Source organism: Ammospiza nelsoni, chromosome 4, assembly GCF_027579445.1.
Source record: "Ammospiza nelsoni isolate bAmmNel1 chromosome 4, bAmmNel1.pri, whole genome shotgun sequence".
Taxonomy (NCBI): Eukaryota; Metazoa; Chordata; class Aves; order Passeriformes; family Passerellidae; genus Ammospiza; species Ammospiza nelsoni.
This window is the reverse complement of record NC_080636.1, coordinates 11,046,259-11,097,016: the sequence shown is the minus strand read 5'-3', so window position 1 is coordinate 11,097,016 and position 50,758 is coordinate 11,046,259. Positions and strand designations below refer to the sequence as shown.

Genomic DNA, 50,758 nt, shown 5'->3' with positions numbered 1-50,758 from the left:
CGCCACTTCCTTCCTTCCTTCCTTCCTTCCTTCCGCCACTTCCTTCCTTCCGCCACTTCCTTCCTTCCGCCACTTCCTTCCTTCCTTCCGCCACTTCCTTCCTTCCTTCCTTCCTTCCTTCCGCCACTTCCTTCCGCCACTTCCTTCCGCCACTTCCTTCCGCCACTTCCTTCCTTCCTTCCGCCACTTCCTTCCTTCCGCCACTTCCTTCCGCCACTTCCTTCCGCCACTTCCTTCCTTCCTTCCGCCACTTCCTTCCGCCACTTCCTTCCGCCACTTCCTTCCACCACTTCCTTCCGCCACTTCCTTCCTTCCGCCACTTCCTTCCTTCCGCCACTTCCGCCACTTCCTTCCGCCCCTTCCCTTCCCTTCCCTTCCCTTCCCTTCCCTTCCCTTCCCTTCCCTTCCCTTCCCTTCCCTTCCCTTCCCTTCCCTTCCCTTCCCTTCCCTTCCCTTCCCTTCCCTTCCCTTCCCTCCCTTATACAGGAGGCCAGGACAATAAAATTTCCACTAATTTCCAATAAAATTTTCTGATTGTTCGCGGACCCTCTGACTTTTGTCGTTCCTTTCTCACCTACGGCCCCGGGCCCTTCCTTCTCCCTCAGGGCGGAACATTTCCGTGCGGCGCCGGTTCCCGGCCGGGCGCAGCGGTAGGCGGGCGCCGCTGCTGCCGTTGCCGGGTAACGCGGCGGTGCGGCGGCGAAGGCGGCCCGGCCGCGCAGGGCCCGCCATGCAGGACCCGGAGCGCGGGCTGTCCCTCACCATCGCCAGGGTCGTGCAGCGCCTGCAGGGCTCCAGCCTGCACTCCCAGCTGGAGCGACAGGCCCGGGTGAGCCCTGACCTGCCGCTGTGCCCTCATGCACGCCTCCCTTCCGCGCCGCCCCTCCCGGCGCTTTGTTCCCGGCCGCCGCCCCCGGCCCGGTGTTCTCCTCACGGGCAGGGGCTCCGGGCCCCGGCTCCCCTCGTCCCCTCCCTGTTTTCCTCCTTGTCCCCTCCTCTCCCTCCTCGGCGGGGCCGGGGAGCGGCGTGTTTGGCTTCTAGAGCCGTGTTTGTTGTGTTTCCCCTTGGGACACAAGGATTTCGCAGGGAATATGAAGACTATCCGTCTGAAATCTCGCTGCTTCAAATATAGGTCCTGGAGCGAATAGCTTTTTTAATCTTTAATTTGGAGAGCTTTAAAGTCCACCCCCCCCCCCCCCCCCCCCGCTCCCCTAGTGTCCCTGAGAAAATGAGGATTTGCTGAAAGGAAGTGAAAATAAATGAAAACAAATACGCATGGAAGTAAATTTTAGTAGCTGGGATAACAGTCGCCCCTTTTTTTTTTATATTTAATAACTTATCTGCACTTGGAGACAGATTTTCATATTTCAGCTGAATTTAATTTAGGATGTTTCAGATTAAAGTTGCATCAATTTCATGATCATAATAACCTTGTCATGGTGCTGTAACATATTGTGCATTATTGAAATTTTTTGGATTGGGTTTTTTAAAATCTTGTGCTTTTGTATTTGGGCTTTTTTTTCAAACACTGCTTAAAATTATACAGGTTGGGGGGGGTTGGGGTTTTTTTTGTGGTTTTTTGTTTGTTGGTGGTTTTTTTTTTGTTTGGTTTGGTTTGGGTTGAGTTGGGTTTTTTGGGTTGTTTTAGGATACCATGTCCATTATTTGTACAATAGTTTTGTTGCATTTTTAAATGAAACATGGTTTTCCTCTTTGAATGTCCCTGTAGCAAGTGACATCACTGTCACACTGCCTGTCTTTTGTTTGTTTTGTATTTAAATGTGCTGATTTGGTCTCTAAATGCTTTTATTAATGTGTGTCTGCCTTGCTTCTGTTGACAGGGCTTTCTAAATATTTGAATAAGCCAATGTACATGACTTGAAGGGGGTTGGAATTATGAAGGATTGTAGAGGCTGGGTTCTGCTAAATGTTGGGAAATTGAGTATCCTAAAAAAACTGACATGAGGAGTGCAGAGTCACATTTTGTCCTCAAAAGAGGTCTCTGCTCTAACCACTCTGTTCCTGTTTCTAGCAAACCTGAATGCACTCCCTTGCACAGGATCCTTCATCCCTGTCTCTGGCAGGGCCACATTTCACAGTCACTTCATTCTTTGCTGGGTTTCTTGAGACAGGAGGCAGCTTGGTGTCCTCAGGAGGTGTCCTTGGCTGGGTGTTCAGGAGGTGCCAAACTGGGCGGGTGGCTTTGGTTTGGTGGAGGGATTTTGTGCAGGTGAGAATGTGAGCAGTGCCCTCCCAGGGGGGTTTGGAGTCTGGAAGGGCAGTGAGGTGCCCAAATCCCTGCTGGACACGAGGATGTCTCTGCTGTGATGGCTTTGCAGAGTGCTGTGGCACAGGTTTCTTGGAGAATAAAGAAAAAGTGTTTGTATAGGTCATGATCATTCTAGTCATATGAAATGCTAAGGGGAAAGGAAAGAAACACAGCCACAAATATTCAAGCTGATTCTTAGAGTTGTGTGTGAAGGGTTTGTAACAGCAGGTTAAATCAGAGCTGTAGTTTAGTGTAGTGATCTGAAAGTTTATAGATACATCAACAATGGGATTTCTCAACCGAATGAATTATCTCTAGGAGATTGTAGTTTAAATTAGTAGGGCCAAATGTACCCTGTGTTTGCCAAGAATCTGGGTGTTCTTGGTAGAGGAGCCTTTTTTATTGACCCTGCATGCATTTATGCTCTTCCATGAGCAGAAGACTTGCTGTGTTTATAAAGCTTGGGCAGTCATGTTAGTGCTGCACCGTGCAAGGGCCCCTCAGTCAGAGGCTGCTCTCCTGTTCTGCCCTGGGCAGCTGCACAGAATTCTCAAAGTTTCTGCATTTTCCTTCACTCTGTATTAAGCTGATGCTTGACATTACATTACATGGGGTATTGCTGGAGCTGCACTGTCAAATAGGAAATCTCAGCTGTTGCTGTGCATCACTCCTGAAATCCTGGTTATTGGTAGGATGTGATGGAGTTCTTTGCCTGCTGGTTAACAAAGCTTGGTCTGCACAAGTTGTGATTTTGAAGGGTGGTCCCTTTTTTAGGGGATTTTAAACTATTTTGGGAGATGCACACTGTGTTTTAGGAAGTCTTTGGAATCAGTGCATCAAAGTGAAACTTTTGTTTTGGATATTTGTACTGCAGCTATACTTCACAAATATTCTTCATCTCTTAGTAGAAAATGATGTGGATGTTTGTGCCTCAAAAATATTTACTGTCTGAAAACACTACAGTCAAAAAGGATCTTAAGGTCCATTATAATAATCCCTGAAATTTTGAGAGAACATGTGGTCCCACATACAGTATTTTAGTTATTAGAAAAGCTGTATTTTGTACATTTGTCTCTTATTTTCTAGGAAGGAGAGCACAGAATGAACAGTTTCATTGATGAGTTAATAGAATTTTGGGGAAAACACAGTATCCTGACATTATTTGTGAGTGGGGAGAGAGTAGCCCTGTGGTTATGAACTGATCAAACCAGTGCTTTGCTTGGCTGTCACTGGGAGCCTGAGCTGGTGTCAAGGGCTGTGATACACAATCTCTTTGAAATAACTTTGGCATGGGCATCAAATGATTTGCTGTCAGAGCTTGACTTCTGGGGATACCAAGATAATCACATTTTTATCCCTAGGACTCAAGTAGAGTAGTGTCGTGTAAGTGATGAATGAATAAATAAATAAATGTTGGGTTGATTTTTGTAAGTTGATTTTTGATACATTGATATGTTACTGCAGTTAAGAAGAGAGATTAATGTGGGTCAGAGTTCTAATGTGCCTATCACTTTGGAATTTCTTCTGAGCATACTTTGTAGTATGTTTGAAAGGAAAGAGTAACAGTGACAAAGAGCCAAAATATTGGGTAGTAACTTTTCAACAGGTAGAATTGCTGCTGGTGTTAGTGGGGTAGCAGAGAGACCTCATTTTCTGGGCACAACTTCACTGTGCAAGCTTATAATCAAATTTGCTTGTTTTTGTCTTAATTTTTCTCTTCCCTTTCTGAATTGTAAATGTTTTTAAGGTAGAGGTTAGAGGTGTTTAGAAAAACTAAAACGTGGATATCTCAAGGACAAAATGCAGTTTTAAAACAAATTATTTTGTGAAATCTTGCTAAAATTCTGCTCTAGGGAAGGTCTGTGTCAGTGAACAGACAATAAAAATGAAACTGTTCAGAGACATGAAAAGGTGCTACCTTTTTAGCACATTTTCATTTGCAGCCAATTCAGAAACTTCATTTTTCATGATCTTTGAAAACCTTTGAGTTAGGCTTTATTAATCAGTTGAGATTAATCAGTCTTAATTTTTGTCCCATGCAAACCTCTAATCGAGATCAGTCCAACTCAGAGTTGCCCAGAACCTCTAGTGACCAGAGCAAATGACAAAGTTTAAAAAATACCCAAAAAACCCAACCAACGGACAAAAGCTTCCGTAGTTTATTCCTAAAGAACTTTTCTAAAACAAGACGTGACAATAAAATGAAAGGTTCTAAATGAAAGATAAAGGTTCTAAATTACGATTTAAATGGAACAAGAAAGACTCACAGTGCAAGGAGTCCCCTCCTGCCATTTCCTGCATGAATGTTCTCAGATGTTTCTTGTAGGTATTTCCTGCATGAATGTTCTCAGATGTTTCTTGTAGGTGTGGCTGGAGTGGGACAACCTGAGGGGAACTGATAACAGAGCGTGATAAGGGCTGTTGCAGTAGGCTAAAAGGGGTAACGTCAATGCAAAAATCAGGCCTGATACCCATCCCCCCCCACTGTAGCCATTCAGTTTGGGAGTGAGAACACATTGGTGGAGGTGCCTGAAGTACAAAGAGGTGGAGAGGAGATGTGCTGGTCAGAAACACTCTCCAGAGGAGCGGGCTCTGCCACCCTTCTTGGAGCAGCGTGGTAGAGCCAGAAGGCTTTAAAGGCAGTTTGATCAAACAGAGGTAAGGGTCTTAACAAGACTTCAGGTGGGGCAAAGGAGGAGGGGGCTTCCTTTGGGAGTGCTAGGAGCATTGCAGCTGGAGTAGTGCCTGACGCTGCTTCTAAAGAAAGTGGAGGTAAATAAGCTTAGAATCATTTATTAGAATTTATGGTTTGCAAAATGTCCCAGCATATTGTTTTCATGATATTTTTTGCCAGTTAAAAAAAAAAGTAAATTGATACCAATCTCAACTTGTATAAAAGATCAAATTCAGAAGGAGAATGTTTCTATGCAATGTAACATTTATTTAATAAAAATTAGCAAACAAACGTAGGTTCATGAGTCATCATGGAAAAGTAATGGTTCGTTTTCATGCATTGTATTTGGCAAAGGATTTACTATGCTTGCTGATAGAGCTTGTGCCTTTGGTTTAAGTGGCTCAGCAGTAATATTTGCATTATAGTGAATTTTTAATTGAATGCAGTTGAGTATGTGTTGATCAGATGATGGAGTTCAGAAGCAAAGCAAGCTTGACTGGCTGAGTAGAACTTTTTTAGTAATGTGGATTCTGGTTTTTGCCCTGTGTTTTCAGCACTAATTTTATTTTCAGCACTAATTTTATATTCAAAACCTAGAAAATTTATTAAACATTAAAATTACATTATTAAAATATATCCTTATTTCTTGTACCACAGCATAACATTTGAAGCTGTTTACTTCCATATGAGGCTGATTGAAGCTCTCTGTATCTGCAAGGTTATTTTTACTTGTATAAGAAAGTTCACAATATTTTTTCCCTTATTATAGTTCATGTAGAAATGTAGAAGGGTTGGAAAATTGTCATTGTAATCAGGGTTTCACACTTACTAAAATTTGTTTAGTTAGTCTCAGAATGATTCTTCTTTCTGTTTCAGAAATGTATAACCAAAACTAATCTTTCTCTTAAAGTTGCAGGGGTTTAAGTTTTTAGTGAGTGTTTATGTTGAAATTGTGGTGGTTGTGCTTGAAGTGGATTTTACCAAGTCAGCTTGGTCCTTATGAAGTCCAGTTATGGTAGAATGGAGTTCACAAGGAATGGTGGATATTTATTAGCTTTCATTGAATTTACTTCTTCTAAAGATGGGTTATATTTGGGGATTCTGTTTTATTGTAATTTGGGAAATAATAGCAATAAAACCGAAAAACATTGTGCACTTGTGCAGAAACATACTGAACAGTAATAAATGCTTTGAGAGGGTACAGGTTTATCTAAACAAAAAAGGCTTTGAAGAGAAATTATGGTTGATAGCCTGTAAAAATATTAGGATTGTGTAAAGTCATTTGCAGAACTGTTTGCAACAGGATAAAAATATGTGTTCACCTGATGCGATTCCACATTTCAGTGTAGTTGGATCACTTCTCTGCAGTGTTTATTCTTGTTGAGAAAAGAAATAGTATAACACAGGAGTTATGCTGGAACACTTTGTTCTGTCAAGCCTCCTCTTAGTAGTCTGTTGCTGGCCCTCTAGTTATTTTCCTGTAGTTCTTTGAGTGCTGTCATTGATGGATCATCTCTTGCATGATCAGTGCTGCTCCAGTCATGATCACTGAATGCCACTTTCAAATTTAGATGCTAATTTGTAAATAGGTTGAGCTCTGTGTTCAGTTCCTCTGTGAATCAATTTCCTATTTCCACCAATTTTATTATTTTACTGTTGTGCTATCCTTTTGCTTCCTTTCAGCCACAGCAGTGTTGAGTGTCTGGATCTTTTTCCATCTTGGCATCCAGGTACAGAGAGAGTACATGTAGGGTATCGCTTCCCATGGTGACTGCCCAGACCCCAGCAGGATACCTTGCCAAAATCAAAGATGCACACACAAGATTGTTAGTGGTACCTTAGGCACTGGCAAATTTGGCAAAATTTTAGAAGTCCCCCAAGTCTGGGTGTGTACAGCTGAAGAATTGGGGGTGCCAATGCTGTAATGACAGCTTGTTTTATGAAGGAATGTGGAAGGGACAGATGTGCCTTGATCCACAGGAAGCTGACCAAGACTGGAGAGGACCATAGACATCCCACACCTGGACCTCAGTGCCCTACCCATAAGATTATGCACAATGCTAGTTTTACAGGGAAAAGCTGATAGGCATTAACATTTATTAAAAATGATTTGTTATTTCTTGCTGAAATGTTTGACTTTAAGGACTCTGATTCTATATTGCCCTGACTCAGCCTCTGAATATTTGGCTTTTTCCCTGTTTTAACTGTCACCCTTTGCTTTCATGGATTGTTCCCCTATATTGCTCACTCTCTATTACCCTGCATGTTATGGTCTCCTTATAGCAACAGATAGTATTTTTCTCATAGAAGTAAGACATCCTTTCATCAAGATGTGTGCGTTGAAATTGGTAGTTCTGTCTGGGTGTTTGCTGTTTATTGATCATGCAGGGAATTAATTCAGTTCATGAGTACAAATCTCATCAATGTGGGCTTTTCTCCCAGTAAATCTTAGGCAGGCATTTTTAGCTATGTAAAGTTGTAGTAATGTTTTTTTATATAAATTAAATTTTGTCAACATTTTTTTTTATTCTACAGGGAATAAAATCACAGGAAAAAAATGCAAATGAGACTTAGTCAGTGTGTTAAACTGTACCAAGCAGTTTGAAACAAACCAACCCTACCAAAATATAAATACCTAAATGTGTTTTCCAACATGGTACAACAAAGAAATAAGTTAGATCAGTTAATCCAAAGGAAAAACAAGATTATATGGACACCTGGACTAGTAATTTTGGAATATCAGCTCTGCTAAGTCCCCTTGATTCCTCAATTTACTTCCTATAAACACCCTTATGAATTCTAAAGAGGTACCATACTGTTAAGTTGCAGCAAAACAGTTCTGAAGAGAGTTCCTTTCATTTACAAAATGAGTATTTTCCCTTGTTGTGTTATACAGAGCTGGAATATGGTCTGTGTTAGAGCTGGCTGCAGCTGCCAGCTGAACTGTTTGCCACATTCTCAAGTATCTAATTTCTGATTTGAAAACTGATCAGCAAACCTAACAGTTTCTGTGGCTTTCTTGTTCTGCTTATCACTTAGGAATGTGTTGATTGTAGTACACAAGTAAACAAGAGGGAAAGTGTAAATGGGAGGAGGCTTTTGCAACTAAGCACTGAATTGGTAAAAGTGGAGACAAAAGTGCCCCCAAATTTTGGGGGGGTGGGAAGTGTTCACATTTTTTATGTGAAAATTTGTCTCAGTACAGCTTTTTTCAGTGAAGAGAAGAAAAAGGACACAGGAAGGGTGTGAAACATCTAAAAATAGATATTTTGATAAGTTAAAGATTAGCCTAAAAATATTGGCTGCATCAGGGCTAGGAATAATGAAATAATATCTGGCTGAATACATGGGCATGAAGAGGTGAAGTTAACCAGTGCAGGCTGATGTAATGATGTGATCCTTGGGGAGGATTTTTCCCCAGCGTGCTGCCCTGTTTCCTTTTTGACTGCCTTTCTGCTGCATACAGGAGTCTCTGGATTTGGTGTTCTGCAGCTGGGGGACAGGTTCTCTTGGCAACAGCAGTTTACAAGAAAGACCTCTCTTGTTCTTTTGGCCTGACAGGGAAAATGGGAAGTAGTGTGTGGACTGAACTCCTTAATGCCTTCTAATGTGATATGCTGTATCAATTTCCAGAATTTCCAGGAATCTCCACAAAAACCCCTGTTGTTGTCAATAGGAGTATCAGATACTCCTTAGTAAGCCAAGAGCTCACAGGTGTGTGAACAGCAGAGAATTAAAACACTGTTTGGATTGCACTTACATAATTTCTTGTACTGTTTCCAGTGTCAAGATAATTAATCCATTTTATAGCAGATTGTACAGGAGCTTTCTTTTCTTTGTGTGATTTATCATCTGTAATAAGTTCTATTTGTGAAGGGGATTTTTTTTTCATATCTAAAAAGTATGCCAGACCTGACACTCCGTGGACCTTGAGATTAGAATCAGCCATATTTAACTCAAAGACAAAGCTGAACATTCACAAAAGGGTGCACAAAAACTTCTGAGGAACAGTATGGCAAAATCTGCCCTGCTGGATGTGTGTTACTTTATTTAAAGTTTCTACAGTAAACACACAAAACCTCTGCCTTGCGGCAGAGAAAACCCTCAGCCTGGCAAATGTACAAAAAGGACAAAGGACATCCCATCAAAGTAGCTTCAAAAGGAATTCTTCATAAAATCTTCCTTGGGATTTTTGTTTAAAAGGGTATTTTGTGAGCTGCCCAAGAACACACATAAAAATCTTTGTTTCCCAGATATTAGGAACCATCCTTTGCCAGCTTTTACCGTTGTGATGGATGGAATATTTGTTTGTCATTTGACATGAGTTATGCAACTCTCCACACCTTCTAGTCTGTGCTTATGATGACCTTTCTTTCTCAGAAGCATGCTGAGAAATAGTCTCTTTGCTATTGCACTTAATAAACTAAGTATAAATGCCTCCCTTACCTGTAATGACAAGGGATCTTGAAATGCAGATGCTATTATTCTCTCCATTATTGTCCATTCCTCTTTTCATGTGGGGAAAATGGAAAGTTTTCTTAAAATTCTGCATTGTGAATTCACCTAGATGAGCTTTTCCAGTGCAGAAACACCTTTTTCCATGTATAAACTGTAAGGCAAAGTACAAGATTTTGGAGTTTTAGTTGTGTGCTGTGGACTTAAAGCATGCCATGCTGTCAGCAGTGCTGTTAGGGCTGGAAGACTGCACAAGTTGGTGAAAGATTATTTTTAATTAAATAAAAATGAAAATTCTATTGCAGCAGGAAAGCTTGCTGCAATAGAATTAGCAGTTGATATGCCTACAGCACATTGTTGAGTAGTTTTTGGTGAGAGGTGTCTCACATTTCTATGTAGATGACATGGCCATATGCTTCTAACATATGCCTGGAGCTCTCATGGCTGTGGACACACAGATCTTCTGGTGTTATTTTCAAGTTAGCATGCAGCATTGTTTTTTTTCTCTATAACTTTAGCTTTAATATCTGATGTTAATCAGATATTGCCATGTACCATGCATAGGAAAATATGTCTTAGAAGGCCCTTCACAGGAAACTCCAGAGTTTCTGCTTGTTGTCCTTTGGGACCTTTGTGATGTGTTGGTTTTCTCCTCTTGGTCTAGCTGCAGAAGGAGATGCTCTAGCAGCTGGTCCTGCTATTGCTGAAAGATGTGCAGATGTGTGTGGTTGTGTCATGGTATGATTGTAAAGCTGGTTAGTGCTGGTTAGTGCTGGTTAGGGCTGGTTAGGGCTGGTTAGGGCTGGTTAGTGTGTTGAGTGCATTTCATTGCAAGAGGCCGTATATACCACTAGTCACAGCTGCAGTGGGGAGTGTTTGGTGCACAGTCAGTTTTTTGGGTTGAAAATGGCATTTCTTACCTGAAAGAGGTGAACTGTGGAAGGCTAAGTGAAAAATGATGGAATGTTTTCAGTTTTAATTCTTTCAAGTGAAATACAGGGATTGGCTTCTAGTTTATTCCATGTGTGCCTTATGACCAATTCCTTAATGTGTACAGTCTAGCATTTGTGCTGAGTATGTGGGGTGTTTGCTCAGATTATTAAACATGTATGTTCATATGTGTTCATTGCATATTCTAGTCCTTTTTTCTCTCTTCTTCCCCACATAACACCTTTTAGCATTGATGACAAAGATGAAGACATTGAATGAGAAAAAAGTTAACTGATGTTTTTGACTGCTGTTGCTCAAGGAAGGAGTTTGCTTTGGGTGTAACTTTAAGCATGTTCATTACTTACTTTATAACTTGAATAATGTAATTTCTCTTTAGTTCTTGATGCTTATTTATTTATTTTTCATATTAGGTTAGCCTACACAAACCAGAAATTAAGCTGGAATCTCTAAAAGAGGATATTAAGGATTTTCTGAAGACATCAGGTTTGTGATATTTCATTTATATATTTGTGAATAGGATAGATGTATGTAAGAATATATGTGATATAAGTGATGAAGACAGTGCTTTGTGGAGCTTGGTGTCTTGTCACTGACAGTAGCCAGAAGCAGACATTCAGGGATTCCAGATTATTGAATCAGATAAAGAAAATTTAAAAGGGAAAGTGTTGTTGGATTCCATCTGCATTTTGAAAAACATACTATGCAAAGTGCTTTTATCATTTTATAAGATACTCGTGATTTTTTTGAAAGTTCTGGGTGAATAGAGAGTTCAGTCACTTCTGAAAATGTAAATTAAATTCCATGGGGATACTCTTGAAATGAAAATTTTACCTCTAGTTGAATTTCCAATTTGCATTGAAAGTTGTAGGCTATGTTACTATAATGTGAGGATTTTATGATAAATGATGTCAGATTTCTAATCATCGGGAACACTGTCTCTATTAATATTAATTGTTGGTTTTATAAAATGATGGCTTTAAGAAATAGAATCCAAGTTTTTAAACCAAAACTATATTGTAATCATTTGAACAGCAGGTGGAAATAAAGGATATTCTGTTTGTATAGAGATTTAAACTTGGAGATTTCCTATCTTAATTAGATTAAGGTTTCTTTGTCTCCCCTTGTCTATCTGGTAGGTAGACATGAACTGAGACCAGACATAAAACTCCAGTGACTGCAAGGCAACCTCTGATTGATGTTCCATTAGTATTAATTCCTAAAGTTGTCTTCTGGTTGTTTTTTTATTTTAACAGGTTGGGAAAAAAAGCTTCAGAATGCTGTTTATAGTGAACTCAATGTGTGAGTTTATTAAGTATTTTCACTTAATGAGTTCTGCTCACATGATTTACTTTTGATCCATTTGTTTATAGAGGTGTATGGTATGTTACTGTAATCTGCAATATCTGTCATAGCAATGGTACCTGCTTAGCTTCAGTTTTTAAAGTGCCATTATTTCTTTTTCATCCTAGTAAAAATATGGGACTCAAGTGCATTTTAAAGAATAAATGAAATAAATATCACCACATTTTGTAGGTACTTTAGTATTTTCCTTTTGGCTTTACTTCCAAAGGTACCAAGGGTCATAATATAACTATGTAAATGAGGTAGTTGCTGCAAATGAGTTTTAATTGAGGTATTGGTCACAGCATTGCATGTATTTTTGTATTAATTATTTTTTAAAATCTTAAAGATACTGGATCTCTAGGTTTCTCTGGTCAGTGCTCATCATGCTTGGGATATGGTTATAAACGCAGTCAAATCAGCCAAGTTTCCTTTTTATTATTGTTCAGCAAACTTTGGGTTAGACTTCTGGGAAACATAATTTTTCTTTATATTCTGGCACTGTGGAAAGGTGAATTTCATAACAGATACAGCCATGAATGCAACTATAAAATAAGAATTGTGTATGCAAATCTATTTGTGCTAATAAGCTTGTTAGAGTTACCAGTTTAGCACAATGTATATTTAGTAGTATGAGGGACTTAATTCTGCAAAATGGTTCTGTCTGTTAGCAAGGATTCATCTTCATTGTATCTTTCCAGGGAAAAAATATTTACCTGTCTCTAGGGCTAATGCACGGAAATAAGCAGCAAGATAATGGAATTTGCCCTTGAAAATTGAAATTAACTGTGAACACCATGGTTTCATGAGTATTGTGGAAAAGCCAAGAAACAGCATTTCTGAAATCTGTTGATATTAATTCTGTTTTACACATTGGAGCAGAATAGTCCATAACAAATTTGCAGCCAGTACAGGAATGATCTTACCTGATAAAAATGGGAAGAAATTTGGGGAGGGTTTCCCAAAAACATATGATAGGAACTGATTGAATCATTCAAACAAATGAAAATTCAGGCTAACAATAGTTAGGGAAGCTATGTGAAAATTTTGTTTCCTGAAAGACTTTTGAGACACTTAAAATTAAGCTGAATGTAATGTTTGGCAAAAACTCATTGGAAATAACCTACACTACTGAAAGATAAATTGGTGGTTTGGTTTAGTTTTTAATTTTTATGAGTGGATATTCAGCTTTGCCTAAGTCAATACCTCACTTAAACTTCTAATTACTTTGGACATGTACATGTTCACTACTGATTTTTAAAAGGAGAACCTCAAAAAAATATTGTCTCTTAAAAATTGTGATGACTTGGAGAGGGACAGTTACAGGCAATCATAAAGATGACACTATGTGAAGAGAATTCACTTTTAAAATACCTCATTTGTTAATGTCATTATTTTACTTTATTTTATAAGTATGTGAAATTATAAGGGAGCATTGTTTTTAATACAAGAAGAACTCATGCTGAAATGTTACTAATTCTTGCATATTGTTATCTTATTTGTATCCATAGAATGGATGAGGAAAAAATACTTAAAAAAATACTCAGTTTTGATCAACACACACTTGTGTTTTTGCTAGTGCTCTCTATATATAGAAGTTATATTTAAGTTTACAAATATGGGATTAATTAAGCAAAATAAAACATCAGAATATTTAAAGTTTGCCATATTTTCTTCTTAAGGTTTCCTTGGCCCTGTCATCCTGCAGCACCGCCTGAACATATTAAAGAACCTTTAGCCTATATGAGGAAAGCACAGGTTGGTGGTTATCAATTTTACCATTCATATCAGAGCTTTAATTAGACTATTTGAGATTTACTCTGTAGAATGTTACTGTGTTTCTAGGTTTTATACCTTAGGAAAAACAGAGATTTGTAATTGCATCAAAGTGAATAGTAATATTGTGTATGTGACATTTTACATAAATACAGAAAATGCTCAAGTAATTCTCCAGCCACAAAGGAAGTAGGATATAGTGGCAGGTAGGTGAAAAATGTAGAATAGAGTTGATGTGAATATGTCAAAGAAGAGAATTTGGTTTCATTGAGAAGGAAAAAAGGGGTAGCTATAGGTCATTTCCTTAGGGTTACAAAAACATTTTTTTGAAGGGACACGGGCAGTTTCATGATGAAAGATAACAGGCTGCAGAGATAGTGAGATCTTCAGAAAGAAGAGGTATATTTAGTACTTAAAAATGTGAAAGGAAGATGAAAAATATAGAGCTAAGGAGCTTAAGGTATATTGAAGGAGAATAAGAAAGACTGGACTGTAAAGATTAAACAAGGATTTTTGGTGTCAGCAAAAAATACTCTAGCTTGTTTATCTTTTTGCCACTATATGCCATTTGAAATAAACAAAAAAAAATCCACATAAAAATGTAAAAAAAACCAACCAAGTTTCAAGAATATGGTCTAACAAAAACATCTGAGGTAGGGATAAAGGTGTGTTTAACTCTGCTGTGCCTAGAAATACATTGCAGTATTCTTTTACAAAATATTCAACAAATTGTGTTACCTTGACAAGCATATTGTTGTTTATTCCCCTAAGTCTTATCTCTCTGTCCTGGGTTTCAGTCTTTAGGATTTGGGGCTAAGGATTGCTTTAATCAATTTTTCTTGTGTGGTGTGAAATGTAATGCCACAATTTGCAGCCTGAAAAAATCACTCTTACTAGTTTATTAATGCAAAAACCAGAGAGATATATCTATGTGCATGTTTGTCTGAAGCAGTTTCATGGGTTATTACTTTACAAAAATGTATGTAATACTTGCAGTGTTTTTAGCTGTATGTAGAAAGGCCTGTTATTCCAGTAGTTTAAAACTGAGCAGGAGAAGTCCTGTCTCTGCTGGTTTCAAAATTTGATTCCCTATTTCAAAGAGTATTAGTCATCCATGTCCTCCAGGTGGGTTAACCCTGGTAGGCAGCTCAGCCACTCACTCACTTTTCCCCAGAGAAGCATGAGAGAATCAAAAGGGCAAAAGTGAGAAATGGGGGTTACAAAGACAGTTTAATTGGCAAAGCAAAAGCTACACATGTCAACAAAGCAAAATAGGAGTGCATTCATTACTTTTCATCATCAGGCAACTTCTGAGAACTTTAAAAAAGTCCCAGCTTCTTTATTTGGAACATGATGTTGTATGGTCTGGAATATCCCATTGCTCACTGGGGGTCAGCTGTCCTAGCTCTGTCTCCTCCCAAATTCTTGTGCACTCCCAGCCTCCGTGCCATTGGGGAAGCATTAGAGAAGACCTTGAACTTCTCAGCAATAGCTAAAGCATTTGTGTTTTATCAACACCCTTTTGGTCACAAATCCAAAAGAAAGCACCAGACCAACTACTGTGAAGAAAGTTAACTCTATCCCAGCCAAACCTGTATGATGCCCTTTCAAACCCTTTATTGAAATACAGCTCTTTGATAAAGACTTGTGAACCCTTTCCATAGAGAAATACTGGTAAATTAGGGTAGTTGTGAAAAAAAAATAAATGCACAGTTAGAGAACTAACATGATATTTTCTAAAACGTGCAATTGTTTGATTTTCAAGATGACACACATTTATCACTGTAGATAATGGGCCTGTAAGAAAACAAGCATCATCAGAGCAATTGAATCACAACTAGGTTTGGTTTTGTTACTGTTTTTGATTGAATAAACAATGTGAAAAGCTTACAAAGCCAGTGTTTCAATGATTTAGTTTGTTTAAAATATTTGGAAATAGCTAAAATACAAGTGTACAGGTTGCTAATACCTTTTGGGAGAGAGATAAAAGTGAAAACAATTTACTTTCATAGGTGTTGAAAATCTAGTTAATGTTTTGACAGTAAAGACTTCGGGTTTTTTATTTGTAGGTAGATTTTTTTTTTTATTTTTACTTTTTTTTCATTTAGCATCACAGCAGTTGGAAAAAAATACTTTGGTGCTACCATCAAAATTTGTCCCCATATAAAAATGTCCATATTTGTCATATTCTGTTTTTATTAGATACAGTCACCATTTGAGATGCTGTTTCCTTTGTTATACGTTTGTTGATAATTTCTTTATCTTTTTCTATCTTAACAAATTTTGCTCTACTTCAGAATTCTGGAAATAAGGGTAGTACTCCCAGCAAACCATCTCTGGTAGTTACTAGAATGACTTTGAGTCAGTGATTAAAGCAATATTAATATGTTTTTAGAGAGGTATTAAAATGTTCATGATTAACCATTTTTCTCCTCACATTGGTTCTGTTTTCTCATAGCACACTGAAGTTTTTACATTGTTACTGAAGTTTTTATCTTGCTTTCTTTTCCTGCCTCAAAAGAAAACCAGGTTTCTAGAGAAGGATAGAACATTAATGGCAATGAGTAGTAATGCTGTAAGTCATAGGATGATAGAATAGTTGGGGTTGGAAGAGACCTTAAAGATCTGGTTTCAGCCTTCCCTTGCAAGGATACCTCCCACTAGATGAGGTTGCTCAGAGCCCCATCCAACCTGTCCTTGAACACTTTCAGGCATGGGGTATCCACAATATCTCTGGGCAACCTGTTCAATGTCTCACCACCCTCACAATAAAGAATTTCTTCCTCCTATCTCATGTAAACCTACCCTTTCAGTTTAAATCCATTCCCCCTTGTCCTATTGCTGCATGCCCTTGTTAATAATCCTCTCTCCCTTCAGGTGTGGTCTTTAGGTGTTGGAAACCATGTGATGCTATGAAATTGTCTCCAAATTGCAGTGCTACCTTCCTCAGTTTCAGCTATTTTACTGAATAATTGTAACCATAGCAATCCTAATAGTGTGTTTTCTTAGTGTTGAATTTCTTTGTAAGACTAGAGAAATCATCTTGTTAAATGTATTGTTCCCATCAATAAAAGGACTTTATGACCTCTCCCTCTGCCTTTTATTTCAGTCAGGAACAGTGCATTCTGTTTCTGCTCACTTCAGGTACCTGCTGTTCTGGAGAGAGGGCATGGTATCTTGCTTGGAAAGGCTGCATAACCCTCACATTGGTTTTGTCTTTTTTGCATTTATTTTAATATCCTTACTGGGTCTTGAAAGATGAATTACATCACAGTTTATGACTGAGTATAAGTGGTTTATTACAAACATGTGGCATCCCCAGTGCAGTGAGAGGATTAATGTCTGGTATGGCCGTTGTAAGTCACACCAAATGTGTTGACCTCCATTGCTCTTTGGAATTAGATAGTTCTTGGTCTTGCAAAGCTTCCATCTGTCTCTTCTTCTTTTGTAGCTGTCATATCTTTAAGCATATCTCTGCTATTCCCCTCCCTATGCCCCTTCCACCTATCCTCCCTTAATTTTGATGGTATCATGAAGTGATGGTGCCAGTGGTACCAAACCAAGTGGAGAAGTGGCCATGTTAGAAGGGAGAGTCACTGTGCAGAAAAACTTGGATATGCTGGAAGAGTGGGCTAACAAGAAACTTACAATGTAAAAACACAAACGTAAAGTCTGGCACGTGGGAAAACATCCAGGAGTGCAGCACAAGCTTGGATCTACCTGTCTGGGGAGCAGTCTGAAGGAAATGAACCTGGAGGACCTGGTGGACAGCAAGCTGCATATGAGTGGACAGTGTGGTGCTGCATCAAGGAAAGGCAGCAGGATGCTGAGCTGCATCAATGTGGGCATCACTAGCAGAAATAAAGAACTCATTGTCCCACTCTACTTAACACTGGTCAGGTCACATCTGGAGTGCTGTGTTCAGGTTTGGTCCCCACTGCACAGTAAAGGATGTGGACAGACTGGAGAGGGTCCAGAGAAGGGCCACAGAGATGTTCAAAGAACTGGGCAGCCTGAAATGTGAGGAAAGGCTGAGAGAGCTGGGTTTGTTCAGCCTTGAGAACTGGAGGCTTAGGGGAGACCTTGTTCCAGTGTTTAAAGGGTGGCTACAGAGAAAATGGAGACTTTTTTACAAGAGTCACATGGAAAAGATGAGAAGTAATGGGTACAAGTTACTTTTGGGGGGATTCTGATTGGACAGAAGAAGAAAATTTTTTGCATAGGAACAATTAGCCATTGGAATAATCTCCTTAGGGAGACAACATTGAACACTTAGGATTTGGCTGGACAGGAGGCTGGGCCATCTGATCTAGACCATAGTTTTACCAAAAAAGACTGTACCTTTAACTTAGTTTTTGCTGCTACTACCTGTGTTTTCTCCATTTCCACTTTCTTATCCTATATGGCCTAGTAATCTTCATGTTCTCTCACTTCTTATTTCTCTAGAAACAAAACCTCAGTTCTTAGCAAAATAGTAAAGGCTTGATACTACCACTTTGTGAGAGATGAATCAGTTTGTGACATGGTGTTGTGTAACTGCAGCATTTGAAAGGAATTTAAATATGATAATGCAGTTAAAGAAAAATATTTTACAGAGTATGATAAACAGTATGCAATTTGGAAAACATACCTTACATTCAAAACTCAGATCTGTTTTGTTTATACAAAAGAAAGTGAAGGGATGACTTGATTGTGAGGAAAAAGTTTTGGTGAAAAAGAGTAAGTTTTGATGGAAAAAGGTATGAGAGGGTCTTGTAAATGATCTTATAAGTGAAAACTGAAATGAAACAATTATAGACAAGATTTTGATTTATTTTTTTAGGTGCCCTTCATTTGCCCCCTGTCTAATAAACTGCAGCCTCTTTTGGACAGAACTTTGAGGAGCATGGTTAAACAGTAACTAAATGTTGTAGAATTTGTGTCTAGAGCAAATTACAAGCAATAAATAGAACTAAATGAAATTAAGAGGAGTCTTTGCATTCATGTGATTGAGGTCTGGCTTGCTGTCCACAGAAAACTAAAGTATAAAACGCACCAGTGGTGCTGTAATCACGGAAGCACAGTACCAAGTCCATTGACAAGGAAGTCATTACTAATTGGCATTAGCTTCAGAGGAGTTAGCCATGGAGTAGGCACTACTGAAGCCTAATGCAATTGTCAGAAGAATCTGGTTGCTTTTTAAGCTGTCCACTGGCCACTGAGGTATTGTCTACCTCTGTTTTCTCTGATTAGACAACTATTTCCTAAGCACTGTGTTAGAGGAACTATTTTTTAAGCATTACAGAATCCCAGGTTTCTAACTTCCCTTAATTTCTGACAACATCTAAGATACTTTTTGTGGAGAAAGACTTCCAGTCTCTTCAGGCCCCAAAGTGGAGAAGGTATTTGCTATGCACAGTTGATTGACCTCTTATAATTGTTTGAAAAATTTGTTAAATGTTGATCTATAAAGAACCTTGATCATTAAACATATATAAAAAGCAGTAATTGTGAAATACATGATTTTTCAAAGATATGAAATATGAACAACTAAATTTTCTGGTTCTTTTTTGTGTTGTAAAGAATGAGATCTGTTTGATCTATTGTTTCCATGTAAAGAAGCATATAAATATTCCCTTCATGTTTGCAGATGTCAGTCAGTGACTCTTGCTATCCTTTTATAAATATCTAACTTCAGAAAAACTGCTTGTTATTGCATAGTAAACTCAATTTTCAAGAAAAATAAATTCCTTATAATTTATCTTTTGTGTTTATTTTAGGGAAGCTGGGAGAAGCGAATTCTGAAAAGTCTGAATAGCATGTGCACAGAACTCAATATCCCACTAGCACAGAAGGTAATGTATTGTTAATTTTCTATTTTCAAACTGACATCTTCTCTGAAATTAAGCCTCATCTTGCACACTTGTAATGTAATTTTCATTTTAGACATGGTTATCAAGAGGTGCAGGTTCAGTATCTAAATAATGTAATGCCGAATAATTTTCAGAGATGGTGGCAATGAATGTGTCATCTCAGCTTGGGAGAAGATGAATGCTCTAGGTAGATTTTCCTCTTTGCTGTTGCAGTGGTTATCCTCTTGAGGGAGCAGCATGTGGGAAAGCTCATTAATGTGTTTGTGTCTCATAACAGAGTATTTTGTGTGCAGACTCAACTGTATAACTTGTGCAGCCTGTGTGTGACACCAGTGTGCTTTGTGTGCACAAGGCTGTAGCTGAACTGGTACATGAGGAGAGAGACATACTGGTACCTTGCTGATTTGTTTGTCATTCATTCTGATCTGTTTTTTTTAAATTTTATTTCTTTTTAATTAATATAGAGGCTTTAATTTTAAAGGTCATGGAACTAGGGAGTAACTTTTGCATGTTTTGTTCATTCCCCTGCTTGACCTCTGTGATAGGTGGCAGAACCTCTGTGGTTCATCATGAGCTAAAGGATGCTGCTGTATTTGGTTTTCATGGCTGCCAGGGACAGGAGTTTTATTGAGTCCAACAGCTCTATGGAATGGGCAGTAAATCTTCAGTAACACAAAAACTGAGTCCTAAATATCCTAAATTCATTTCTAAATACCCGAAACTATTTAATAGGCTTCTTTCCTTCCAGGAACTGAACTTAGCCTTTCCCAGTGTAATGTACCTTCAGGCTAGTTATCATTTGTTAGCAAATAAGTTTGTATTGCTATTTTGTAAAACACTGCATTAATGTATAGTTGAAATTAATACGTATTTGAAATAAGCATGTTTTTATTCATTCTGTTAAAAAAAAGAAGATACACTTTTTGTTTATTTCAGAGGCCTGCGAATGAACAAAAAGAATTGCTTAATAAATGGAATGAAATGGGAACTGATGAGCCAGGTAAGGTCAACTAAATTTACATGCATTAAATTTTTGTGCATAGAAAGGAAGGATGCATCTTACTTACCAGTCAAAGGTTAATCTAATCTCTTCAAGGCAAATTGATTTTGATCTTTCTTTCATTGGTAATGTGCCATTATGCCTAAATAAATACTTATTTCCTTATTATTTTGTTTCAAGTTACTGTACTAACATTGAATCATTACTGAGAGGCAATTGTGTCTTATTCCATATTCCAGTGCTTTAGAGATTTACTCAACTAGGAGACAGCTCCTCTTATTATAAACTCAGGCTAACAGAAAATATTCAGAGATGTGGATAATTAAGCTCAGATGTTTTCTTGACAAAAGATAAAAATAACTCTTTCACAGAATAATCAGTGATATTATACTTGGGGAAAATAAGGCTAACTCTTATGCTAGTTCATAGCCATGTTCCTTGAAAAGGATTTTGCAGAGGTGCTGGTTTGTATCACACTATCACCTCTCTGATGGCAAACACTTTGCATGGATTTTTTAGTACTGCTCCCCAGTTTTCATTTGACAGCAGTGTGTGGAATTCAATAATCTAAGCTGTAAAAAAACCACCTTGCTTTTGAAAATCATATCTTTCCTAAGTCTAAGAGTGATTCAGTGTAAACACTTAGGAGGATTAAGTAAAAGCTTCCTGTGACTACTCTTCACAGAATCATAGAATGGTTTGGTCTGGAAGAGACCTTGAAGAACCCCCTCCTCTTCATTTAGCTGAGGTTTAAAAAAATAAGGCAATTATCAGTAGCATAATCATGACAGAATATGTGGTAGTTGTTGCCACATATTTGTGAAGATGTTATTTTGATCTTTGCTCTAATCTGTTGTTTAAATTGCTAGATTGTGTTATAAATATGGCACATGTGTTTTTGATCTTTGGGTTTTAACATAGTGTCATTGAAATCTTACTTCAGATCTAAGTCTTTTCCGGCCTGTTTATGCACCTAAAGATTTTCTTGAGGTAAGCCTCTAAAAAACAGTACTCAGCCATTGGCTTGTATCCATTATAGTCTTTTATATGAAGTGGGGAAAATAATTGCTAAGTGTATTCCATACTAGTTGTTGTGTGTAGCAAGTGAAATTTGGCATGGTTTTTATGAATCCATGTTTGGTTTACAAAACAAAACGCTGTTGTCCCTTTTTTACTTTTTAACTGCAGTTTTAAATTGAACCTGTGATAAACTTCTCTATAGCATAGTCTGGGCCCAACTTTTTTTCCTTGGAGAGCAATTCTCAAGTGATTTTGTAAAGCATTTTACATTTTCAATTCCAATATATTAAGCTCATAAATCACAATATGTAAAGCTAATAGACTATTTGGTAGTTGGGTGCAGACTTGTATGCAGTTGTAATTGTAGGTCATCTAGGAAGGTTTTAAAAAATCAAACATGAAACAGGACTATGTGGAATTTCAAGGCTTTTGTATGTAATCAAACTGAATCATTAAAAAATTGGTGACTGGAATCTTTAAAGCCTTAAATGTCAGTATTATTAATAATTTTCTATGACTCAAGCACAGAACCTGATAGTAAAACAGTACTTATTACATGTCACTCGTTTTGTTCAGTTATGAAATGTTGAAAATATTTTATTTATTTTGTTTTCCATCACTGTACTAACAGCCATGTGTGTTTTTAATCTGGGATCTGTAAATAAATCCATCTTTTTTTTAGCTTTATTCAGTGACCTTCATGATCACTCTCTTTTTCTTTTATGCTATTTTCTTTCCAGAGTTTGCAGTTTCTTTAAATTAACAAGTCCGACAGTGAGATTATATGATATTAGAATACTTACAAGAGTGAGAACTGTAGAGGTACACAGTTATGAGAGAATTTCATAGGAGCTGGAAATTCATGGTAGAAAGAATCTTTACAGTTCAACATTAAATAAAAACCTATACTATGGAATAACAGTATGTAAGAGACTGTAAATTCCTTTATAGATTGCAGGTACTTACCTTCAGATGATTCCTCGTCCTTTAAATTATATTTGCTTTAAGTTTTCAATTCTGTAATTTCTTTTTCTTAAATGAAAGAAGATATTTTGATATATTATTATTTGGTAAAGAATTATTTTAGTAGCAAGTTATGTAGCGTTTTTATTGGAAACCCTGTAAGATTGCCGGTGTAAAAAGATGGATAAAAATTCTTTCAGAGAAAAGTAATGCTGAAAAATATCCTGGATACTATCCTGGATAGCCATGTCAAATATGTTGTTGGTATAGCTTAAATGAGGAAGTAAATTTTAGTCAAGACATTGCTATGTAGCCAGCACTTAATTGTGTATATTAAAAATTATTTCTGCTTTTTTATTGAGCTGACTTTTCAAAGTAGACTGTGTTAGCTTCCTTTAAAAATTCAATACTTTTTGATTTTGAAAATGTAGAGATATAATTTGATCATTTGTGTATATATATATAAGTTGTGGGAAATTATTTTGTGTTGAATGTACTGTTTGTAATGCTGATGATGCTGAGAGGAGTTCTGAATGTAAGCAAGAAATGACAGAGCTACAATTTTTAAGGTACTGATGAATCTTCGAAACCCAAATTATGAAAATGGAGAGCAGCCTAGTTTCAGAAATCATCTGGGACTAATTCAGGTTCCCTTAAAAGTTAAAGATATTCCAGAATTGGTAAGTATATTTTTTTCTTATAAGAGGTTTCTGTAGGAGCTTTTTTTCCTTTCTAATGAAAATGATTCTAACTAATAAAAATGAATATTAGTATCATAAATTTTTCCTTTTTGAAATGAAAATCAATCTAAATATGTAGTTAAAATACAGAGCATAAAGAAGTTCTATGAAAAAAAAATATTTTTAATGAGAAATAAAACATAACCAGTAAAATTTCTGCAAGGAGAGAAGTTTTCATTTTATGCTACACAGGTTTAATTTGTGCCAAAAATACACTTCTGTACATGTTATTCACTTAATCATTTTTCTTCTGTACAAGAAACTTCAAATTTGTAGCACATCTCAATTCTGCAGATTCTGTACAGGATCAGTAGCCTGACAATGAGTTAGCTTCTGACTTTGTTCTCAATATAATTTTAAATCCCTTTATTGTCAGGTTGTAAATGAAAAGAAATGTTTGAGTACTAGTGTATTATATGGGAGAGTTTTTCTCAATGCTTCACTGATGAGGCTCTTGCAGATTATATGCTAGTAGAAAAACCTTCATCTGGGTTGGAAAAGAGATGGGAATTAGAGATCCTTAGCCCAGTCTTTCATTACCCCTTCACTACATCCAGGTGTAGTGACATCCACACCTGACGTGCAAACTGGGACTTATGTGTAAAACTAAAGTAAGAATTGATGTGAGATTCTATTTCAAATGTGTGCATTTAGAAGAACTTAATTTGGTTCAGAAAATATTCCCAGTAAGCCTTCCAAAAAAAATCTCAAATGATTTAGAGAATTAAACTTGTTTATATGTTATGGTTCTGTTCCTTTCCAGAAAGAAGACTTTAGTGAACTAGGCTTAAATATAGGACAGCTAGGTATTGATGATTCAGCACAAGTGCCTCCTGGTAAGCTAATGCCATGCTCCAGTCATTCAAACAGAACACTAATGAGTAGAATCCTTTGAAATGATTTTAAAAATTGTGTCTTTTTCCCACAGTAAACAATAAATGTTTGTTCTGTAACTATGATTGTAGGGATTTTTATAGTAAAATATAGCTAATAATAGAAAACATTGCATATATGAAGAGTCAGATTTGGAGAAGTTTTTAAGACATCACTTCAAGTAGAGAATACATTAATTTCAATATGTTTGAACACTGCAAGATCTAGAGAACCACATTGCCTGTTTCCAGAAATACAGAAATTATCAGTAAATATTAATCCAGCTAACAGATAGGTGTATTTTTTATACATATACATATATATATATACACAAACACTTAAAATAGCTGTTGTCAAAATACTACAGGACATATCCATATATTAATATTCAGTAACTTAAATAGCATATAACCTCTGTTGGTTTTCCATGTATGAATCTGTTGCTGTAGGAAGAGGTTTTAAAATGGTATTTCCACATAAAAATGGAAATCACTGTAATATCACAAGATTTTTCTTTTTAAATGGAAACTTGCCTAGTTGAAAATCATGTAGTATAGTGCTGCTTTGATATTTGTGTTTTTGAAACACAAAATTAGTTTTTGAAAAAATTTTGACTCTGGTGCAGGTTAGCTTTTAGTGATATTAGCAATAAATAGCAGCTGAATGTAATGATGTGTGTTAAAATTATTAAATACATTATCAGCTGGGGTGTCTTTTTCATTTATTTTTTGTCATGCTTTTCTGTGTTTTTATTTTCTAGAGTTCTTTGAAAATGAACATGTACGTGTTGGGCAGAAAGGTATCGATCTGTTTTTATCTGTAATAAACGGAGTAGTTAAGAATGCATTTAGTAAATTGGTATTTGCATGTACCTCTTAGAATTTTGAGAACTTAGACTTGTAATTTAGATAGACAATCACTAATACTGTTATCATTTAGACAGGGACAGAAAAGCAAACATTTGCAGTCTACCAGCAGCTGTCAGATAAAGAGCTCCACAGGTATTTCAATAAAAACAAAATAGGAAGCACATTGACATCTTTTTGGTGGCAACTTAACTTACTGCACTACTGAATTGCAGTTTAAAATCAAAATTCTGTGGAGTCCCTTGTCTGCACACAAAGATCTCATCATTGTAATGGGATCTATGCCTTTGTGTCAGAATAGTCCTTTTAGTGAAATCAGTTGCAATTGCAGAATATTGCAGTGTTAGCAATTAGTATTCCATATTAGCCACTATGGAATATTCACTTACTTGTCTCTTTATACTGCCTTTTCTGAAAAGTTCCGGGATTATTTTTGTAGGTTGAGAAATAACCTACAAAAGGAAGGGGAAGTTAAAAGAAATAATAATTTAATAGTTTAAGTTTGCTTATAGAAGAAGCATACAAGGAATGGTTGAAATACACCAATGTTTACTCATTACTCTTCTGATTCCTGAACATTAACATTAAAGGAAAAAAATGGCAGGATACTGTCCAAAAAGTTCTTCATCCTAATTTTTTTGTTGCAGTAACAAAACAAGGATCTTTCTCTCTTTCTTTCTTTCTTACTTCTTTTGTTGGAATCTTTCTGTCCTTACACTGTCAATTTTCTAATCCAAGAGCAACTAATTAGGTACTGTCCACCTCTCTGTTCTTTTCTCATTCTTCCAATAAATGAACTTCTTGAGCCATTCATTCAACTCCACATTGTCATTCGTATTTGTTGTGTATATAATACATATATATACATATATATATATATATATATATATATATGCATATATATATATACATATATGTATACACACACACATATATGTATATATATTTGTCATATTGTCTATACTGAGAGGCTCTATTCTAGAGAATGCCTTAGCTTTTCCTATATTCAAAGATCAAAAATTTTGTAAATATGTGAGTGCCTTGACCAAAAACTGAAATATCTTTTCATTCAGCGGGAGTCCTGCTGCATGCTCTAACAGGTGTTAGTTATGACTTTGTTTGCCACTGAGGTATTGATTTTGCTTTTATATTAGATGTATTTCCAAGTCTGAGGATATTGTGAATATCAAGTTCAATGAGATACAGAAAAGCAAGCTGTTAGACACTTCATAAAAATTAGAGGAAATGGATTTGGAAACTTCTGAGTAGCAGTCAAACACCTATGTAGTGTCTAGATAATAACAAAGAAATTTCTCACCAACTCTCTCTTTTGTGAAGGACATTTTGAGTACCAGGGTACAGTTAATCACACACCCTTGGTGAGGAACATTTTTACCAGATTACAATAGCTGAAGATGTTTGTCTTTCAAGTTTATAGATTGAAGTAGGGAACGAGGTAATCTCTTCTGTGGTATATACAGTACTGTATTCAGCATGAATTCAGCCCTTGTGACAGAGTAGCCTGAAGCTTCACAACTGTGACCCAAATAAGCAGACCTGTCAGCAGTAGAGTATTTGTTTTATGTCAATATGAAGGCAAACCAATATCTTCTTATGTCTTTATCCTCTAGAGTAAATATACCAATAATGAGAGAACATGACAGTACACTCTGAAATGGAAAATTCTGCCCCACAGTTATCTGTGAAGATACTCATATAGTTAACATGGAAAGAAGGAAGACACAAAAAAAGAATGAGTGGCAATCTCCTGTTTCAACTGTGATACCACTCATAGTTAAGCCAGGAATATTTTGTGGCTATAAATGGCTGCTTGTTCTGCATGATGCCAGCTTAGTAGCTGCAACTAGCCTTGATATAGTCATGTGTACATACTCAGTCCTATTTTATGACAAAATGTAGTATAGCCTTTCTGATTAATACCAATTGCATTATTTCCCAAGGGATTACTTAAAAATTGCAGTGTGGAAACGATATCTTTTCAATATTTGCCTATTAGCTGATGCTTACAGCATGGTAAGCCAGTTTTTAAAGTTAAACATTAAGGTATTTGATAGAAGTCTTACACTACATCAACTCTTTACCTGTTTGTTTCTTACAGTGTTAGCAGAGCAAGATAGTGCTGCAGCTCAGCAGTATGTTCGTCAGGGATGTCCAACAGCCCTCCGAGCTGATCTGTGGGCTCTCATTCTTAACATTTCCAATCAGCCAGAGGTAAGCAGTGAAGGGAGAGTAAAATGTGAAGACTAGGTGAGAGCACAAAAGTGCAAGCACATATTTTCTAGTGATGTTTTTTTCCAAAATAGAAATGCTCTACCGAGTTGTCACAGAACCTGATAAACATTTTATGATTTAAAAAGCTCTGGGCTGTGGTGAAGTTTTTGCCACTCTTCCTAATTTTTAATAGATATGTGAGCAAAATACCGTAGAACAAATTATTCAGTTGATCTGACTGACTCCTGAGATTTTCCTATATGATCCTGATTTTTTTTAGAAGGGACAAGAAAAAATACCTGGGAAGGAGACTGAACTGCTCATATCTTTGCTAAGTTTTATAAAAAGCTTTTTCACGGTTGTTTAACCCTATCATCATATGCACTTACATATCTTATAAGTTGCTTTATATGTTATGGCATATACTCTGCATAGGTACAATCAGAAAGACTTAGAGAGGAGCTGGTAAGATGTGGGTTGTTTCTATGTTCACTTGTACTGCAACAGTTTTTCATTGTACCTTATATTTAATATAAGTCCTCAACAATGAAATTTTTCAGTATCTTAAGCCATGCCATAGTTATTGTATTTAATGTACCTTAAAAAGTTAAATCCCTCTTTAAGATCTTTGCAAAATTGGGGAAACGTTGATGTGAGGCTTTTATATGTACATAATAATTTACCTTGTGATATTTTTTTACACACTTAGCAAATTATACTTGTCAGCTATAGATGAAAAAGAAAAATAAACTATTTTAAGCATGTGCATTATTCTGAGGCTGAATGCAGTAGAAGTTTTCATTTAAGAGACATTCTGCCAGATCCAGAGCCTTGAGACTGAACTGAGTAGATTGTGTGCAAGGAATTAGTGGTGAGACAGTGCTTTGTGATGATGCTGAAGGAACTCCAGAAAGATGAGGGCAAGTGGCTAGAAAATGGTAATGATAACAATGAGAAAAAGTGGTAAGGGCAGATAAAGTGATGCAGAGTGGGAAAATAGTCTGCTACTTTGAGATTATCAAAATAAAGGATTGAAAAACAGTGAAATACAAAATGCACTCTCAGTCCCCATAGAAAACAGAGGTTATCAAGTTGGGACAAGATACACTATGTTGAAGAAAGTAATTTAAGCTGTGAGGTAACACCTTAAACTTCCCATTTTCTTCATGCAAAACTGAAACTGTTCTAATGTAACAGCTGTCACAATCTTCTGTCTTCTCTTCCAAGACTATTTTTGCATAGCATTTTTTGTCCTGGGTTCTAAGTTAAAGTTGTTCTGTGAACTTTGAGTACATGCATTTAAAAGATCGATTTTCTGAATGAGTTCTAGCAGGCTGCCCATGGATCAGGTAGAACAGCATGTGGATTACCACAGCTATGTTGTAAGCTGAATAGCCATGGTTCAGTTTAAGCACTGCATTAACTAATGTTTCTTACACAGAAGTAAGCTGTGACTACTGCCAAAATGCTAACACCCTGAGATGTTCTTCTTGCATAGCATGAATACATGGCTTTCTTTTTTGTGAAGTATAGCAAAGCAGTTTCCATATACATGTAGCTGTTTTATGATCTGTTGAATTTCATGTAGACTTTATGGATTTATCTAATATTTCTTTTCTCTACCTCTTGTGAATAGTTCCTCTGCTGGAGTTGAGTTGTCTGTGGACATTCCTTGCCGTAATATTTCTGATTTGCAATTTAGGTTCTATTACATTTCTAGCTGTATGAATCTCTAAATCACATGAAATGTGAATTTCCTTTCTTTGATGTGAAACATTATGAGGGTTTGGTATGGGCAGCATTGTGTGTGCTAGCATCTGATATTGTTGTTTGGACAATTTTATTCAGTAAAGCTCAGCCTCTGTATAAAGCTAATACACAGCCAAGCAAGGAATGATACTAACAGTCAAGCATTGAATAATAAAAATGATAAACTGTGAGCTCTGTATGCAGGATTATTTAGAAATGTATAAACACATTGCCTGACAATGAATGGTTTCTCAGTTTTCATTTGTAATGGTACACTTTAGAGGAACTGTGTTAAAAGAGCCTTTTTAGGGTTACAAAGATAAACATTTGAAGGTGAACGGTGTCACAGTTAATATTGTCTGTGTAAACAGTCCAATTTGCTGTATATATATTTTAATCATATGATCTTGAATCAGAGAATCACAGTTATTTCCTGTGGGATGTCTGTCTCATTGCATGAAATGGATGGCACACACTTACTGAGAATCTGTTTAATTTTTTTTCCCCTTCTGTTCATAGTGTTGCAGAATTGTTTAGTCTCTGCATGCTACTGAAACAGTGTTTAGGAAAGAAGTTTGTTCATTATCTGATAGGCTTTTTCTTCCCCATTTTTTGAGTTAATAGGTGGAAAATCTTAATGCTGAAAATTCCAGCATGGAAAAATCAGTGGTGCTTTACTTTGTTATATGTATTATTAAATGTAGTTTCCAAAGTTTAAAAACTTAATAAATACATGAGGTGGCAAGTTCATAATGGGACATTATGTAAATCTGCCTTATCAGAAGGTTTTTGAGATTAGGATCAGTAGCCAAAGGTCCCCACTGTACCATTCAAACAGCAGAAAACCCAGTTACAGTAACAGACTGTTATCATCTTTGGCTGCACAAGGATGTACTTTACAAGTAGATTTCACAGATCTCTGGCAAAAGGAGAATGAGCTTTGGGCCTTCTTCAAGAATTCACTGGGAAGGGTCTTCCTTTAACTCTTCTGTTTTCTCTTTATGTAATCTGATTAGGTGTTTGTTTTGTCCTTGTTAGATTGAGAGGCAAGTGCAATCACATGGTAAGGGTGACTAAAAATGGGTCATGACCTGCCAGCAGTTCATCAGTGAGTGTAGCTCTAGTGCCAGGGATTTCATGACAGGACACATGTGGACTGTGCTGGCACGGAGGTTGCTGAGTAATCCAAACCTTTATTTCAGAGAAGGTGAATATCCAGATTCTGTTCAAAGTAGCTTTGCTGGGTTCTGCTGAAAGATACTGTTCTCTCTGGGCCAGTCCTTTCAGAGCTCTCTTATGCTCTCAAGTGGATACAATATGAATGTTTTGGGATGTGGCTCTGTAAGGTCAAGAAGGCTGCTCACTGCAATCCTGAAATGTACTTAATTTCAGTTTGGAAAGATAAGTATATTTGGAGGTATGGTATTTTTATACCACCTATAATTTTCAGAAAAGCTGCAGTCTATATGAAAATGCAACATATTTTTGAGGGAGAAAAAGTTTACAAATCAATGTTACATGAAAATTCAGCAGACGAAAAAGAAATGTTGAATCAGGTGAAAATAGTAAGATTTTTGTTTTATAACTGAAAAAATTTTAAATAATGTAAGAAATGTAATGCATTTTTGGACACAAACCATGATAGATGTTTCATAAATATGCAGTGCTTTTTCAGTTGAACACATGCTTCTTTTTTTTTAATTGCTCAAAATTAATTTTTTTACTTTAAATATTCATGTCATGTCTCAAATGATGGTAATATTCTTAATTTTAGGACATCTTGTATTATGAACAGCTTAAGTCAAATGTGATTCAGCACAACCTTTTAGTGGACAGCCTGATTTACAAAGTAAGTAATTCACTAAACAGTGAGTTCATGTGCTTATCACACTTTGTATCTTCTTGTTGGTTTTTGTAACAAAGAAAATACTAGATGGTTTGGTTTTGAGGAGTGCAAAAATCATTAGTGTGAACTTATTATTGTGAACTTATTCCTTGTGCCTGTGTTGTCTCTTGTGTAAGACATTTGGGTTGAACTATTAAGTCATAAAGGAATGATATCTTCATTTGAATGAGTAACTGGGTTTGTGAGAAAGAACCAACAGGGTATGACTGCTTCCATTTCAAGTTTCAACTGTTAATATAAAATACTTAATCATCAAGTTAATACAGCATTTTTTAAATTTTAAAATGTGGAGTCTAAGCTTAGCTGTAGTTCTTGGAAGGAAAGTGAAACAGTGTCTTCTGTCACCATGTTAAGTTTAGCCTCCATGGGAGTCTGAAGAAAGGTCTTTTGGCTTCAAAGTCTTGTATTTTTTTATTACAGGATGTGAAGCTGACAGCAAGCAACGATGATTACTATTTTGTATTTGAGGATTATTTATATCAGGTATGTAACTATTTTTTGGTTAGAAAACCTAGGAGGTATATTTCTGTAGGATTGTATCATCCTTGGAGAGAACTGCCTTTGTAAGGCAGAGTACAATGGGACAGATACATCTCTTCACTGCATATACTTTCTCTTCTGCATAGCAATCTTGGGCACTTCAACAGATTAAGCAGGGCAAGCTTCTACAACTCCTGCTATGAAGGACCATACACAATGTCTTTCCAGTGCACTAAGCTGGAAAATACAAAGTCAGCCATATTTGTCCTCTCTCCAGCTTTGCAGTGAGTAACCCCCAACAATTAAAAGTTGTTGTGTACAGAAAAACTAAGTAATGAGAAGTATATTCAGGGTTTCATTTTAAATACCCCCTTGCTTTACAGTGACCTATTGCAATAAGCATATTGACATATTTTTAAATTAAAGACATTGATTCTAAATAAGGTAGTGACAGGTATGGTTACTTGTAGGATTGCTCCCATCACAAAACTGGCTGATTGGTGAGGGTCAGATGGCTGGAAGCTGGCTGATGTGACGCCCATTCACAAAAAGGCTGGGAAGGAGGATCCTGGTAATTATAGTCAGCCTGACCTCAGTACCTGGTATGGTTATGGAACAGTTTATATTGAGTGTTATCACACAGCACTCACAGGAGGGCCAGGGTATCAGACCCAGCCAGCAGCACGGGTTTAGGAGGGGTAAGTTGTGTTTGACCAGCCTGATATCCTTTTATGACCAGGTGACCTGGCTGGTGGATGCAGGAAAGGCTGTGGGTGTTGTGTACCTGGACTTCAGCAAGGCCTTTGACACTGTGTCCCACAGCACACTCCTGGAAAAGCTGCAGCCCATGGCTTGGCCAGGAGCACTCTACTGGGTTACTGAAACTGGCTGCATGGCCGGGCCCAGAGGGTGGTGGTGAATGGTGCTGCATCCAGCTGGTGGCTGCTCAGCAGTGGTGTCCTCAGGGGTCTGTGCTGGGACCAGTTCTGTTCAATATTTTTATTGACGACATGGATGAGGGGATGGAGTCTTTGATCAGTAAATCTGCGGATAACTGGGAGTGTGTGTTGATGTGTTGGAGGGTAGGAGAGTTCTGTGGAGAGACCTGGAACAATGGGATGGATAAGCAGAGTCCAATAAGATGAAGTTGAGTAAGTCCAAGTGCTGAGTCCTTCATTTTGGCCACAAAACCCCCTGCAGCACTACAGGTTGGGGATGGTGTGTTTGGACAGTCCCCAGGCAGAAAGGGCCCTGGGGGTGCTGGTGACAGCCGGCTGAACACGAGCCAGCAGGGAGCCCTGGTGGCCAAGAAGGCCAAGGGCATCCTGGCCTGTGTCAGGAACAGCCAGCAGGAGCAGGGAGGTCATCCTGCCCCTGTGCTCAGCACTGGTGAGGCCACACCCTGAGTGCTGTGTCCAGCTCTGGCCCCTCAGTTTGGGAAGGACCTTGGGACACATCCAGAGGAGGCAGCGAGGCTGGAGAGGGGCTGGGAACACAAACCCTGTGAGGAACCCCTGAGGGAGCTGGGGGTGCTCAGCCTGGAGAACAGGAGACTCAGGGGTGACCTTACCACTCTCTACAACTCCCTGAAAGGTGTTTGCAGTCAGGTGGGGTTGGTCTCTTTCTCCAGGCAGCAACTGACAGAACCAGAGGGCACAGTCTCAAGCTGCACCAAGGAAGTTTAGGTTGGATATTAGGAAGAAAGCTTTTAATGGAAAGAGTGATAAAGTACTGGAATGGTCTCTCTGAGGAGGTGGTGGAGTCACCATCGCTGGATGTGTTTAAAAAAGACTGGATGTGGGACTCAGTGCCATGGTTTAGTTGAGGTGTTAGGGATGGGTTGGACTTAATGATCTTGAAGATGTCTTCCAACCGAGTTAGTCTGTGATTTTGTGAAATTCGCAAACTGTCTGAATAATGTCAATGCAAACATTGATATTTGTTCAATAAATGTTTACATGTAAGAGTTTTTCTTGATTTAATGGTCAAAGATGATCTTCATTATTGTTAATACTGTGTCTTCATCTTGGGATGTGAAAATCTGGTTCCTATTTCTTTTTCATTCATTATGTAGACTACCATGACATTAATTAGTCATTAACTGACACTTGCAGTAGGCAGGGGATTACAAACTATGAAGAACTTGAAAGTAGTATATGATATAATATTTTGTTTTAAGGCCATCAGAAATAGATTTTGCTCATCATTCTCAATATATAACCCAGTTGAATGTTTTCCTTTTTTATATCTCTACTGACTAAAAGAATAGCTGCAGAATGAAAATCATTAAAAAGACTAAACTGTCTTTAGTAGTTTGAAGAAGACTCACCAAAAATCTCTGAAAAATTATGTGGCGAGTTTTACTGCAGGGCTTTGAAGCAGCAAATATCTCAAACTTCTAATTATTTGTTGCTCTAGTTTTGATTGCCATTTTGTAGTATTCCTCAGACATTGTTCTAGAAAAAAGTTATCCATTTTCCTTGATAATTTCCTCTTCCAACCTAATTTGCAAATGCTTTACTGCCAAATTATTTTGTTCTATAGCCACTGGAAAAATTTTGTTGTATGAGTCACTGTGATATGGGATATTATTTATTGATTTAATATGATGAATGGAATTAAATATTGGCTAAATAAGATAGATAATGAAAATGTTAGTTTAAACGAGATACATTAATTCCGGGTTTGCACTGGTTTTATCGGTTTTTTTCATGACTAGTTACTGCCTCTTAAGTTTTCCAAGCCATTGAGCAGAGTGTGTCCTTTGTGTGTTGTGAAACAGATGAAATGTCCATCAAGATGAGAAAATCTGGGTTTAAAATTATGATGAGGATATTTTGTTGCGTTATTGGTACCTCTTCAGTAGCATACTACTGTTTTCAGGAAAAACACTGTGAAATGGCAGAATTTATTTCCTTTAATATCTTTACTTTCTTTTTACCAAAGTTTACTTATTTTTATTACTTCTTCATAACTATACAGGTACTTTTAATAAAGCAGTTTCTTGTTGATAAAAGCTTTGACTTTGGTTTTTTTTTTCTTTCCCTCAATAATTTTAATTCAGTGGTTCTCTTTTCAGTTGGATTATAAATATCCAATATTTTGGTTAATATTTCTGTATTTGAAAAGGGCCATTGTTTTCTTTAGCACTATCATTTTGTTAATGAGGAAAATAACATGGATTAATAGATTTGTAAATTCTTTGTTTCAGACCAGAAGTTCAATTTGAACGATTTAGTCTTATATCCTGCAGAATGAATACGTGCAAAGAACCTTGCCCAGAGTTTTTGGGCATAGTCATAACTTAGATTTGAGCTAGAGTCTATCACTTATAAAGATGCAGTCTTCATTTAAAGACTTCCAGATAATGGGACTGGACAGTGTATTCTGAAAAAGAGGGCCTCAAATGAAGGTTACATTCTTTCCCCCATGAGAAAACATAGTTTATGTCCTGTTCAGATTAGTTTCTCTTTTGTTCACCTCAGTTAACATACACATAGAATTACATTTGCCTGTGCATTGTTATTGTCAGTGATATTTTGGCAGCTATTAACATGATTGTGTATTGCAGAAAAATAATATTTAGTTTAAACTGTTTGAGATAAAGAAAGTATTATTCATTTTTAAAAGATGTTTGTATTTGAGAAATAGTTTTGAGGTTCAAAAAAGAAAAAAAGTCTCAAAATATGACCTGCTTTCCATGAAAAAAAATTTAAAGCAATAATAGTCAGGTGTGTCATTTTGCTTGTTTCCTTTTGACAAATGCTGATATGTGGAAGTTGTTTGCACCAATTAGTGGAAGGAAAAATGCATTCATTTTTATTCACGATAAATTATATAGTGAAACATTTCCTCCTTTTACACCTTGACTACAGTTAAAATAAACTCTTAAAATCTTCAAGAGCAGAGTGTCCTGGGTTCAGCTAGGGTAGAGTTTATTTCTTCTCAGTAGCTGTTGCAGTGCTCTGTTTTGGATTGGGAATGAGAATGGTGTTGATAACACGCTGATATTTTGGGGTATTGCTAAGTTGTGTTTATCCTAAGGACTTTTTCCTTGTCTCATGCTCTGCCAGTCAGGAGGTATACAAAAGAAACTGGGAGGGAGCATAGCCAGGACTGATGAAAGGGTATTCCACACCAAAGAATGTCATCATGCCTGGTCTGGGTTTGGGAAGGGTCTGGCATTAGTCTTTTATTATCATTATTATTATCATTTGCCATTATTCTCTTTCTAAACTGTTCTTAGCCTACAAGTTCTGCTTTGATTGTCCTTCCCATTCCACCGGGGTGGAGAGGGAGAGGGAGGGGGTTGAGCGAGCTGAGAGTGATGCTTGGTTTCCAGCTGGGCTTAAACCCCGACAGAGAGGGATTGAGGTGTGCCAAAGTCAGCCGGGAGTCAAAGTCTGCCTTACGTCTGCCCTCTCGTGTATGTTCTCCATAGTGCAGCCTTTCAGTGCATGAAAACACGAAGATTTTTAAATACAGTACTAATTACTACCACTTTTACAACTCCAGATGGGATGAGATTGGTTTTTTTTCTATGAATGCTTTTACGGCTTAATTTTATACTCAGTTGCTGTGAATACAGTTGTTTTCATTTATGTAAACAATAAAACCCAAATATACTTTAGAGTATACTACGTGCATTTTTGATCTTTAGGATACAAGGCAGGCATTATAATCTGTTTTTTGAAGGAGCTGAATTGCTTGCAGACATTTTGTAAAAATCCTGGTAATGAAAGCAAATGTAATTTCTTCCAAAGCTGCACACATTTGAGAGTGTAAATGATTAGTATGCTTATTCACTTACTAGGACATCCCCAGGTCATAGTAACTGAGTTGAAAAACAGTCCAAAAGCTGTAAAAGCAGCCAGGTACACATAAAGTCACTAATGTTGTGGCAAAAGGGGATCAACACCTGCCAAGGAGGAAGGAGGAGGGTGGAAGAATGTGGATATAAATCTGATAACAAATGAACGGGAATGTAAAATTATAGCAAGTTCAAAGTGAGCCTGGAAATTTGAGCAGGAAAACAAACTAAGGTGGTGAAGAGCTTTCAACCTAATTGGCTCTCTTAAATACCATCTAATAGGTGCTAATAAAATTAAATTTGTTTGACATTGCTTTGATCCAGTTAATCAGCTGACTTTCTTTTCTGCAGGTGTTGCTGTGTTTTTCTCGAGATACATCTGTACTGGAGCACTTTACTTACAGTAGTGCCACCCCACCTAAATCATACATACAAGGTAGAAAGAGTTGTTTCTAAAAAGATGATGTAGATTTTTGTTGACTGATACACTAATGCTGTATGTGAATTTGCTTTGTGTTCATTGCACCCGAGCAGATTACCCTTTAAAGAATGTTAATAAAAATGTATCCAGCTGACTTCTGCATAGATTCTGACAGTTTAGAAGCTGATCACAGATTGCAATGTTGTTCTTTTACTCCACTTTGCTGTATATAGTTCTGCAATGTTTTACCAGGAGAAATGAAACACAACAATGACAATATGGTAAAATCATGACAATGCCTGTCTTCATCAGTGCTAGATGTTTAAATAGACAATATTGTTCTCTGCAACTCCAATAAATTTAGCAACTGGAAGTTGTTATAGAATGTTGTCTTTGCAAAGCAGTGAGTTTTGCAAATATTTGTAGACAGGAGCAGAACATGTTGCTGAAGAACTGTTCAATAGTGTGGGAGAGTAGAGCTTTACCAAGCATACTTAGCACTGATTTTTTAAAAAAAGCATGGCATCTTCCAGAGTGTTAGCTTATTTTTGGATGTTCTTTGACTTGAGGTCTCATTATTTTTCTTAACAATCTTTAGACTTCTTGTTTCACTCCACTTGCCTTCTCTGCCAGCTTCTCATACCATTCTTCTGGATGTTTCCGTGTGTCTTAGAACCTCACCTGCCTTGATTTTACCTAGAGGTTCCTAATTTTGCCTTCCTTCTTGAGTCATTCAATAATCCAATCACTTTTTTTTCCCATGCACCTTCATCTTCTACATTCCCATTGATTTCCTTGGTCCTGGTGCCTGTGTATTTAGCCAAGTATGGTCCCTAAGTACTTTTTTTTTGCACAGGACCTCTGCTGAGAGTTTTCATCTTGCTGCCTCTTATGTCACTATAAGTAATGTTTTTTTCAATTTTTAAATTTCTTTTTTATTGCTTTTTTTACTGTCTTTCACTGAATGGTGGAGTTTTCTTTATCTACTCCCTGAAATCAGCAAAGGGCAAAACAGCAGTGGGATCCCAGGCCTCACTTCAGACACAGAGCTGTGGCAGCCCAGAAACACAGTGGAGACCATCCTGCATATTCCTAGACAAATCCTGGGAATGATGTTGCTGATACCTAAATCTGTGCAGTGCAAATCCTAAAGGCTTGTACGTCCTATTTTTAGCTGATTTTCCAAGAGATGTACTTTATGCTAAAAATACTCATCCTCCCAGATTATAATTCCTGTTTGCACAACAAGCAAACTGTTGAAAGGAAAAGGAGAAAATAATTTTTAGTTTAATGAAGCAATTCATTTGTATAATTGGAAAATAGTGGATTTTGTTTTCATGGGGTAGTAGGCAGGAATTTTGCAGGTTAATTTTTATCTTATTTTAGTCAGTTTATGCTATAGGAAAATATCAAGGTGCAGATTCCATTGAACGTGACAAAAGTTCCATGTGCTGAAGTCTATTGCAAATACTAAATAGAGTACACAGAATATTCTATAAATTTTCATGTAATTAATTAAATTTTTAGTTAAATGTTCTCATTTTAGAACTAAAATAATTGCAAGTATTAATTAGTTGTAATTATGTTTAATCACACTTATATTTCTAAATAAATTGTTAAATTTTATTAATGGATTTTGGATTAATAATTTCTATAGTTAAAATATGGTTTAATAATGTGTTCATTTTGCAGGGAAGTTAGAAAAGTTATATGATCAGTGATTTTCTTCACTTAATTCTTTTGTATCCAGCAGATTACTTAAATATTTGTTTGTTACATCAGAACATCCATCTTCCTCTGTTGCAGACCTAACAGTGCCTTGAATATTTTTTATCTGTTTGAAGGCTTTTCCTGTCCCTAGGTCAGTCTGCCCTTATTCCCTCCTAGAGCTTCCCTGTCATCCAGGTCTGCAGCAAACACCTTTAGAGTTCCTAAGACTCACCCAGATAGAATCTCAATAGAACTGAAAATTTTTAAATTTTGCTGAAATTTTGCTTTTCTTTTTTGTTGTTTGTCATCCTTCTTTATTGGTGCTGCATTTCAGTTTTATATCTGACATTGTACCTGTCTCATTGCATTGCTTGCCACACTTTGAGCAATGTCAGATGCTCAGTAATGTAATTATTCACGATTTTTGTAATTGTAGCTGAAAATCTACTTTTTAATTTAAATTGTTTAAATCTTTATACCTTTTTACAGCTTAATGACATTTTATTTGTGGTTTGACGATTCACAGGAAAACTTGGAATGGAAGAATATGCTGTTTTCTATCCTCCAAATGGTATGAATGATACTCTTGCCTCCTCTAGTGGTAGTTTGGAAAGATTTTTTTTCTCAAATGCATGATATTTTCTTTTTCTATTGCAAGTTATGTTTGGCTATTACTCTGTGAAATTCATTAATTTAAAGGAGTAAGCTGGATGGAAGCTACTCCAAACCCACATTCAGCCTCGTGTCAGTGATCACAAACAGATTTTGTCTTTGTGTGTGGTAAGGAGAAGGAAAACAACTTGTGATGCAGCAGCTTGTATTGAGTCTTGTATCAGCACTTAGAGGGTTTGAATGATAAATCATGAAACTGGCTGACCTCCCAGCTTTTCAGTACTTAACAAACCACACCCTAAAGTCTTCTCCTTTTAAAATGTGTGTTGACACAACAGATCTATGTAATTTTAATATCATTGCTGTTGTTATAACTTCAGTTATTAAAATTGGTTTTTTCAGCTCTTATCTTGACCTTTTTAATCCCTTATTGAATCCTTTCCCTCCATTTGTATTTCAAGCTCTTTCCTCTTGCTTTCAAGGCCTTATGTCACCAATCCTAAATCTGTGTCTCTGGCCTTGTCTTTTGTCTTATGTATTTCAGTGTAGTCAGTTGCAGTACACACTTTTGTTTCGCTTTTCTCTGTGTTTGCCTCTGCAAATCCTGCAGCTTTGTAGCCATGAAGCATTGTTATTACAATCTTTTGCCAAAGCAGCCACCTGTTAGCAGTGTTATATAAAATCCACTGAATGGGAGCTAAGATCAGCTGGGAAGGAGGAGCAAGCTGTCATGCTACCACTGCCAAGTACTGTGAATGTTCTGAGTACTACATGAATTACTAGAGGTCTTGGCCTCCTTTTTTTCCTACTCCATTCTTGTCAGTGCGTGACATTTATGGGTTGTCATTTATCTGAAATTAGGTTCTGTTATCAGCAAAGCCTCTGTGTATCAGCTTCATGGAAACTGAGCTTTACTTGACTGTCTAGGAACTGTAGCTTGTGTTTAAGCATGTCATTGGTTGTACTGACATAGTTGATACTGTACTTAGGTATGTACAAGATGGAGACAAGGAAATACTTTATTCCTGATGTAGGCAGAATACAATTTGATAATGTGAGGGGGAATAATATTTATTGCATGCATAAAGAGGATTATTAAAGAACAAGAAAAGAAATATTTTTGTTTTGCAGGTGTAATTCCTTTCCATGGCTTTTCTATGTATGGTAAGTGTGATTCTCATAAGCTAAAAGCTCAGATTACTTTTCCTCATATTGAAGTTTAAAGCTGTATATACTTTTCTGCAACTTTTAAACTTGTGTATGTGCTTTTATGGTTTTTTGTGTATGAAGATTATTGAATATCATTTTTAAACTTTCTGGCTGTTTTATTTACTCATATTACAGCTTGTTGCCATGTGGGAATTCCTTCTTTGAGAGCTAATAGCTGAGCTAAGCTACACATCTTAATCTATATGAATAGAGGCATAAAGTTTACCAAGAAAGTGCTCTTTCCTTGTGTTTCACTTCTGGATAGACCAAGTTACCCATGGAAAAAGGTCTTAAAAACATAAATAATCTGAAGGGCCTGTTGCTCTCTACATTTACCTACAAGAGATGTTAAAAGAGCATTACATAACATAATGCTTGCTAATTTACTTCATAGAGGAAAGCACAAATATCAACAAGATTTCTAGGAAAAAAAGTAGAAAAATCTGGGGTTACAGACATATTGCAGCTATTGCAGATGTGAGATTAGATGTTTCAGCTTTTCAGTTTTATCTTTTGGTTTATCAAAGATGTTCATAGCATCACAGAGCAAGCAGATTTTAAGATTATACTTAAAATGCTATATTTTGCTAATAATGAAATTTAATCATCACATGCAGTCATTAAAATAATGGAATTGAAATATGAAATGCAAATTTGAACCTGAGTAGGGAATCCAGAGTCTTTGGAGTAATGAGCACTTAAGACACAAGCTCTTCCTTGTGTCTAAGTCTAAGTCTAAGGGGACTCGCTTAGAGACGTTCACTTATTCTGTGTGAACTGCTTTTCAAAATGTTTGGATTTGACTTTGCCCTTGAGAACAGAGTCTCCCAAATAGAGGTGTGAGTTTTCCTCCCTCCCTCCTGTCCTTGCTCTTTGCACAGGCTCAGAATATGCTGGCTGTGAGAAGGGGGAAGGGTGGACAGCAAGGCAGCAGAAGGATGGTAATGTAGCTCAAGACTGTGGCTACAGGGGCTGGGACCAAGCAGAGCATCTGCTGTATCCTATGCTGTGCTGTGAGGAAGTGTTGGGGTCCTTAGGAAAATCCTATACCCTTTTTCCTGTTTGCATGCATTCACTGTCAGGGTGCCAGCTGTCAGAGGCTGTTCTGTGACCCTTCAGGCCTTTATGTACATGTGCACACTGACAAGTTTTCCACCTCCATCTTCAAGCATTAAAAACATGAGCACGGGTAACACCCTTTGCTTTTCTGGCCCCTATGGAAATACATGTTTCTGTGAACATCTCACCCTACCTTAGCACCCCACTTCTCATACACAGACACCCTTTTTGTTATTAAGCCACGTTCTCTAATACTTAGATGAGAAAATAAATTCACACACGCATATATCCGTACATATATTAAGAAATGTACGTATATCTCTGTGTGTATGTGTACATACATACACAGATAAATATATCCATATCCCTAGCTTATTATAAAATGGAGGGGAAGGTGAATGTAGAGATAGAAACTATGAGTGTGTTATAATGTAAACTGTCAGCTAAAATGATTAAGTCCGTAAAGTGAAGCAGTCAGCATGATGACTGGACAGATCAAAAGGCTGTTCACAAAAAGGTATGACAGCTGTCTGTGGGAATGCACTGAGTGTATGGACTGTCAGTCTCAAGAAATGATGGTTATGTTTGAGCAGCACATACATATAACAGATTTATCTATATGCTAGACTTTTACAAAACAAGCAAAGTTTCACAGCTGCTGTTTTACAAATGTAATCAATTATTTTGAATCAGGTCTGCTGGAAGACTTCTAAACAGTAAACTACCAGATGTCCATGGTTTACAGATCTTGTAAGAAATAAATATGGCTCCATGAGTTTGTCATACTCAGTGATGTTATTGTGGCAACCAAAAGCTGTTCTTGTAATATTTTAATTTTCACAATATCTGTCTTCAAGCAGTCTTACAAATAGGGCATCAATTTGGAGCTGGTCACTGGCCCCATGGCACACTGAAAGTTAGAGACAGTTTAATCAAAAACTTGCACTGTTCACATTGCCCTACACCTCAGGGGTGCTCTCCTTACAGCATATTTCTTATGGTTCAGAAGCGCTCACTGTAGTAAGCAGGTTCTAATTGGTTTAGCTTCTTGAAATATGTAGGAATAATATGTAGAATGTATCACACTCCCTTTTTTGACTTTTTACATTAAATGATAGACTGTGATGGAATACTTCTTTCTCAGTAATTGGTTTAGTACTGGTTTTGTAAATTGTGGTACTATAAATTACCTGGCTTTTCCTCATACTTCATGCGCTTAATCATTGAACTCTTTTTGCAGTTTACAGTGTTGAGTCAATTATAATTCTTTTATCCTTTCAGTTGCTCCACTTTGTTTTCTGTACCATGAACCTTCCAAATTGTATCAGATATTCCGTGAGATGTATGTGCGTTTTTTCTTCAGACTCCATTCCATCTCTTCTCATCCCTCTGTAAGTTCATTAGGAATTAAATCCACTCACTTGATATCCTGTTTGCTGCAGAGCAATAATAAATAGCATGGTTTTCTGTGTGATTGAAAGTATCCTTTTAAATATACTAAAATATTTCAGGCAAGCTTGGAAAAATTATTAGGTAATTCAGGTCTGGATATTGTTGTTTTCTATGTCAATGTTAGTCTTTACTATTATGTACCTTATTGAAATAGTAAGTTCTCATTTGATGATGGTATGGGTCTTTTATAAGAGTCAAGATTTTTAATCCAATAGATTTCTCAGTTCAAAGAGTCACACAAATTCACCTTCATTAAAGATTTGTAAATGGACTCTGAAATATTGTCTGGGGTAAAGGGACTAAAATATATGTAGAGAGATATTGTTTCTGTTATACCAATTTAGTGTCTGTTTCTTTAACTGAAGAATCTTGGTATGACAGCACGTGCTTTTTAGTACTATCAGATGAGTTTAAATAATTTGTCTGTTTGTGACCAGGATCAGCTGTCTTGAATGTACAAGAGTTGTAAATATTGGCTTGTCTTCTATTTGTGAAGAATAAAACAGAGTAGATATTTCTTTTTTCCTTCAAAAAGATTTACATTGCTTTTTGAAAATATTTCCTGGTTAAAAGAAAATCCTGTCCTTGGTATACCATTTCAAGGCTATGTATTGTGCTTTCCATCTTTAATAGCAGAGGAAGGGGTCAAACAAGAATCTATTAATTTCCATGGTAGTTTTTGAAACAACTTTAAAAATATGTTTATGTTTAACTAATTCTGTAATTTTCCCTATTGCTGTTTCATTTTACTTATCAGAGAGATACTTTTTCTCACATCCTTTATTTTTTAATGTAACTGAGGTCTGTTTCACCAAAGTGGAAATATTTCAAGTAGGTTACATTATAATAACCCATTAAATACTTGAAACCTGACATACAAACACTATAAGTAACTCAGACTTGCAAAGGACTATCAGAACTTATTATGTTGCTAATACATACATGGAATTTCAGGAGCAAGGCTTTAGTGACAAGGTATTATAATTGCTTGTGCCTTTCTCACCTGAGTTGAATACTGTATCATTAATAGTATTTTATTGCTCGAATTAAAAGTTCATGCACACTTACATGCTGCTACTGTTTTCCCAGATTTAATAGGATGAGTGTTAGTATTCATTATATGATCTTGTTTCTTTAGGGCATTGTATCATTGTGTTTGCTTTTTGAGACTCTTCTACAAACTCATCTGCCCCAGCTCTTCTATCACCTCCGAGAAATTGGAGCTCAGCCGTAAGAACTTCTTTCTGACTTGTTACAAATATTCTGAAAATGCTGTTCTGTAGTGTTTTAATTGAAGATCTATAGGAAATTACACAAAAGTATAACCATCAATGCTCCTTTTTTCCTTAAGAGTCAGATGGAGTGCTTTGTCTAACTTGCATATCTGTGCTTTGTGCATTTCTTCTGTATACTCTGTGAAAGAGAGAGAATTGCTCTGTGAGAAATGCTCAATGCTGCATTATTCAGCTAAATTTCAGTAATTCATGTTGTATCTGATGGAACTAAGTGATGTATTTCCTAGGGGACAGAAGACACAGAGATGTGTTAGTTGCAGCAGAAGGTACTGGAAGAGGCAAGAGAGCAAGAGTCATTCAGTAATGAATTCATGGCACCAGGCACAACAGAACCTGAAAACCGTTTTGTCTTAATTGGTATCCATCTTAATAGCATAATAGCAGAAAGGATGAAACATCAAGGGTGATAATGGCTGAAGATCACTCTAATGTGATTGTTTGATCAGAATGATTATGAGAATGATATTAGTACTTTATCAAATGAGATGCTAAATAATTTTATGATGGCTGTTGCAAATTAAAATATTGATTATTACTGCAGCAAGAGAAAATGCTTATTCTTCCTGGAAGAGAAATGCAGAAAGATAATGAAATACTTTCAATTTATAGACACTCTGGTCATTATGGGAGGCAGAAATATAATAACCATTGTTTGTCACTTGTTTGCAGGCTACGAATTTCATTTAAATGGATGGTACGAGCATTTTCTGGTTATTTAGCTACAGACCAGCTCTTGCTTCTGTGGGACAGAATCCTGGGATACAATTCTCTAGAAATTCTTGCTGGTAATAGAATTATTTTTACAAAATATGTGAAGTATGTGTGAATGTAAGGCAAATACTCATTAGCTTCAATGTATTTTGTGATGACAAGAAAATAGTTGCTCTTTGACAACCTGCAGACAGCAGGTTACATACATGTCAAAGCATATGTTATCTAGAAAAATAGAATTGAATGAGTACTGCATCTTTAATAAAAAATATTTCTGGTAATTTTTTTAATGGCAATACTCAAAAAATGCTAAGTGCTCTCTGAACAGAACACAGGATGTTCTCCCAGCTTCAGTGGTAATGGTAAATGAATTCATCACCTTTCACAAAGTACAAGATTCATGTTATTTATGGCAACTACCTCTACAGTACTTAAAGCAATTGAGATTCCCCCAATTTTGCTGGATTTCTTCCTTCGAAGTGGCATCTTTTAAGACACTTTGAAAGTTCTGTAGCTAAATAATGCCCTCATGTTTAGGAAGGTTTAAGATGGATGTTTTAAAGAAAACATGTATCTTCAGTTGAGTCAGTTTTTAATATAAAGTTGATGAGAAGAGAAAATGTTTTGGTTTCATTTGTACATGTAAGACAGCTTGTCCCTTTTAATTAAAAACTATTCATCTTAAACTCAGATGGCATTTTCAGGCATTTTAACTCACACTTTCCTGAAAGAATGTTGTGTTTTTCCTGTCTGTTTAAAAGAGTGGTTGAAGAAACTCAAACACGGCCATCTGTTTGATATAATTCTTCAGAATCAAAATAATTAAACTAAGTGAAAACTGGTATTTTATATCAAGATTAATTCTAATCACTACTTATCAGGTCAGAAACCTAAATACTGGACATTTTCTTTCAGTCCTGGCAGCTGCTGTGTTTGCTTTCCGAGCAGTCAACCTGATGGAGGTGACATCACTGGCTGCAGCTGAAGTAAGGATAAGTTTCACTTAGAGGAGATTGAAATAGTTTCTGATGCTTTGCCAGTAAGAGTAACTTAAGCTTCACATGGCACATGATGCATAGTGCAAATCTTTCTGCCTAAATTCTTACCTTAGATAAAAAATAAGGAAATTGTGAGCATGCAGTACATAATGCTGATTTTCTGGAGTAAAAGGAAATAAAGCATATTTGCTATAAAAATGCAGTGTTATAAAATTTTTTTTTACAGTTACGTTTTTTTAATATATAATCTGTGTTAGTGGGATATATTGTTTTTGAAATATTGCAGAGGTTTGTACTACCCTTTTCCTCAGTACATTTTAGTTGCTTCTGTTCTACAAATTACAAAAATTTTACAAGATTCCTTTGTCAGTGTGGATCTGCAGTTTCACTGTGTGTACTGCCATAGGAAATGAAGAAAATGAAGTTATTGGCATGAAGATTATTACTATATATAGGCACCTGGTAATTTTTTTCTTTTTTTTTCAAAAATACAGTGATGGATTTTTTCCAGATTTTGAGAGTTTGTGATCACTTTATTTGGCTTTTTTAAAAACATACTTTCATGAGAAGACATTGATTATTTGAGGCATTACATTGGACTTAGTTCACAAGTACTAGCCAAGCCACAGGATAAGGATTCTTAATTCCCAATTATTTTTAGAAACAAGTTGAAATGTTAGACTCCTTATTCACCCATGATGCAGTGTATATTTGAAGTAAGGCTAAAGGCTAAAATAAAGTTACTTGGGTACTATACATTGGGTAAACCTGTTTTTTCTTTGAAATGTTAGAATGAAAAATTATGCCATATGGTACTAACATAAACCAGTATAATTTGTTTCTACCCATGTCCACATCTGATTATTGGCAGTATTGTAGTCAGTATTTGAATATTTTCCTGACTTCTTAACTTGCTTTAAGGAAATCTGATTCAAATGTCAAATTTAACAAGCTTTTTTTATTTTCATCCTAGGCTGTACTTGCTGACCTTTCAACCCTGAAAGTTATGCCTCTTCTTCAAATCTTCTTGTTTGCTACTGTCACTTGATCTGTTTCAACAATAGTGGTACCACATCCCAGTCTTTCTGGAGAAGCTAAGCATCAACTATGCAATGTCTGCATAAAACCAAAATGAAACTCCCATGTATAAAATCAGTTTAGAAATAATTACCTTCGTATTTTCTAAAAATAACTTTGCACACAATTGTGTGAAGTGCATGCTAATGAATCCCACTGTAAAAGCAATGGTTATTACTTGTACATTGAGGATGACTACTTGTGCAAGTAAATAATATGAATCACTGTCTAAAATGCATGTAATACTAAATTAAATAAAGTAAATGGAATTAGTGATCTGAGTTTTGTGATGTTATTGTCAGAGTTGTAAAAGCTCTTATTCTTTTAATATGAAATTACTTTTTCAGGCTCACAGCTTAGAGGGTATCATCTCCAATACTGTCAAGTGAGAAAATAAAGATACTTCTACTTGCAAGATTATTTTTTCTTGTTTTCTGAGGAAAAGATGGGATCATACATCAATTTTGCTATCCCTATCCTATTTATTCTTTTCACAGAAATTTTCTCCATGTTCTTTCTCATGTTAACTGCTCCTGTTTATTCTTTTCATACACAGAGATGTAGTGACACGTTGCTCATTCGTCTTTGATTAGGTATAGAGCTATCTCAGGCATCTGCTGAACTCCTCCCCAGATCAAAGGCACAAAATGTGTTCCCCTGCAGAGAAGGCCTGAGCACAGCTTCCTTCAGAACTTGTTGGAGCCAGTCTTTGCATGAGACAAAACATTGTCCTGAGAATGATGCCAAGAGTCCTTTTGCTGTGCCCCACACCCTCTCTGGGAGGGCCTTTGACAGTTTTCCAGCCTCTGTGATTCAACAGCTCAGGCTTCAGTGCAAGAGCCCTGCCCATACTGATGTGTGATGGATTGTCACTACAGTCAGGCTGGCATCATCTGCTAGCTCTCATACCTTTTTGTGAGGTCTTCCTCACAAAATTTGATTTGTTTAATACCAAAGTTGGAATCAATAATCTGATTTGATTGAGTGTATCTCAACACCTGAAAAAGGCTCTAAGCCAAAACATGATAATGGATTATGTAGTTGCTGCATTTGCAATAGGACTTTTGTCTTTGTCTGGTTTATGAACATGTACATGCTTATGTACATGTAGTTGCCATTATTTGCCATACTGAATGTAAGTCAGTGAAACATGAATCCTTCATACTTTGCTCAAAATTTGACAAGTGATCTAAGCTGTTGTCCCAGGTAGGGGTATGAGCTCTTTGTCTGTGAATCTTCTTGTCTCTGTCATGATAATTTAGTAGAACCTTACTGAACTAGTAAATTTATAAGGCTAATTTAAAAAGAGGTTAAGTTGTGGATTTGGTGGTATCACTTCCTATATAAAGAATCAAACTGCTTAGCAGATATAATGTGTGAGAATATTTGGGGAAATTTTGCTGTGGATAACAGAAAACTGACGTTTTCCTTAATATTTGCAGGAAGTTGTTGAAACTGTTTAACCAGAGGTTTTTCTTTGACACTTGGTTTTTAAAAAGATGTGATAGCTTTTATCCTTTACAGTAAGTATTACCCTGTTTTATATATGGGAAGTGAAGGCGTAGAAAGATTAAGTGATTTGCTAAAGATTACAGAGTAGATTCCTAAAGGAGGTGAGCACTCTCTCCTCTCTTGAATTTCTCTTGGCATTTCTGGATACTCAGTTTGTGTATAAACCACAAGGTCTTATTTCATCTTCAGATCTACATCTAAAAATGCAGCATTTTGCAGTTTCTAAAATCCGTAAATTGGGTAGAAATTTAGAAATTATAATGTTACAAAGCAGTCACAAGGATTGTGGCTCATTAAGGTCATTACAAGGTTACCATGGCATTATAAAGAATTAAAAGTATTTAGTAAATAGCAAGGGAGATTCCCTACAGGCCTGCTGACCCTCTAATTCCCTTTGCTTTGTGCTCATACACCGTGCAGAATCTGAACAGTACCTTAACTTTTGCCAGATTAGGATTTTTGAGCACTATCTTCTCTTTCATTTTCAATAAATTTGGCAGAGATAGAGACTGTTGGATTCTTGTTTGAACAAGCAGTTCTGTGACTAACAGAATATGGTCTCTCTTTATCTCCCATCTGCCTTGCATCCCCTCCATCTTCCCCACTGGGGCTCTTAAACTGTGCCTGTCCTGCACCAGTGCCTCTCCTGATGCCTGGAAAGGAACCTTGTGCCCTGGAGCTCCTGAGGGTGCCCACACACCTTCTTGTATACAGGAATAGTGAGTGTAAGTGCCTTAAAATGAGATTAGGATGAGATTAAAAACTGAACTAGATCTTCACCTTAAGCTTCAACTATACTGTTAGATTTTTATATATTTTTAAAATCTATTTTCAAATGTTTTTACTGAAGTGGTGTTGTTTTCATGTTCCCCTCAGTTACTCATTTAGTTCCAGCATAATACTCTGTTTCAGATTCTGGCTGATACTTGTATTTTTAATCTCCTTTGATTAAATAATACTAATTTAATTTAATATTAAAATGATTGGTTTCTATCCTGCAGCTAAATATTTCTGTTTTAGACACAGGTAGTATAAATTATTGAAGTTTTAATTCTTTAACTGTAGAGATCAGTTCAAACATCTTGACATCTGAAGTCTGCCATTTGACTTCCAAATTCCTAAAACTCTTTGTTCATTTTTGCCGTTTTAGGTAATGGCCAGATGTGATTGTAGAATCATATCTAACTTGATAATTACACTGTTTTAAACAGGCTCAGCTTAATGTTCCTATGGCTCGATTCAGTCAAATTGTTTTGGTCCATTCCTCCCTATCTGAAATCAATATAAACTGACATTTCAGTACAAGAACCAGTTGTCTTCATTTTTATAGATAATGATCAAATATTTTGCTGCTTACCTTAGGATTCTGGCTATGGTCTGTCAAGGGTTTCTTATAATGTCAAATAGACTGTTGTAAAAAATCCAAAAGTAAATAGGCTTGTCTAAAAATGTACCCAAGTTATCTTCCTTCAGTACTTCCAAAATATGTTGAAGCTCAAATCTTGATGGCTGGGTCATGGAACAACTGAATAACTAGAACGGTTTATAATTTTTAGTGGATTTTTTTGTCATAGTAACAAATTTTATTATGAGAAATGATGAGACTATAAAGACTGTGAAACAGTTAGATATCCCAGTAAAGGGAAGAGGCTGCAAGGAGTCTCCAGCTTAAGACACATTTCTACTTGTTGCCACAGCAAAAAAAATATGCTGAAGCTTGCACCTATTTTACTATCTTCTCATGAATTTTATAAAATGCTTCCAACAAGTCTGAAGGGATTCCTTGAAACAGAATTGCTATATAAAGAACATTTTGGGCATAGCAATACAATGACCTGTTAATTTACAATAAAATAAGCATTTTATAAAAGATATTGAAATTGCAAAACTGAAGGGCTGTATCTTTAGTGAGGAAGGGGAAGAGCCTTTCAACATATTTTAACAAATCAGTAAAATATTCTGTCCAGTATTTTATGTGAGGAAATGGGGGAGGGAGGGGACGGATGCAGCTGGGGCAGTGGGAGCTGCTGGGCGCTTCCTTTTCCTCTTTTCCTCCGGCCCTTTCTGTCCCTGCCTGGCAGCTTGCATGGGCTGGAGCAGCAGCTTCCATCCCTCAGCCCACAGAGAAAGGGCAGTGAGCTGCAGCAGTGTTTGTGCTGCCCAGGCAGCTCCTGCAGGTTTCCTGCAGCCCCAGGAAGCTCAGCTGCTGGGCAGGGAGTGCAGCAGGGCCAGGGTGAGGTGAGGGCACGGGGGTATTTGCCAGCCTTCCTGTGCGACTGGGCAGCACTGCAGGAGAAACAGCCCCTGGGAATAATTCCCCCAACAGCAGCCATAGGAATGGTAGTAGGTATCATTGTTGTGGGGGCTTTCAGAAGTGCTGAAGGACAACTCCAGCACTTGGGTTTATTCACAGCTTTAGCAATCAGTACAGAAGGCAGAAGGTACCCTTCTGGAGGTTTCAGGCTTTTAGCACAAAGTCACATGTGTAGTGAGGGGCTGCACATCTGTGATCTGAATCACTTATTGCAGCAAATAACCACAGAATAAACCAAAATTTCTAGAACCTAGAGATTATGTGCTGCTATTTGAAATCACTGAAAGGCTGGGTTTATTTCTTCCTGTACACTTTATGCTCAGCTTTTTCAGTACCTTAACAAAATTGTTAATGCAGGGAAGATCGTTTTGATCCAGCAGTTTGACGGTTGTGCTCTGCTTTAAAACTGTGAAAATGTCTCAGCTTAGTAT

The 50,758-nt window shown here is 36.8% G+C and overlaps 1 protein-coding gene across 3 annotated transcripts; it reads left to right on the top strand.

The window, feature by feature from the left end:
• The first annotated feature begins 669 nt into the window (after nucleotides 1–669).
• On the top strand, nucleotides 670–46,777 carry TBC1D19 (TBC1 domain family member 19). 3 transcript variants are annotated; one of them, XM_059470250.1, is made up of 22 exons: nucleotides 4,714–4,927; nucleotides 10,760–10,832; nucleotides 11,603–11,648; nucleotides 11,819–11,882; nucleotides 13,373–13,448; nucleotides 19,226–19,300; nucleotides 20,255–20,318; nucleotides 21,262–21,308; nucleotides 22,871–22,981; nucleotides 23,805–23,877; nucleotides 24,675–24,713; nucleotides 26,900–27,012; nucleotides 30,536–30,610; nucleotides 31,088–31,150; nucleotides 36,309–36,393; nucleotides 38,615–38,659; nucleotides 39,832–39,864; nucleotides 42,250–42,359; nucleotides 43,559–43,650; nucleotides 44,385–44,500; nucleotides 45,342–45,412; nucleotides 46,398–46,777. In XM_059470250.1, the coding sequence occupies exons 5-22, from the start codon at nucleotides 13,434–13,436 to the stop codon at nucleotides 46,470–46,472; spliced, it is 1,302 nt and encodes a 433-aa protein (XP_059326233.1). In that variant the 5' UTR covers nucleotides 4,714–4,927; nucleotides 10,760–10,832; nucleotides 11,603–11,648; nucleotides 11,819–11,882; nucleotides 13,373–13,433; the 3' UTR covers nucleotides 46,473–46,777. The 3 variants fall into 3 exon arrangements, with proteins under 3 accessions (XP_059326231.1, XP_059326233.1, XP_059326232.1); XM_059470248.1 differs by lacking the exons at nucleotides 4,714–4,927; nucleotides 11,819–11,882 and adding an exon at nucleotides 670–829; XM_059470249.1 differs by lacking the exon at nucleotides 11,819–11,882.
• The last annotated feature ends 3,981 nt before the right edge of the window (nucleotides 46,778–50,758 follow it).

Coding starts and splice junctions, on each gene's coding strand:
- TBC1D19 (XM_059470248.1), top strand. CDS start 731: ATGCAGGACCCGGAGCGCGGGCTGTCCCTCACCATCGCCAGGGTCGTG. Junction 19,301..20,254: donor ATATCCCACTAGCACAGAAG/GTAATGTATTGT, acceptor TGTTTATTTCAG/AGGCCTGCGAATGAACAAAA. Junction 45,413..46,397: donor CATCACTGGCTGCAGCTGAA/GTAAGGATAAGT, acceptor TTTTCATCCTAG/GCTGTACTTGCTGACCTTTC.